General features: G+C 38.3%; 1 protein-coding gene across 1 annotated transcript; it reads left to right on the forward strand.

Annotated features, from left to right (window-relative positions):
* Positions 1-18,598: 18,598 nt before the first annotated feature.
* BIRC2 (baculoviral IAP repeat containing 2) lies at positions 18,599-39,100 on the forward strand. Its single transcript, XM_007191219.2, has 9 exons — positions 18,599-19,100; positions 20,342-22,526; positions 22,622-22,721; positions 27,566-27,644; positions 28,222-28,270; positions 33,848-34,090; positions 36,883-37,137; positions 38,266-38,307; positions 38,388-39,100. Exons 2-9 carry the CDS (start codon positions 21,626-21,628, stop codon positions 38,579-38,581), a joined length of 1,863 nt encoding a protein of 620 aa, XP_007191281.2. The 5' UTR covers positions 18,599-19,100; positions 20,342-21,625; the 3' UTR covers positions 38,582-39,100.
* Positions 39,101-60,948: the final 21,848 nt, after the last annotated feature.

Consider the following 60,948-nt stretch of genomic DNA (forward strand, 5'->3'; position numbering starts at 1 on the left):
GCAAGAGGGGGAGATTCCATCTCTTCATTCTGATGCTGGGAGACTACTTAGGATGCAACTGATTTTGCCTCTTTGTTAGAAGATTCAGTTGGCTAGCCTCATGCTAACCACAGTGTCCTGCTGGGGTGCAAGGCTGAATCCATTGTATTATTGCTTAGGTGATTTGTAACTCAGCTTGAAGATAAATATTTAGATAGTATATACCCTTCTTGCAGCAGCTATTTTTTATCTGGTTCTTAGTTCATACTACATTTAATATTTGAACTTTGCCATCTCCACTGTGAAACTCTTGCTCATTTCTCATTTTGGTAATATATGTATAGCTAACATAACCAACTTATTTATCCAAATATTTTGTTATCTGCCTAAGTGTTAGTTAAATTGAAATTTTGTTTTGGAAAAAAAAAGTCACTGTAGATAATAATGGTAGCTTCACTTGCTGATGGCATGTTTTTAGGTGCTTGACATTAGGCATGCTTTTAGGTGCTTGACATTAGGCATGCTTTTAGGTGCTTGACATGCATTCATTCATTTGATTCTCTCCCAACTTCACCCACCATCCAACTTGGACTTCAGTCCCCAGAATTGGGTAGATAATTCAAACCTCAATATACAATATATAATAAGCGTTATAATTCAGAACTTTGCAATGGGCTTAATTTCATACTTAGGTTATGCTCCTTATAACTTCCATCCATTCTTTTTATCCATTTCCTTATATTACTTGATACTATTAGCCATTAAATTCCTTTGCAGTCACAGGCAATGTCATTCAACCATCTTTACCTCTTTTTGACGTCTTGCACATCATAGTAGACAGTGTGGATGTTACCATGTAAGTTCCAGTCAAAACTATCAGATGGGATGTTTAAGAGAGTCACTATTTTAGAAGCAACACTAGTACCCTTGAAACAAAGAGTATTAGTAGGTCAGGATTACTCATTCTTTTAAAAACTGTGCCGACCCCTACCCTTCTAGTAAAGAAGAGATAGGCAAGGTCCAATCTCTGGAGTTTGTACCGTGCAAATACAATAATAGGTATTTTGCTCTTTATCAGGTTCTGACATGGCTCTGTATAGTTTTCAACCTCATTTTCTACCACTTTCCTCTTGTTCACTATATCTCAGCTACCTTGGCTTTCTTCAGTGTCTAAATAAATATGGCAAGCTCTTTTGCTTCAGGGTCTTTGACTGGACTGTTCTTTCATTCACTCTTTCCCTGACAAATTTCGGCTCATTCTTCAGGTCTTACTTAGCTTAGATGTTACTTCTTCAGAGAGGCCTTCTCTGACTTCCTCCATCTAAATTATACCCCTTAGACCGTCTTTCTGATGGCCTATTTGTTCTTTTTCTTCATGACATTTATCACAATTTGTATTTATACATTTATTTGTTTAATGTCATGTTCTATTGTCAAAATTTCCATGAGAAAATGAACCATGTGTTTTGTTCACCAGTACGTGTCTAGCATCTAGCTCAAAGCCTGACATAGAATAGGCCCTTACTGAAAAAAATGAGTGAATAAATGACTTTCTATGAGTGGGGGTGGGATGTGAGAGGGAATTTCTTCCTCCTTTATTACCACTGTTGTTAAAGTAATAAGGCATAATTATTGGTGGAGAATCATGGGCCAAATTCTGCACTTCTTTAGATATCAAAGGGAATTTCTGGCAAAGAGTGATCAACTTAGTTAAAAAAAGATATATGTAGGAGGTGGGACTTGGAATTATTTTCAGAATGATGAAGCAAGGCATTTCCAGTTAGGGAAGAGCATTTTAAAAAGGTACAAATATGGGCATTAGAATCTTAAAAATAACAATAATAAACTGACACTGAACTTGCATGTACTAAGTGTCTGTGTGTATTATCTCATTTGAGAATCACTGTAACTTAAAGACAGTATATAGCACGGGGATTAAAATTGCAGGTTTTGGGTTCAAATTACAGCTGAGTAATCTTGGACAAATTATTTAACATCTCTGTGCCTCTGAGTGCATCTGTGTGGAATGGGGATAATATAGCAACATCTCATGGGATTGCGGTGAGGATTTAAAGAGCTGATGCATGTAAGATGCCTAGAGTGCACAACAAATATTAAGTAGATACTGTTCTTGTTTTTTAAAGATGAAAAAACAAAGGTTTAGAAAGGTTTAGTATATTGCCTAAGGTCTTACAGCTGGTAAGTAAGAGAGTTGGGAGAAGAACCCATATTAAATACTACCATCAACTGGAAGAGACCTTAGGAATTCTTTAACAATCATCTTGCTACCAGGGTATTTGAATCATATCTATAAGGAACCTCTCAAAAAATGCTCATCTGTCAGCTTTATTGATGTTACTGTAATAGGGGTGGATACAATAGAACTTAGGTGATGCCTAAAAATAGTGATCTACATGTTTTGTCAGGCCAAAATCCAATTCAAATTAGCTTAAGCACATTATGTGATATACTACTATGATATGGGATGATATATAATACCATATCTTAGGGTACCATTTTTCAAACACATGTAGACACTGTTATACAAAATCAACATACATGGAAAAGCATTGTTAAATTTGCTCAAAAGAGCTTTTTCAATATGATTTATCAATTGATGGATATTAAAAGTGTCAAACTATAATGTGGATATCCTCAAAGTATTTTTAGAGGTCTTCATACTTTAAGATATTGGGAACCATTAGTTCAAAATAGATCTGTGTTAGCTGATATGTTAGTCCCATGTCAGGCCATTGAGCACTTGAAATGTGGCTTAGTTTGAATTGAGATGTGTGGTAAGTATAAAATACAAAATAAATTTAGAAAACCTAGAATAATATAAAATATCTCAATAATTTATATTGATTACATGTTGAAATGATAATATTTTAGATATTTAGGTATGTTGGGTTATATAAATATATTATTAAAATAAATTTCACTTGTTTCTTTTTACTCTCTTAATATGGTTACTAGAAAATTTTAAATTAATTATGTATATCACATTACATTTCTGTTGGACAGTACTGATCTAGATAATATAATTGCTCTTAATTTTATCACTTCAAGACATTAGAGACTCATCAGAAATTATTAAAAGGTAATATGTAACTATAAAAATATCTTCTCTAGAAAGCTACTTTCTCCATGCACCATCCACCCCCTTTCCTCTGGGCTGAGTTAAAAGTTTTCTTCATGCTCCATATTTTTAAATTTTTAATTTTATTGAAGTATAGTTAATTTTCCTTCATGATCGTTTATTGCCCCTGTACTTGACTTTATGCTAGTGCTTATCACATTGTACAGGGTTCATTTATTGGTCTCTTTTGCTAGTTTGTGAGCTCTTGGGAAGGGACTGTTTTTTATTTGCACTATCCTTAGAATTTGTGCACATGGTATGTACTCCACGATTCTTTTTTTTTCCAGGTTTATTGAGATATAATTGACATACAGTACTATATAAGTTTAAGATATCCAGCATAATGATTTGCTTTACATACATCATGAAGTGACTATGACAACTTTAATAAACATCCATCATCTCCCATAGGTGCAAAATTAAAGAAATAGAAAAAAAATTTTCTTCTTGTGATGAGAACTCCAGGAATTTACTCTAACTTTCATATATAACATACAACAGCGTTGATTATATTTACCATGTTGTATGTTACATCCCTAGTACTTAGGTATAATACATTTAATACATTTAATACCATGACTCATTTATTTTGCAACTAGAAATTTGTGTTTCTCCACTTCCCTCGCCTAGTTCTTTCCTCCCCCTGCCCTCCTCCCCTCTGGCATATACCTCCTTGTTCTCTGTACTATAACTCTGTTTATGTTTTGTTATGTTTGTTCATTTGTTTTGTGTATTTAGATTACACATATAAGTGAAATCATATGGTATTTGTCTTTGTCTAAATTTTTTCACTTAGCATAATACCCTCTAGGTCCATCCATGTCACAAATAACAAGATTTCCTTCTTTCTTATGGCTTAACAATGCTTTTCCATGTATGTTGATTTTGTATAACAGTGTCTACATGTGTTTGAAAAATGGTACCCTAAGATATGGTATTATATATCATCCCATATCATAGTAGTATATCACATAATGTGCTTAAGCTAATTTGAATTGGATTTTGGCCTGACAAAACATGTAGATCACTATTTTTAGGCATCACCTAAGTTCTATTGTATCCACCCCTATTACAGTAACATCAATAAAGCTGACAGATGAGCATTGTATGTATATATAGTACATCTTTATCCAGTCATCTCTTGATGGACACTTAGGTTGCTTCCATATCTCGACTACTGTAAGTAATGCTGCAATGAACATAGGAGTGCATATATACTCTAGTGTTTTTGTTTTCTTCGGATAGATGTCCAGAAGTGCTGTTGCTGGATCATATGGTAGTTCTAGTCTTAATTTTTTGAGGAATCTCCATACTGTTTTCTATAGTAGCTGTACCAATTTGCATTGCCACCAACAGTGTACAGCATTCCTTTTTCTCCAAATTCTCACCAACATTTATTTGTGGTTTTTTTTTTTAAAATAAATTTATTTTTATTTATTTATTTTCGGCTGCATTGGGTCTTTGTTGCTGTGCGCGGGCTCTTCTCTAGTTGTGGGGAGCGGGGGTTGCTCAGCAGTTGTGGCGCAGGCGCTTAGCCGCTCCGCAGCATGTGGGATCCTCCCGGGCCAGGGCTTGAACCCGTGTCTCCCGCATTGGCAGGCAGATTCTTAACCACTGTGCCACCAGGGAAGTCCCTATTTGTGGTTATTTTGATGATAGCCATTCTGACAGGTGTGAGGTGATATTTCATTGTTGTTTTGATTTACATTTCACTAATAATTGGCAATGTTGAACATTTTTTCATATGCTTGTTGGCCATCTGTATATCTTCCTTGGAAAAATGTTTATTCAGATCCTCTGCCCATTTTTAAATGGATTGTTTGTGGGTTTTTTTTTTTTTGATGTTTAGTTGTATGAGTTATTTGCATATTTTGCATAGTAACTCCTTATCAGTATATCATTTGCAAATATTTTCTCCCATTCAGTAAGTGGCCTTTTTGTTTTCTTGATTGTTTCCTTTGCTGTGCAAAGGCTTTTTAATTTGATGTAGTGCCATTTGTTTATTTTTGCCTTTGTTTCTTTTGCCCAAGGAGACAGATCCAAAAAATATTACAAAGACTGCTGTCAAAGAGTGTACTGCCTATGTTTTCTTCTAGAAGTTTTACGATTTCAAGTCTTACATTTAAGTCTTTAGTCCATTTTGAATTTATTTTTGTGCATAGAGTGAGAGAGTAGTCCAGTTTGATTCTTTTGCATGTAGCAGTCCAGTTTTCACAAATGTATTGAAGAGGCTGTCTTTTCCCCATTGTATATTCTTGCCTCCTTTGTCATACATTAATTGCCGATATAAGTTTGGGTTCATTTCTGAGCTCTCTATTTTGTTCCATTGATCTATGTGTCTGTTTTTGTGCTAGTGCCATACTGTTTTGATAACTGTAGCTTTGTGGTGTAGTTTGAAATCCAGGAGCTTGATACCTGTAGCTTTGTTCTTCTTTCTTAAGGTTGTTTTAGCTATTCGAAGTCTTTTGTGTTTTCATACAAATTTTAGATTTATTTGTTATAGTTCTGTGAAAATGCCATTGATATTTTGATAGTGATTGCATTGAATCTGTAGATTGCCTTGAATAGTACGGGCATTTTAAAATATTAATTCTTCCAATCCATGAACATAGTATATCTTTCCATTTGGTGTCATTTTCAATTTCTCTCATCAGTGTCTTATAGTTTTCCAAGCACAGGTCTTTTATTTCCTTAGTTAGATTAGTTAGACTTATTCCTAGGTATTTTATTCTTTTTAATGTGATGGTAAATGGGATTGTTTTCTTAATTCCTCTTGTTCATTGTTAGTGTAAAGAAATGCAACAGATTTCTATTTGTTGATTTTGTATCCTACAATTTCACCAAATTGTTGATGAGCTCAAGTAGTTTTTGGGGGGTGTCTTTAGAATTTTCTATGTATAGTATCATATCATCTGCAAACAGTGACAGTTTCACTTCTTCCTTTCAAATTGGACTCCTTTTATTTATTTTTCTTCTCTGATTGCTGTGGCTAGGACTTCTATTGATAATACTATGTTGAATAAAAGTGGTGAGAGTGGGCATCCTTGTCATGTTCCTGTTCTTAGAGGAAATGCTTTCAGCTTTTCACCATTGAGTATGATGTTAGCTGTCAGTTTGTTATATATGGCCTTTATTATGTTGAGGTATGTTCCATCTATACCCACTTTCTGGAGAGTTTTTTTTTGTAAATGGATGTTGAACTTTGTCAAAAGCTTTTTCTGCATCTATTGAGATGATAATATGATTTTTTATTCTTCAGTTTGTTAATGTGATCTGTCACATTGATTTGTGGATACTGAATCATCCTTGCATCTGTGGTATAAATCCCACTTGATAATGATCCTTTTAATGTATTGTTAGATTTGGTTTGCTAGTATTTTGCTGAGGATTTTTGCACCTATGTTCATCAGTGATATTGGCCTGTAATTTTCTTTTTTTGTAATATCTTTGTCTGGTTTGATATCAGGGTGATGCTGGCCTCATAAATTAGTTGGGAAGTGTCCCTGCCTCTGCAAGTTTTTGGAATAGTTTGAGAAGGATAGGTGTTAATTCTTCTTTAAACGTTTGGTAGAATTCACATATGAAGTCACCTGGTCCTGGACTTTTGTTTGTTGGGAGCTTTTTTTTTTCTTTAATTACTGATTCAATTTCATTACTAGTAATTGATCTGTCCTTATTTTCTACTTTTTCCTGATTCAGTCTTGGGAGATTGTGCGTTTCTAGGAATTTGTCCATTTCTTCTAGGTTGTCCATTTTATTGGTGTATAATTCTTCGTAGTAATCTCTTAAAATCTTTTGTGATTTCTGTGGTATCATTTGTAACATCTCTTTTTTTTCTGATTTTATTGATTTGGGTCCTCTCTTTGTTTCTTGCAAGTCTGGCTAACAGTTTATCAATTTTGTTTATTTTTCAAGGAACCAACTCTTAGTTTTACTGATCTTTTCTATTGTTTTTTCCATCTCTATTTACTTTATTTATGCTCTGATCTTTATGATTTCTTTCCTTATATTAACTTTGGATTTTGTTTGTTCTTCTTTTTCTAGTTCTTTTAGGTGTAAGTTTAGGTAGTTTATTAGATTTTTCTTGTTTCCTGAGGTAGGCTTTTATCGCTGTAAACTTCCCTCTTAGAAATGTTTTTCCTACATGCCATAGATTTTGGATCATCATGTTTTTTTCATTTGTCTCCTGGTATTTAAAAATTTTTTTCTCTTATCCTTTTTTTGTTTAGTAGCATGCTGTTTAATCTCCACATATTTGTGGGGTTTTTGCAGTTTTTTGTCTTGTAGTTGATTTCTAGTCTTATAGTATTGTGGTTGGAAAAGATGCTTGATATAATTTCAGTTTTTTAAAATTTATTGAGACTTGTTTTGTGGCCTGGCATGTGATCTATCCTGGAGAATGTCCCATCTGTACTTGAAAAGAATGTATATTCTGCCATTGTTGGCTAGAATGTTCTATATCTATCTATTAAGTCAATTTGGTCTAATGTCTCATTTAAGGCCAGTGTTTCCTTATTGATTTTGTGTCTGGATGATCTGTTGATTGATGTAAATGGGGTGTTAAAGTCCCTTACTAATATTGTGTTACTGTCAGTTTCTCTCTTTATGTCTGTTAATATTTTCTTTATGTATTTAGGTGCTCCTATGTTGGATACATATATATTTACAATTGTTATATCTTCTTCTTGTATTGGTCCCTTGAGCATTATGTAATGTCCTTCTTTGTCTCTTGTTACACTCTTTATTTTAAAGTCCACTTTGTCTGACATAAATATTGCTACCCCAGCTTTCTTTTCATTTCCATTTGCATGGAATACCTTTTTCCATGCTCTCATTTTCAGTCTGTGTGTGCCTTTAGATCTGAAATGTGTCTCTTGTAGACCACATAAATATAGGTTTTGTTTTTGTGTCTATTCAGCCACTCTATGTCTTTTGATTGAAGTGTTTAGTCCATTTACATTTAACGTAATTATTGATAGGTATGTACTTCTTGCCATTTTGTTAATTTTGGGGGGTTGTTTTTGTAGTTTTTGTTGTTGTTCTTTCTTCTTCTTTTGTTCTCTTTCTTTGTGATTTGATGACTATCTTTAGTGCTATGTTTGGATTCCTTTCTTTTGTGTGTGTGTATCTATTATAGATTTTTGGTTTGTGGTTACCATGAGGTTTATATGTAGCAATCTATCTATCTATCTATCATCTATCTATACATATGTATATATATATATAATCATATATGTGATTATATTAAGTTGTGACCTCTTAATTTCAAATGCATTTTAACAACCCTGCATTTTTACTCCTCTTTCCCCCATTTATTCTTTTTGACATCATTTTTTTAAAAAATAAATTTATTTATTTATTTATTTTTGGCTGTGTTTGGGTCTTCGTTGCTGTGCGCGGGCTTTCTCTAGTTGCAGTGAGCAGGGGCTACTCTTCATTGCAGTGCGCGGGCTTCTCATTGCGGTGGCTTCTCTGGCTGCGGAGCACGAGCTCTAGGTGCACAGGCTTCAGTACTTGTGGCTCGCGGGCTCCAGAGCGCAGGCTCAGTAGTTGTGGCGCACGGGCTTAGTTGCTCCACGGCATGTGGGATCTTCCCGGACCAGGGCTCAAACCCGTGTCCCCTGCATTGGCAGGCGGATTCTTAACCACTGTGCCACCAGGGAAGTCCCTGACATCATATTTTATATATTTTTATTTTGTGTATCCCTTAACCACTTATTACAGATATAGATGACTTTACTACTTTTGTCTTTTAGCCTTCCTACTAGCTTTATACATGGTTGATTTCCTACCTTTACTGTATATTTGCCTTTACCAATGAGATTTTTTCTTTCATAATTTTCATGTTTCTAGTTGTGGCCTTTTCTTTTTCACTTAGAGAAGTCCTTTTAACATTTCTCGTACAGCTGGTTTGGTGGTGCTGAACTCTTAGCTTTTGCTTGTCTGTAAAGATTTTGATCTTGCCATCAAATCTGAATGAGAGCCTTGAGGGGTAGAGTATTCTTGGTTGTAGGTTTCTCCCTTTCATCACTTTAAATATATCATGCCAGGGAATTCCCTGATGGTCCAGTGGTTAAGAATCCATGCTTCCAATGCAGGGGGCATGGGTTTGATCCCTGGTTGGGCAACTAAGATCACACAAGCTGTGCAGCACGACCAAATAAATGAATGAATAAATAAATAAATCATGCCACTTCATTCTGGCCTGCAGGGTTTCTGCTGAAAAGTCAGCTGATAGCCTTAGGGGAATTCCTTTGTATTTGTTGCTTTTCCCTTGCTACTTTTAATATCCTCTCTTTAATTTTTGACGTTTTAATTATGTCTTGGTGTGGTCCTCTTTGGGTTAATCCTGTTTGTGACTATCTGTGCTTCTTGGATCTGTGTGCCTGTTTCCTTTTCCAGGTTGGGGAATTTTTCAGCTATTATGTCTTCAAATATGTTTTCTGCCCCTTTCTCTCTATTTTCCTTCTGGGACCCCTGTAATGTGAATATTAGTGCCCTTGATGTTGTCTCAGAGATCTCTTAAACTGTCCTCATTTCTTTTTATTGTTTTCTTTTTTCTTTTCAGCATCAGTGATTTCCATTATTCTGTCTTCCAGCTCACTGATTTGTTCCTCTATTGCATCTAATCTACTCTTGATTCCTTCTACTATATTTTTCATTTCAGTTTTTGTATTCATCTCTGGTTCTTCTTTATATTTTCTAACTAGCTCTTTGTTAAAAACGTCTAACATCTCACTCTGTCCATTCTATCTTCTCCTGAGTTCTTTGATCATCTTTTATGTTCCTCTGTCACCTCATTTTGCCTAATTTGCTATTTTTATTTCTGTGTATCTGATAGGTTGGTTATGTTTCCTAACCTTGGAGAAGTGGCCTTTTGTAGGAGTCATCTTACACATCCCAGCAGCACACTCCTCTCTGGTCACGAGAGCTATACGCTCTAGGGGTGCCCCCAATGTGGGCTGCATTTGTCCTCTGTTGTGGTGGGCTGACTACTTTGTGTGGTCTAGTAGGTGTGGCTAGCCCCCAGTTTGGTTGGTTGCCAAGTTCTTCCCAGTGTGTAGACTGCTGGCCACTGGTTGGTGGGGCTGGGTCATGGGGCGGCTGGCTGCAGAGCCTCATGGGGTTCCCAGGGCTAGTACAGGCTCACTGGTGGGTAGAACCAGGTTACAGGGCCAGGGTTCCTAGATCTAGTGTCAGCCTGCTGGTGGGTGAGGCCAGTTCCTGACGTGGCTTGCTGCGAGCTCTGTGGGCTGCTGGCCCACCTGTGAGTGGGACTGGATCCCAGGGTGGCTGGCTGAGGGGTTCAAAGTCTCTTGGAGCTGGTGTTGGCCTGCTGGTGGGCAGAGCCTGGGCTCAGGATGTCCTGGGGCTTGTGCTGGTCACTCTTAGTCAGAGCCATGTCCTGGGTTCTCTGGGTGCAAAACCCTGGGGTCCTGAAACTAGTGTCAGCCCCCTGGTAGCAGGGGCCAGATCCTGGGCCCACTGGCTGATAGGCCCAAGGTTCCCAGATTGGTGTTGACCTAATGGTGGGCAGGGCCAGGGCACATGGGGTCCTGGGGCTGGGGCAGGTCTGCTGGTGGGTTGGCTGGGTGCTGACAAGACAGTATGCATGTTGTTGTGTTCCTTGGACTAGTGCCGGCCGACTGGTGGGCAGAGCAGTGTCCTGGGGTTATTGGCTGTAGGACCCTAAGGGTTCTGGAGCTTGTTTGGTCTGCTGGTGGGTGGGTGCTGCCTGTGGGGTCTGGGGTGCCCTGAAGGCTTGTGTCAGCCCACTGGTAGATGGGGCCAGATCCTGGGGCAGCTGGCTAATTGGCCCAATGTGTCTCAGAGCTGGTGTTGGCTTGTTGGTGGATGGGCTGGGTCCTGCTACGGCAGGCTGTGGGGCTGCAGTGGTCCTGGGGCTTGTGCCCACCTACTCGTGGGTAAGGCCAAGGCCAAGGGGTTCCTGGGGCTGGTTCTGGCCTGGTAGATGGAGCTTGGTCCTGACATCTCTGGCTGCAGGGCACTGGGGTTCTGAAGTTGGTGTATTGACCCACTGATGGGTGGAGCCGGGTCCCAGGGGGTCCTGGGGCTGGTGTCTGCTCGCTGGTGGGTGAGGCTGGTCCCAAGGCTAGTACAGGCCCACTGGTGGGTGGATCTGTGTCCCGCGGTCTCTAGCTACAGCGTCCTGGGGTTCTTGGGGCTAGTGCTGGCTCACTGGTGTGTGGAGCCAGGTCCTGGACCCTCTGTTGGATATGACCATATCTCAGGATGTCTGTGAGCTCAGTGGGTCTTAAGGCAGCCTGCCTATTAGTCCTGATGCTAAGAAGCTAGAGCGAGGATTCCAAAATGGCACTTGCCAGCACCAGTGTCCTAGGGGTAGAATGAGCTGCCAAAAGTGGTTGTCTATGTCTCAAGGGTGAGCTCCATTTGCCTCCTGCCTCTCCAGGAGGCTCTCCAAGATCATCAGGTGGCTCTGACCCAGGCTCCTTTCAAATTACTGCTTCTGCCCTGGGTCCTGGAACATGTAAGATTTTGTATGTGCCTTTTGAGTGTGGAGTCTCTATTTCCCACAACCCTCTGGCTCTCCCCAAAGTAAGCCCCACTAGCCTTCAAAGCCTAATATTCTGGAGGTTCATCTTCCAGGTATAGGACCCCTGGGATGGGGAGCCCTATGTGGGGTTCACACCCCTTGTTCCTTGGGGAGAACCTCTGTAATTGTAATCATCCTCCCATTTGTGGATCACCCACCAGGGGGTATGGGTCATGACTATACTGTGTCTCCTCCCATCCTACCCATCTCATTGTGGTTCCTTCTTTATTGCTTTAGTTGTAGACAATCTTTTCTTCTAGATTCCAGTCTTTCTTATCAATAGTTGCTCTGTAAATAGCTGTAATTTTGGTTTGCCCGTGGGACGAGATGAGCTCAGGGTCTTCCTACTCTGTTATCTTGGCCACTCACCTCCATGATTCTTAAATGAATGAAAGAGTTAAATAATTTGTTCAAAGGCATGTAACTCAAGGAGAAACAGCAGAGATTAAAGCAAAATCTGTTTCACTGTAATGCCCAAGTTTTTGTGACGTATTGCACATATTTCAAAGATTAGAATGATTTTGCACTGTCATCTATAGAAGGGTATGTTTTCACTAACATAGTTTACCTATGTTGTGAAGAGAGCTCAAATTTCTAAGTCACTAAAGTTTTATTTATTTATCGCACTTTACTAAGGCTTTCAAATAATTCTACTACAGATTCAACTTCTCAGTTTCTCTCACATGATTATTTTCAGGAAAACCACAGGAAAAACTTTCCCTAGATCTGCATCAGCTTTCTGGATCTTAGAAGTCTTTTATCTTCTCCTCCCTTGACAGGAAATATGCATAGAAAGAACAAGGTCCTCTATGCCTTGTGTTTGCCAACATGACTTCTTGTGACTATTTTTTCTCCAATCGTTAAGGCTTTTCCTTTTGTTATGAGTTCGAGGATTTGGGGACTTTAATTAAAGAAAAGACCACCAGGTGGCAGTAGCACACAACAAGCTTTATTTTGGTGTGCTTGGCAGGTTCAGGCAAGGGGAAATCCCTCACAGCAGGCGACCTTCCAGAGTCAGGTGGGGGCCCACCACCAGAAGGGGAAGAGGACAAGGGAACTCCCAGGCAAGAGGGGAACCAGAGAGGAGGCTTACATAGCTAGGTGATGTTGCAGACAGCTTAGTCATGGATCTCGGAAGGGTAGCAGTGACTTGGGTTCTTAGGCTGAGGTTTGTCTTGCGGATGCTGGGCATGCAAAACAGGCAGGCTCTAAATGGCTTAAAATATGGTTATTTAGGATATAGTCAAAGCAATTCGATGTGTAAAAATTTGAGTTTGGCAGAGGCAAGCTTTTGAGCTAGTGGTCCCAATCTGCTATGAAGTAAACAATATAGGGCCAATATGCAGGGGCCATTTTTAATCCATTTACATAAACCTTCATCATCCTAACTTTTAACTCATTGATTTTTTGCAATTAGAGCTGCTGAGATTCTACTTTATATTAAATAAAGTTCACTAAGCTTTTAAATATTTCTGATATTTAAAAATTTTGACTTTTGCTACAGACAACAAAATTTTAAAGCTGTCATGATTAAGACAGATATATAGTGATTTTTTTTCAACAGATAGAAAGATAATGCTTGGGATGTTTTAAGTAACTAGACGTTGGGGAAGAAAATTGTGATGTGACCAAAATTTCCAAGTTCTTAATGTGATGGGTTTTGTTTATTGAATTTTTTAAATAAAATACTTCAAAAATTCAGGAAAGTATACATTTCATTCATGTACTGAGGGGTAACAGAGTATGCCACCCCAAAATGTACTTTTGGCAAATGGATTATTTTGAGCTAAAGGGTATTGAGATCTATCATGAAAAGCTCTAAAGTAAATTTTCATTTGTAGAGGTGTCTCCCTCTTCAGTATCTGAAAGAGAAGTACTATTAAAACTCTTATCAAAGGAGAAGGCAAGGACTCAAATCTGCATAACAAACCTTACTAAACAGCTCCTTTACCATGCTTTTCTTGGTCACCTTCCTATAACTTGCCTCGCTCACCCAGAAGCTCCAAACCTCTTTTCCTTTGTTGGTATTAAAACCCAAGTTCTAACCCTCTCCTTAAGGTTACTCATCACTGAGGGTTCTTATTCGTACATGTGCAATGCACATGTTAATTAGCTTGTTTTTCTCTTGCTAATCTATTTTTGGCCAGTCTAGTTTACAGGCCCCAGCTGGAGAACCTAAGTTGGGCATAGGAAGAGATTTTTCCTTTCCTACGGTATATACTAATGTAGGGGAGAAAAAAATAATTTTCCTTCTACCTTTCTGAGTTCTTGGCTGACACCCCTGTAATAAAAGACTGATTAACAAGAGAAACAAACAGAAGTTTCATGTATATACCTCATGTATACATGGGAGATACCCAGGGAAAAATGAGTAACTCCCTGAGGTGGACTAAGCCACAGGCTTAAATACCATTTTCAGCTCAAGACAAAAGAGAGAAAGAAGGGTGTGAGGAAGCCAGTTATGCGGAAGTTACCAGGAAAGGCATGGTAAACCAGGGTAAAGTTTGTTATGTAGATTTAAGTCAGTGCCTTCTCCATTTGTCACCCCCCACCCCATCTTTGGCCTGTCTAGCCCAATCTTAGCAAGAATCCTGCTAAGTCAGGTTAGTGAGAATGCTCCCACCCTTGATATCTGACTAAATTCTTTATCTTCCACTTTTGATGTATCAGCCCTTGGCCAATCTTCAGCAAGAATCCACCTGCCCTGATGTCTCCACTAAGTAATTTTTCTTCCACTGACCCCTTCATTCCATTGTTTGGCTACAAATCCTCAGCTATCTTTGCTGTATTCAGAGTTGAGCCTGATCTCTCTCCCCCATTGCAATGCTCTTATTGCAATAGTCTTGAATAAAGTCTTCCTTACTTGTAGTTCCTTACTTGTTAATGTTTTAACAAGTGTCAGAATAATTTTTCTTTAATAATACCACATAATCAATCCTAACATTCCTTTATACTTTTAAAAAGATAAATCATTACATATCCAATTGATACACTAAAAAGATTATCGATCTTATTCATAACACAGCAATGAAATTAAAACCACACTGAGATTCTATTTAACAGACTGGCAAAAATCCAAAAGTTTGACAACATATTGCCCTGATGAAGCTGTGTAGAAAAAAGGAATTTACATACATTGCTGACTGGGTTGCAAAATGCCAACAGTTCAATGGAGGGGGAGGGGTATTTGATCATACTTAGCAAAATTACGTATGAATTTGCTATTTGACCTAAGAACCCAACTTCTGGAACATATCCTAAAACAAGATATCCATAACTATTCATTACAGCATTATTTGTAATAGCAAAAGATTGGAAACCACCCAGATGTCCATCAATAGGGAAGTAGTTGAATACATTATGGTATATGAAATAAAATTACATTTTATGGCAAGACAAGAAAAATTTAAACATAAAAAAATTTTCTCTGCTCTTTTGTCCCCTCTTCCCACCTCTACTGTGCATTGTGTATCTGCATTATGCATCGACCAAGCCTCTCCATTGGCAGGAATACCTGCTCAACAATAAAGAGCAACATTCTCCTAGCACCAAGCCAACTCCTTACAAGATAACAGTCCTTCTTAATCTTGTATGGGGCCACAATGACCCATGACCCACTACACGCTAGATTACATTAACTGTCAATAATACATCATTTAACATACAGCCCTCTGTCTCAAAAACATATAACTGTGCTTTGACCTGTAAAAGGCAGAACAGTTCTTGGAGCTTTCTGAGAGACTGTTCCTGGGTTATAACCCTCAATTTGGCACAAGTGGGTTTCCCTGGTGGCGCAGTGGTTAAAAGTCTGCCTGCCAATGCAGGGGACACGGGTTCGAGCCCTGGTCTGGGAAGATCCCACATTCCACGGAGCAACTAAGCCCGTGCGCTGCAACTACTGAGCCTGTGCTCTAGTGTCCACGTGCCACAACTACTGAAGCCCGCGTGCCCAGAGCCCGTGCTCCGCAACGAGAAGCCACCGCAATGAGAAGCCCGTGCACCGCAACGAAGAGTAGCCCCCCCACCACTCACCACAACCAGAGAAAGCCTGCAAGCAGCAATGAAGACCCAGTGCAGCCAAAAATAAATAAATAAATTTATTAAAAAAAAATTTGGCTCAAGTAAAATTTCCATTTCTTTCTTCCATCAACTGATCTTTTCATCAACAGGGACTAGTTGAATATATTGTGCTACATCTACACTGTGCAGAGTAGCACTGTGCTACACTGGAGTACTGTGCAGAAATGAGGAGTCTCTCTCTATATATACTAGTATTGAGTGATCTCCATAATTTATTAGTAAGTAAAAAAAAGGTGGAAAAAAGTATGCTACCAGTTATCTAAGAAAAAGGGAGATATGGATAAATGTACATAAACTATATTTTTAGAATAAAAAAAATTAACAAAATGTTTAAATCATTGACTACAGGGCAGGAAGGGAGTACAGGTGACAATAAGGATTTTTCAGTGTGAAGAAAGGGAGTTGTACAATCAATGAGGATAAATAAAACCTTGAATTCCTGAATTTGAATTGGAAGTTAGAGTTCATGATGCTTTTTATTAAAAAAACCAGAAGGCCGTATTTACCCAACTGTGTCCACAGAACAGGTTATAAAAACAATACAACTCAATAACAATTAGTACCACAAACATTCAGATTATGGTCTTTAAATACCATTCCCCACTAAAGGAACCAGAGCACTTTGAATAAATGGCTAATTATAGGTATTGGGTAAGAAATGTACAAAGCCAGCCTCCAAAGCAATCAAAGACTACTATGGCCATGTCAAAAGGACTCAGGAGGCAACGTGAATAAGCTCCCATTGGCCTACTGACAATAACTGCAATGGATTATAACTCAAAAAATATGTTTAAAACCCTGGATTCTCAATCATAGCTGTTCACTTTTAGGGTTTTTATCTATCAGGAATTTTTTTTAACAGTTAGGTGATTATCTAATTTTATTTTTCATTAGAATAACCATTCATTCAGTATTACTTATTGACCAGTTAATCCTTTTCTCACTGATATGTAATACCAATGTCATGTATCAAATTCACATATACATATATATCTTTTCTGGGCTATTTATCTTGTTCCTTTATTTGTCCATCCTTGTGTTAATACAATACTATCTGAATTACTATGACTTTACTATATAACTCATTATCTAGTGGACAAGCCCCTTCAGTCTTATATTCCTCCTCAAATTGTCTTGGATCCTGTAAATATTTTTCTACATAAATGTGAAAAATATTAGTATAGCAACCTCAGCAGAAAAACACAACTTATTTTTTAAAACCACCAGCAATTCTACACTGGAAATATGAAAAAGATTAACTGAATAAGTGGGTAACTGAATAAATTTAACACTCAACTACAAGGTTATATAGGATTAAAAGTTATAAAGTAGTATTTATTACACCTGAATGTTATTACGTGGGTTCTTGGGGAAAATATATAAGGACTTTGAGTTTTTTGTTTTTTGTTTTTAAATTCATTTATTTATTTTACTTATTTTTGGCTGTGTTGAGTCTTCGTTTCTGTGCGAGGGCTTTCTCTAGTTGTGGCAAGTGGGGGCCACTCTTCATCGCGGTGCGCGGGCCTCTCACTGTCGTGGCCTCTCTTGTTGCGGGGCACAGGCTCCAGACGCGCAGGCTCGGTAGTTGTGGCTCACGGGCCTAGTTGCTCCGCGGCATGTGGGATCTTCCCAGACCAGGGCTCGAACCCGTGTCCCCTGCATTGGCAGGCAGATTCTCAACCACTGCGCCACCAGGGAAGCCCCGGACTTTGAGTTTTTGAAATATGAATTTTCCCCTATACTTTTTTGGTCAGGACAAGAACTGAAAAAGAGAAATAATCTTGAATAATCTTGAATCCGGAATGAACAATTCTTGCTAATGTATATTTTCCCGCACATAAAAAGAAAGTCCTGTAACTTTCCCAGAAATTGTAACTTGAACTACATACTGAACTACTATCAAAATTCATGTGCATATTTGGAAGTTTTTAGTCATTGGGAGCCATGGCATTTCGTTTCTCTGTATCACAAACTGTTACAAATACTTTCTTTTTACTATTAACACTGGAACAGAAGCCCTCCTATTCTGTGACTGATTGGCAAGCAGAAATGACAGGGACAGGAAATGGGAAATGGTTCAGGGTCTTGGAATTCCCCCGGCTGCCTAATTAAGTGGCTTGTTATTTGGAAGTTTTTGAAATATTTGCCCCCTGGAGTTCCCCTGAAAGAAGAAAACATCTGATTTCATTGACGAAGAGTGTCTTCACAGAACATAAACTAAAAAAATTCTCTCGCTGCAATGCAGCAAATATTTACTGTGTTCACCGCACTGCTAGAGAGGGGGGAGAAAAACGTCCCTGACTAGGAAAACCAAGATTTTGTATTTACAATTTTTCTATCAGTTAACTATTTAAACATGTCATTGATACAGGGCTCCTCTGTGGTTCACGTATGATTTATATATACACACGTATATGAATGTATACACTCCATCCTAGTCACATTCAGGGAAAAAAACGGGGAGTGAAGACTGGCCTGAAGCACCGTTCCCGTTGCTAGTGATGAGCTTCTGAAATTAGGACACTTTCGTCAGTGCATTCGCCTCCAGAACAGAAAAACAAAAGTTTAAAAATAAAAGATACAGTGGTTGATTATAAAATAGATGTACTCCCCAAAAGACTATAAAATCAAAGCTTCAAAATTAATCCTCTGATGCTCTTCTGCTTTCCAACACTCGTCTTTTTTCCATTTACACGGCCAGCTGTTGAAGGTTGACATCACAGAGCTGCTGAGGAAAACGGTTACAACTGTTCACTTAATCGAAGCCGAAACGCCGCCGGGTTGACTCCACCCCCGGACGCGGTCACCCACGCCGAGGGGAGGCCCCACTAGAGGAATCCGGCTGGGGCTAGACCCCAACCGGCTGACGCGGGGGAGACGCTCACCGCCCGCGCTGGGGCGTTTCCGCAGGGCTTCCCGCGATTCAAAATCTACGGCTCACGCTTCGCCACGTCCCCCTCAGGAGAATGTCAGGGACGGCGAGGGAAGGAAACGTCAAAAGTGCTCACGCGGCGAAATTAAAGGTTGGAACGCCGAGGGGACGCCCAGCCCCGCCGCCCCCGCGGGCTGACCGACTGCGCACGGCCTAGCGCGCGCTTCGGGCCGCTCTCCGACTGCAGACTCCCCGGCGCCCTCGCGCGGCGTGACGTGATCCCGGCCGGCGCGCTGTCGTCACTGTGCGTCGGCGTGGGCCCTGCGCGGGCGGGGGGCTTTGGGAGCACAGGAGCCGAGCCGCCCGGCTCCCTATTCTGTCGGCGTAGCAGCTCTCGGGGCTGTGGAGGATCCAGACTGCCGCGCCGTTTCCGCGTTTGCTCCACCGGCCCAGCGGTGAGTGCAGCTCCTTCCGGGCCCCTGCCGCGCGAGGCGGGTAGGGGCGCGCGGGCCGCGGGGGCCCGCTTCCCTGAGGCTGAAGCTGGGTGAGGGAAGACAGGGCCGGGGGCCGAGGCTGGGGATCGCAGTCAGCTCTCTGCTCTCTACTCTTCACTCTCGCCAAGGCTGTTTAATTCGGAAGCTCCAGCTCCAAGACTTGCGGTCGAAAATAATTTTTTTTCAATTGACCTGTTTGCAAGTCATCTTTGGGCGCCGCCCACTTCTCCGGCCCTTGGACTCTGACCAAGATGTTGGTCAAGTTTTTGCAGGGTTTTAAACTTAACCCTCGGTGTTCCTTTGTTTAGTATGTTCAAACAGAGACAGTTGTGTGGCGGCGAGATTTCCTATATCAGATAGTTCCAACCGCGCTCTGCCACTTTAGTGGTCTGTTGTGTATTGTGAGAAATAGCTCCGGGAAATTAATGGGTAAATTCCATAGTTTCTCTTATCTTCCCTTGCAGTCTGTCTCCCGCCTTCAACCCCCAAAGCCACAGTTTGCCTAAAGAGGGCAAATCCACCGTACGGTGCTTGTAGGTAAAAATCTGTAAAGATAGGACACCAAGTTCTGGTGTAACGAAAGTATTCATGCAAGTCGTCACATTCCCAGGGCCAGTGTTTCACAAGCCATTGTACTGTATATTGTTTTAAAGTTGCTTTCTGTGGTTGTCGCTTTGGAATTGTGAGGGCATTGTAGAGTTGTAGGGTTTTTTTGGTGGGTTCCTGATGCATTTACTCTCACTGGTCAGTTTGCCTAGTCCTGAAGAGACTTGACATTAAAAAATAACGTTACAGTCTATTATGCCATCTAAATAACTGCTGCACTGTTGCTGATGGGTGCAGTCTCTTTTTCACCACTAGTACCCCTTTGCCTCTAGCAAACTGCCAGAGATATTATCCTTAAACTATTAAAAGTTGTCACCAGAAGAGGGGAGGAGACCAAGGCCAAAATATGTTTCTATGTCCATCTGTCTTCAAAGTTGTGCATTAAAAAAAGTATTCTTAGTGCTACGGGGAGTATATTGCATTTATTTTGATTAAAAGCTTTTCTAATTAGTTTTGTTGACAAATAGCTGGAATGAAGATGTATTATCTAAAGAGTAAATCACTTTTAGAATTTACTGAATAAATTGAAAAGAATATAAATTGTATTCATCGTGAAAATACAGTTTTCTAAAATAGCGTTTGTTTTTTCTTTTCAGATTTACAGCCCTGAAGAGTCTACTTTTTCCCCCTCATTTTTCCCCCTGCAGTAATAAATCCCATTATGGAGACTCAGAAACTTTATAAAGGGATATAGTTTGAATTCTGTGGAGTGTAATTTTGTGTATGAATTATACTTTTAAGATATGAAGGGTTTTCAGAAAGAAGGCTAGTAGAGTTAATTACTGGTTTATTATGCATGAGTAGTAATTTTGTTGGTAATACAGTACCTTAGGCATTTGTGATAACACTAGAAAGGACAAGCTGTATCTTGATAAATTGATTTACCTTTAATTACAAAATGAATGATATTATAGATGCATGATTCTTAAATGAAAGACAAGTTATTTAATATTTTTGTAAGAAGTTTCAGCTGTGGACATTTTATGGTTAACTAGTTTATGAAGAAAATACCTTCATTTGATCAAATATACTAAAGTGGTATAGAAAGTTAGGAAGAAGGACAATATAATAATGATGCTGCAGGAAATGGAAACAAATACAGACAATATTTAACAAAGGCGGAAGAGTTAGCAGTTTGTGAGTTTTAAGCAAAATTCTTTTCATTTGACATTGTACACAGTATAACAGGTTTAGGTTCAACAACGCTTGTAGGTGTTGACATCTCCAAAAGTTGTTAGCTGAAGCTAGTTTAACCTTCTTAAGTAAATACTATGATGATAAACTTTGTGAAATTGGCCTTTAGATAATGTGACCATATGAAGACTTTAATTCTTTTTGTTTACTAGAATAAAAGAAGATTTTAAAAAAATATGTTAAAGTGCTCATAGGGAAAGAAGCCTGCATATAGTTTTTTCCTCTTGTAGCATAGTCATTAATTGGCTTGATATCCCGGCTTTGTAGCTTGTAACTGAAAGCAAATTAAAGGCATTATTTAGGTATTCTATCCTTGTTTAGAATTTTTGGAATATAAACCTCCTTGAAAAGTCAAGGAGTCTTAGCGTATTTTTGGAAGTGTGTCAACTTCTTTCAGGCTATTAGGTCAGTATTACACCAAATGAACAATGAACAAATAGCATTAATGAACAAATAGCATTTGAGTTAATATAATCCCAGAGAGTATTAAATAGTATCTTGGTAATTTAGGAGAGATATTCATCCTACCTGAGTATCAACTCAGGTATAAATCCAGTAAAGAAGGTGTAGTGAATTTTACATAAGTAGGGGCCTATCATTTGATTCTTTTTTATGGCAAAAATCTAATGTGAAAGGAAGAGAATTGCCATGTGAAGGATTTTAGCAGTCAAAAAGTAAAATGACTCATGCACAAAACTACCTACCAAAGACTTTTCCCAGATCTCTCGTATCAAAAAATTAAGAGTACGATGGAAGATAGCACGATCTTGTCAAATTGGACAATCGTCAACAAACAAAAAATGAAATATGACTTTTCATGTGAACTCTACAGAATGTCTACATATTCAACTTTCCCCGCTGGTGTTCCTGTCTCAGAAAGGAGTCTTGCTCGTGCTGGTTTTTATTACACTGGTGTGAATGACAAGGTCAAATGCTTTTGTTGTGGCCTGATGCTGGATAACTGGAAACAAGGAGACAATCCTATTGAAAAGCATAAACAACTATATCCTAGCTGTAGCTTTATTCAGAATCTAGTTTCTGTTACTAGTCTGGAATCCACCTCTAAGAATGTTTCTTCTCCAGTGAGAAACAGTTTTACACATTCATTATTACCTACTTTGGAACATAGTAGCTCATTCAGTGGTTCTTATTCCAACCTTTCACCAAACCCTGTTAATTCTAGAGCAGTTGAAGACTTTTCCCCAATGAGGACTAACCCCTACAGTTATGCCATGAGTACTGAAGAAGCGAGATTTCTTACTTACCAGATGTGGCCATTAACCTTTTTGTCACCATCAGAATTGGCAAGAGCTGGCTTTTATTATATAGGACCTGGAGATAGAGTAGCCTGCTTTGCCTGTGGTGGGACTCTAAGTAACTGGGAACCAAAGGATGATGCTATGTCAGAACACCGGAGACATTTCCCCAACTGTCCATTTTTGGAAAATTCTCTGGAAACGCTGAGGTTTAACATTTCAAATTTGAGCATGCAGACACATGCAGCTCGACTGAGAACATTTATGTACTGGCCTTCAACTGTACCAGTTCAGCCTGAGCAGCTTGCAAGTGCTGGTTTCTATTATGTGGGTAAGAAAATGTATAGCTATACATTTTATCTAGTTCATTTTGATTTATATATTAGGACACGTATGTATTCAGTTTTATTATTGTGTTTACTTTAGGTCGCAGTGATGATGTCAAATGCTTTTGTTGTGATGGTGGCTTAAGGTGTTGGGAATCTGGAGATGACCCATGGGTTGAACACGCCAAGTGGTTTCCAAGGTAATTGTTTTGAAAGGTATTTCTACACAAATTCTGTGCTTAAAAGAAGTAGGCATGCTTGCATGATTAAGTTTACATTTCAATATAAGAAAGCTTCTTTATACCATTAGGGAATTAGCCTTTTAAAAACACCAAATTGTAACATTAATTGTTTTGGTACAAAATGTTGTAGAATGTTGTATGATTTCTTCTTTTGTAAGCCATGTATTCAGGATGTAATTTAACTTATTCTTGATGACTCACTTACAATTATGGCCATACGTTTCATTTATGTTTTCCACTTTGCTTTAAAGAAAACTTAAGTATTATAAAAATATGTAAAATAGAACAAAAAGGAGATAAGTAAGAAAAAGATAAAAAGGAAAAAGGAAAATAAGAAGGGACGTGAAATGATCTAGGAATAGGACAAATACAAAAATGCATATAATAAAAGCTGATTGTACAATCAGTATTAAGTCTGATTATAATTGTAAATTATTTTTTCTCTGTACAATTTTGTCTTGTCACGATATGTCAAATATCTCCCTCTAGCCACTGCTTCTACCACTATGTCCTGTTTTTTACTATAGCCTAGAAAGAATTTAGAGGCAGTGGAATGGAAATAGAATTAGAAATTAATTCTGTCTTTGTTACTGAGTAGCTGTGTGAACTTGGACAAGTCATGTGACACCTTTGAGCCTTTCCTCATCTGTAAAATGAGGGAGTTGAAATAGATAATATGGTCTTTTAAAAAAATTGTAAAATGTACCTAACATAAAATTTTCCATTTTAATCATTTTTAAGTATACAGTTCTGTGACATTAAGTACATTCACATTATTCCTCATTCATTACCACCATCTATTTCCAGAATTTTTTTTTAATCTTCCCAGACTGAATCTTGTACTCATTTCATTAATTCCTCATCCCTCCCTCCCCGCAGCCCCTAGCAACCACCATTCTGCTTTCTGTCTCTATGAATTCGACTATTCTAGGTACTTTATATAAAAGTGGAATCATATCATGTAGGTAATGTTTTGACTGGTGAGTGCCTTTCACAATAATGAGGAATCTCTTGAACCTCTTTAATATTCATAATGTATCAAGATAAATTGTTACTTTTTAATTCTCAAAAGTGATACATATTTTGTTTACTTTAAATTATTTTTGTAGGAAAAAAGCATGTTCCATTGTCAGAATTGTATTTTATTTTATAAAATACACCACACGGCTTGCGGGATCTTAGTTGCCCGACCAGGGTTGGAACCCAGGCCACAGCAGTGAAAGGGCCGAGTCCTAACCATTGGACCACCAGGGAATTCCTGATTTTCAGAATTTTAAATGATTTGATTGTGCTTGGCTCTCTGAGAGTATGTACATATAATTTGAAATTTAATACTGTATTAAAAAGACAGAAACAGTTTTCCAATTACAGTGTTTCAGTTGCTGCATTTTGTCCTTTATAAAACAAAACCAAACAAAATCTTGGTTTACTTCTGTAATTTATGTTTTGTTTTCGATGGTTAAGTAAGGGAAAAGGCCAGCGGTGCTTTTTGTAAGCAACAAATTTCAATTGTGGATAATCTTTAATCTCAGAAAATGAAAAACCAAAGTGGATAATCATTATCACTGTATTTTAACACAGTTTATTTATTCATTTATTAAATATTTATATACCTACTGGATACTGTTTTATTTTATTTTTTCCCTCTTAACATTTTTAGTAATAATCATTCAAAAGAAGAGATAATAGGGTTTACATTTCTATATACAAAAGGAATTTCCTATTTTCATCAGTATTGGTATTTACACGACAGTGTGGAATCAAATAAAAAATCAAGCCAAAGCAAAAGAAAGAAGAACCAAATTAAAGTGAAAGGCAAAAATTGTGGTACCATTACGTATGAGGTTGAAAATGAAATTAATAGGCAGACAAATGCAGATTTTGCAGCACACCAGGAAGAATACTGGGATTCATTTCAATTGAGCATGATAATTCATGACAGTAACAGCATTGTCTGAAGGCAAGAGTCCTAGAAATAAGTAGTTGTAAGTAGTGATGGGAAATCAAACATCATCATGAGGATCTTTTTTTCCCTTCTAATATCTTTTTTTTTAATTGAAATATGTGACATACAATATTATGTTAGTTTCAGGTGTACTGCATGGTGATTTGATATTTGCATACATTATGAAATTGTTACCATGATAAGCCTAGTAACCATCTGTCCCCATACAGAGTTATTGCAATGTTATGACCATATTCTTTATGCTGTATATTACATCCCCATGGCTTATTTATTTTATAACTCAAGTTTGTACCTGTTAATCCCTTTCACCTATTTCCCTATATCCCCCTGATAACTATTTTAGATGCTGGGAATATATCAGTGAATAAGACAGACAAAAGTCTCTGTCCTCATAGAATTTATTGGAGAAGGGGGAAATACGGGGCAGCCAATGTTCATTATACCTCCTGTCTTTAGTCGTTATGAATATAAGTTAGTCCCAGAATAAAAATAATTTAGAACTATATTAAGATCATGAACAATGACAAGCTGTGTTCTCTGCATGATGAACGTGAGTCTTGAGTATGCTTACATGATCTCTACTAAATCTACCCATTTACCAGTTGAAGGACATTTGGGTTGTTTCCAGTTTGGAGCAATAATGAATAAAGCCACTCTAAACATTAATAAACCTTTGTGAACATATGTTTTTGTTTTGCTTAGGTAAATGTTATACTTAGGAGTGGGATTAGTGGGTTGGATGACAAGTTTTGTTTACTATTGTGACTTCAGAAGAAGCTGCCAAATCGTTTTCTGAAGTGGCTGTACCATTTTAAATTCCCACCAGGAATGTATGATACCTCTAAGAGTTCCAGATTCTTAATGACACATGGTATTGTCAGTCTTTTTGATTTTAACCTTTCTAATAGATGTGTAGTGGTATTTCACTGTGATTTTAATTAGCATTTCCTTAATGATTAATGATGGTGAGCTTCTTATTTGCCATCTGTATACAGTTGTCCCTCAGTATCAGTGGGGGATTGGTTCTAGGACACTCCCAGGGATTCCCCTCAAGAAGCCAAAATTCGGGCTTCCCTGGTGGCGCAGTGGTTGAGAATCTGCCTGCCAATGCAGGGGACACGGGTTCGAGCCCTGGTCTGGGAAGATCCCACATGCCGTGGAGCAATGAGTCCCGTGAGCCACAACTACTGAGCCTGCACGTCTGGAGCCTGTGCTCCGCAACAAGAGGCCGCGATAGTGAAGAGGCCCGCGCACCGTGATGAAGAGTGGCCCCCGCTTGCCGCAACTGGAGAAAGCCCTCGCACAGAAACGAAGACCCAACACAGCCAAAAATAAAATATATAAATAAATAAATAAATAAATAAAAGATTACTATAAAAATAAGCAGAAATTAAAAAAAAAAAAAAAAAAGAAACCAAAATTCATGGATGCTCAAGTCCCTCATATGACATAGTACAGTCAGCCCTCTGTGTCTGTGGGTTCTTCATCCTCGGAACTGTATTTTCTTTGATGAAGTGTCTGTTTTAAATTTTTTTTTTTTGATTACTAAATTCCGAGACTTCTCAATATATTCTGGATACAAGTCCTGTATTAGATGTGTTGTGCAGCATTTCAGTCTATGGCTTGTCTTTCCTTTTTTTTATTAGTGTATTTGATGAGCAGAAGTTTTTAATTTTGATGATGTCAGTTTATCAATTTTATCTTTTATGGATTGTGCTGTTGGTCTCTTAGCTAAGAAATCTTTACCTAAGCTAAGGACAAAAAGATTTTCTCCTAGGGTTTCCCTGGTGGTGCAGTGGATAAGAATCTGCCTGCCAGTGCAGGGGACATAGGTTCAATCCCTGGTCCGGGAAGATCCCACATGCACGAGCAGCTAAGCCCGTGCGCCACAACTACTGAGCCTGTGCTCTAGAGCCCATGAGCCACAACTACTGAAGCCCTGTGCCTAGAGCCCGTGCTCCGCAACAAGAGAAGCCACCGCAATGAGAAGCTCGTGCACCGCAATGAAGAGGAGCCCCTGCTCGCCACAGCTAGAGAAAGCCCGTGTGCAGCAGCGAAGACCCAGCACAGTGAAAAATAAATAAATAAAATAAAAATTTAAAAAATTAAAAAAAAAAGATTTTCTCCTGTGTTTTCTTCTAGAAGTTACATTGACAGGTTTTGTATTTAGGCATATGATTCATTTTTAGTTTGTTTTTGTGTATACTATGGACATAGATCAAGGCTTGTTTTTTGCATATTATATCGAGTTGTCTAGCACCGTTTGTTGAAAAAACAAAAGGGAAGAAACAGAAACATGTTATATGAACTTTCTGGAACACCGTTGAGAAATTCTAGTAGTTTGAAAACAAGTATTTGGGAAACACTGTCACATTATGTATAGATGAAAATACTTGATTATTTTTTGGAGGGAGGGTTTGTGCTTTAAGTATAATGGTAGAGTGGACAATGGAGAAAGATTAGATATTTTGTGAAAGATCACATTTTAGGAATAGCAAATTACAGTTTCTGAAACTATGTTAAGTCCCCAAAGTAAATTGTCTAGAAGAGCATTTTTCAAGCCTTAGCTTGTGCTCCTTTGAAGTCCAGACCTTTTTATTGTTGTGATTATATTAATGTAATCAAACAAAATATCACAGTGCATTAGTGCATAGTAAGAATTTGTAATATTGTATGAGAATTTTTGTTCCTGTTAGATGTGTATGTGTACTAGGTTGTGATGTAAAATGTTTGTACTATGGGGTACAATCAAAGAATTTGAAAGCCACTTTTCTAGAATAATCAGATTATATTTTTGGTATAAAAGAATTTTAAAAATTTTCCTCTTATGTTTTAGGTGTGAGTTCTTGATACGCATGAAAGGGCAGGAGTTTGTTGATGAGATTCAAGCTAGGTATCCTCATCTTCTTGAACAGGTAAATATGTTTTTATAATTGGCAACATTGAATTCTCCTAAATAATAATTGCAAAATATGATTAGAAGTGACAATTACATCTGTTTTCTCATGAATTATAGTTACATGTTTTGTGTCCATCTTAATGGGCATGTTTGTTCAGGGGCTTTTAAAAAAAGAATGTTTTTTCCTTTTTTTTGAAAAATCACTCAACCTGCCACTGTACAAATTTGTGGGGGAGTTGGAGAAGAGTCTTTAGTGTCTCCTCCATCTTTTTGAGAAAAACAAACAAAATAACTTGTTAGCAGTTTGGAATCTCTGAGAGTGATTCAGCTGAAATATGACTTTTTAAGTGGAATGAGAAACCATTAATACTTTTTCCTGTTTTCTTGAAACTAGAGAAATACTTGAATTCTATTTTGGAATTGGGTGATGTTTAAGGAAATGTTTTATGATGATTAAAGTAAAACATAACAAATTGAAGTATGTTTTCAAAAGTGTGTGTACAGTGCTTAAGATAAACTTATCTTAATGTTGCTATGTTCAGGTTGTTTGAGATTTCTGATTTTACCTATTATTTTTTTCTCCTGTTTCATAGCTATTGTCAACTTCAGATACTCCTGGAGATGAAAATGCTGATCCACCAAGTATGTATGAAAATATTCCAAATATAGAATAGGATTTTTTTGTAAGAATATTAAGAATGAAAGTATGTAAACAAAGGATTTCTGACATCATAGAAAAAAGTGCTAGAAAGTTAATAAATATTATGTATCTACTAAGATTCATGACATTTTTAGAGGATTCTTGGAAGTACTCTAGTTTTTGTTCCTAAAGTGCTGACATTCTCACTGGAGAGACAAGACAAGTGCAAAAGAAAAACAACTTCAAGGAATACCAAATGAGAAGAGCAAATAATAAGCCCTCCAAAGAGGAGATGTTTGTATAAGCTAGCATGTTTGGAAAGGCCCAGTTCACATGATTTGAAAATTGGGCTAGATATTAGGTATTTGCCAGGTATGTAGTAGTTTAGTGCAAGGATAGGAAATATATCTTCTGGTTATAATTTAATTTTAGCCACATCTGGCATTTAGCGTATACTGTTATTCAGGTCTCCTTTTTCCTTATTAACTTTCTGTCTGGATGATCTAGCCAGTGTTGAAAGTGGGATATTGAAGTCCCCTACTATTATTGTATTGCTCTCTATTTCATCCTTTAGTTATGTTAATATTTGCTTTAAATATTTAGATGCTTCAGTGTTTGTTGCATATAAATTTATAATTGTTTTATGTACTCTTAATGAGTTGACCCCTTCATCACTACATACAGTGATCTTCTTTGTCTCTTGTCACTGATTTTGACTGAAAGTCTATTTTATTTTATGTAAGTATAACCACTCCTCATTACTTTTGATTACCGTTTGCAAAGAACACCTTTTATATGTTTTCATTTTCAACCTTTCTGTGTCCTTAAAGCTGAAGTGATTCTTTTGTAGGCAGCATACTGTTGGATCTTGTGGGGGTTTTTTAATCCATTCAGCCATTCTGTGTCTTTTGATTGGAGAATTTAGTCCATTTACATTTAAAATAATTATTGGTATTTTACTTATTGATATATAAAGACTTTTTATTATGATTTAATTGATTGTTTTCTGACTGTTTTTTTAATTCCTTCATTCCTTTCTTCCTCTTTTGCTCTCTTCCTTTCTGATTTATTTTCTGTAGTAGTGTGCTTTAATTTCTCTATTGTATTTTCTGTATGCACTATAGGTTTTTTCTTTGTGTTTACCATGAAGCTTATGTAAAATATCTTAGATACAATAGTCTATTTTAAGCTGATCACAACTTACCTTCAATCATTTACAAAAACTCTACAGCTTTACTTCTCCTCACCCCATGTTTTACACTATTGATGTCATACTTTTTATCTTTTTATATTCTGCATACAGTAACAAGTTATTATAGTTAATAATATTGTTTTGTATTTTTATGTTTTCTTCTATAAATATTTCTTTTTTCTTTTAACTTTTATTGGAGTATAGTTGGTTTACAATGTTGTGTTAGTTTCAGGTGTACAGCATAGTGATTTAGTTATACATATACATATATTCATTCTTTTTCAGATTCTTTTCCCATATAGTTTATTGTAGAATATTGAGTAGAGTTCCCTCTGTAAGTCCTTGTTGGTTATCTATTTTATATATAGTAATGTGTGTATGTTAATCCCAAGTTCATAATTTACCCCTCCCCCCCCACATTTCCCTTTTGGTAACCATGTTTGTTTCTGAAATCTGTGAGTTTGTTTCCATTTTGTAAATAAGTTCATTAAGTCATTTTTTAAAAAATTAGATTCCATATATGTGTGGTATCATATGATATTTGTCTTTCTCTGACTTCTCTTAGCATGATAATCTCTAGGTCTATCCATGTTGCTGCAAATGGCATTATTTCATTCTTTTTTATGGCTAATATTTCATTGTATATATGTACCACATCATCTTTATCCATTCCTCTATCAGTGGACGTTTGGGTTGCTTCCATGTCTTGGCTATTGTAAACAGTGCTGCAGTGAACATTGGGGTGCATGTTTCTTTTCAAATTATGCTTTTCTCCAGATATATGCCCGGGAGTGGGATTGCTGGATCATATGGTAGTCCTGTTTTCTAGTTTTTTAAGGAACCTCCATACTGTTCTCCATAGTGGTTATACCAATGTACATTCCCACCAACAGTGTAGGAGGGTCCCCTTTTCTCTGCACCCTCTCCAGCATTTATTGTTTGTAGACTTTGATAATGGCCGTTCTGACTGGTGTGAGGCGATACCTCACTGTAGTTTTTATTTACATTTCTCTGATAATTAGTGATGATGAGCATCTTTTTATGTGCTTTTTGGCCATCTGTACGTCATCTTTGGAGAAATGTCTATTTAGATCTTCTGCACATTTTTTGATTGAGTTGTTTGTTTTTTTGACATAGAGCTGCATGTGCTGTTTGTATATTTTGGGGATTAAGCTCTTGTCAGTCACATCATTTGCAAATATTTTCTCCCATTCTGTGGGTTGTCTTTTCATTTAGTTTATGGTTTCTTTTGCTGTGCAAAATATATTGTTGTTTTTTAACTTATGCTAGAGATACAGTATAGGGTGTTAGGAATTTGACTACATATTTACCTTTACCAGTAAGTTTTATTTCATGTTGTTACTTAGCATCTCTTCATTTTAACTTGAAGAAATCACTTTAGCATTTCTTGTAAGGCAGGTTTAGTGTTGATGAACTCCCTCAACTTTTGTTTGTCTGGAATGTTTTTATCTCTCCTTCATTTCTGAAGGACAGTTTTGCCAGTGTTCTTGGTTGGCATTTTTTTTTTTTCTTTTAACACTTTGATATATTAAGTCATTGTCTCCTGGCCTTCAAGGTTTCTGCAGAGAAATGTGCTGATAGCCTTAGAGGGTTCCTTTGTATATGAGGAGTCATGTTTTTCTTGCTGCTTTCAAAATGCTTTCTTTGTCTTTTCGCTTTTAATATTTTGACTATAATGTGTCTTGGAGTAATCTTTGGGCTGATCTTGCTTGAGGTTCTTTGAGCTTACTGTTTGTGGATATCCATATCTCTCCCAAGATTTGGGAGCTGAAGTTTTCAGCTATTATTTCTTTAAGCTTTCTTCCCTTTTTTCTGTCTTCTGGGATTCCCATGATTTGACTGTTCATTCGTTTGGTGGTGTTCTATAATTCATGTAGGCTTCCTTCACTCTTTCATTCTCTTTTCTTTTTGTTCCTATAACTGGCTAATTTCAAATCATCTCCATTTGAGTTCTCTGATTCTTTCTTTTGCATGAGCAAGTCTGTTGTTGAAGTTCTCTATTGATTTTTTTCAGTTCTGTCCTTGTATTCTTCAGCTCCAGGTTTTCTGTTTGATTCTTTTTTGTGGTTTCTATTTGTTGATTAAACTTCTGATTTTGTTCATGCATTGTTATCTTCATTTCATTTAGTTGTTTATCTTTGTTCTCTTGAGTTTTGTTGAGTTTTTTTAAGGTGACTCTATTGAGTTCATTGTCAGGCAAATCATAGATCTCCATTTCTTTGGGGTCAGTTCTGGATCTTTATTGGTTTCTTGTGATGGTGTCACATGTGCCTGATTTGTGTGATATTCTTATGTAGCCTTGCCTTGGTGTCTGTGCATTGAGGGAGCAAACACTGCTTGCAGTCTTTATGGACTGGTTTTGGCAGGTAAAGACCTTCTCCTTTCAGTCTTGATGGATACGGAGCTGTTTTTGGGTTTGTAGCTGGGACCATGGTCAGGGATTCAGGTGCCTGGTACAGGCCAGTCTTCTCAAAATGGCTCTCCTTGGTCTTGGAATACACTGGGGTTTCATAATCTTATACCTAAATCCCAAAGCCTCCCACAAAGGCACTTCTGTCCTTGGATGGATTCCAAAATGTTGTTGAGTGGGGATACAAGTTGGGGGCATCTTAACCGGCAATCTTGCTATCATTAGTTTCCTGCATCCTTCTTAAGGTATGTTCCTCACTTGGCTTCCTGGACACCACATTCTTGGTTTTCCCCTATTTCCCTGGTTGATCATGAACAATTTCCTTTGGTGGTTACTCCTTTTTCAAACCTGTAAATGATGGAGTACCTCTCAACATTCAACCCAAATGTATTTCTCCATTTCCTGAGCTGCAGACTAGCATGTTCAACTACCTGTTTAAATTTCTAGTTGGTTATACTGGGTGTTTCAGAGTTAATATAACCAAAGCAAACATTTTCTCCCCATCCTTCATCCCTCAAATTTGCTCTTTCTCTGGTCTTCCCAACTCAGTTAATGGCACTCACTTCCTAAGGTCAAAAGTTGACTTAAGTTAGACATCATCCCTGATTCCTCCTTTTACTTTGTATATTTAATCTATTAGAAGTCATTTCATCTCTGCCTTTATAATATGTCCCAAATCTTATCACTTCTCTCCATCTCTACCACTATTAACCCGATTCAAGCTGCCATGAATACCATAAAGTCATTTTATGACTTTTTGTCATAAAATCCTAACAGGTCTTCCTGATTCCATTTTACCTCATTAAAGTTTATCACAGAGCTGCCAGAATCATCTTTTGAAAAAACAAATCAGGTTTTATCAGTACCCTACTTAAAACCCTCCTAGAATATTGTAGCAAACTTAGAATAAAATATAAACTCCTCAAAAGGCTCTACATGATCTAGGTATCACCCTCGTCTCTGACTTTGCACCACCTTTCTGTTTCTTGAATATGTCAAGCTTTTCTCTTGACTTGAGGCTTTTATACTTGCTGTTCTCTTTGCCTGAAAGACTTCTTTCAGATATTCCCATTGCTCCTTATCTTTCAGGTGTTTGTTCTGGCGTGTTCTCGTTTCAGACAGTGTTTCCACATATGTTCGAGCAAGGGAGCACATACACATTGTGTATTTATTTTTATTATAAAACAGTTTTCCAGCAGATGGCAGTAAAGTGTCTTGAAGAATGATGTCATTTTGTAATTTTCACTGAAGTACCATATTGGCTAGCATTGACCCTGTTCTCAGAAAATGCTTCTCTCATCACCCTATCCTAATTGTCCTTCTGCTTCCTAGTTTGTTTTAATCACCTTATACTGCTTTATTTTTTTCAGAACATCTGTCACTATCTGAAATCATATTACTTCTTTAATCACATTTGTTACCCATTTTTAGACGTATTTTGTGTGAATTTAGTCTTACACTTTACTGTTCTTCCCATCTTTGTTTATTTTATTCTCTGTTTCACCTATCCACCTCTCTAGGTCTTGTCCATCCTGTAAGTTCAAACTCTAATGCCATCTTTTCCATGAAGTTTTTGTTGATTTCCGCCACTTTTCTAGCTGAGTTGAGATAATTTTTCACTTTTAAATTTGTGTAGCATCTCAGTTTCCAAAATTGACTGTACATCAGAATCATTTGAGGAATATTTAGAATATTCCTATGCCCCATCCCTGAGAGTCTCTAATTAAGTAGGTCTAGGATGTGGGAAGTGGTATTTTTTAAAAGTACAGCCTATTACTACACTCTCATTTGATGCTTATCAGGTTCAAACGTTTGTTGGAGTTATAGGTAATTGGTGCATATAGCTCATCTCCCTTACCAGGATATAATCCGCACTAAAGACTGTATCATAGTCATTATTGTTCTCTGTATTTTTATATTTATGGAATTTATACAAATACATGTCTTTTAAACTAGTTGTTCATTTTGGACCTGGAGAAAGTTCTTCAAATGATGCAGTCATGATGAATACACCTGTGGTTAAAGCTGCCTTGGAAATGGGCTTTAGTAGAAGCCTGGTAAAGCAGACAATTCAGAGTAAAATCCTAACAACTGGAGAGAATTACAGAACAGTTAATGATATTGTGTCAGCACTTCTTAATGCTGAAGATGAAAATAGAGAAGAAGAGAAGGAAAGACAAACTGAAGAAACAGCATCAGGTATTTGGGAATGTTAGTCACCTGCATTACTTCCTTTGAGGGCTCATAGGACTGTCTCACATGTTGCAGGACAGTGAGCATCCCCCTATGTCCACTAACTGCTGGTGGCAGCCACCAGTCATTTCCAACCTCACATCCCCTTCTCCACTGTGGGCAATGTATCACCCTAGTCGAGAAGCACTGACTACAGTTTTTTTTTTGAATGTTTATTTTCCAAGAAAATTGCGATTTATGCTAATCAGGATTTTAGCATAATTCCTTTCTTGAGCTATATTGTATTTCTTCCTCATACATTAACAAATTCCAACTATTTTGAAAAAGCAAGATTTTATAGTTGGGTACCTGTCTTATTTCTACTTTTTTTTTTTTTTTTTATGTTCCTTCAAATCATATCCTTAACGTGGTATTTGAGTGTCTAATCCTTGCTTAGTGATCCTTATACAAAAAATAGAACCCATGATGAAATCCTAGGCTTTGATGAGAAGCACCTGCCCAGTCCAAAGATAGTAGAGAACTGATTTTGGTATTCATCCAGATTATGTTAAGCCTCAGACTCCCAAAACAAATCTTTTGAGTAATCATTCCTTTAATAAATGTTAATTGAGGATGAGCACCTGTGCCAAATACTGTGCTATTCATGGTGCTTACTTTCAAGGAGCTTATAGACTAGCTGTGGAAACTAGTTTGCAGAAGATATAGGGTTAAAGGGCCAGCAGAGGTGAAGGTTGCATTTATAGTGTAAATTGGGGCATTTGGGTTGGAAGACACTTTTCTCGGTTTAAGCTTTTAAGTAATGATAGGAGTAGTTTGAGAACCTCATTGTTTGGTCATGTAGCACAGTGTTTGAAGTCTGATTTCTAGTTGAGACAGGTTTGTGTTTAAACCCTGGCTCTGTCAGTTACCAGGTTGGCAATTAATTTAACCAGACCTCAGTTTTTCTCCTCTGTAAAATGGGGATGATAACAGTACAAATTGCATGGGGCAGCTGTAGGAATTAAATGAGATGTTACAAGTAAAACAGTTTAGCACAATGCCTAGGACATCAAAAAAAATTTTTAAGTAGATTTATTTGGGAAATGGGAAGGGCTTCGTGAAAGAAAGGGCCTGAGGAGAGTGAAAAGATTTAAACATTGTTAACCAGTAATAAAACACGGGTTAAATGAAATCACTCTAATAAAACTGGTCACCATAGTTTTGTGACTTTCTTGTTCTTTGTAAGGTTCAATGAATAGTCTTGAATTATGGATTTTTTGTCGTTGTTTGCTTTGTTTTGTTTTTGGCCGAGTGGCATGTGGGATCTTAGTTTCCTGACCAGGGATCAAACCACTCACCCTGCAGTGGAACTGCAGAATCTTAACCACTGGACTGCCAGCGAAGTCCCTTGAATTACGTATTTGAAATTGTTTCTTAATAAGCAAACAAGTCAGAAAAGGAATAGGGAGGAAGAATTTAGGATGCTGATAAGAGAAGATCATTGAGACACCTGACTACATCTAGACTAGAATGGGAAGTAGGCAAAGCCAGGAGACAACTCTTGTGTTAGTAGTTGGGAATGACATGGAGATTGAAGAACAAATGTTAGTAGTGAGGTGAATTATTAAGGTAGAAGGATTTAAGTTGTGGTCAGAGAAGGGAATTTCATAATTTTGAGATGAATAGAGCATTTGACTTCTAGAAAGAAGTAAAAGGGGAAGGAAATGGTCTTTTTTTCCCCCACAACTCTACAATAGACTTCTTTTTTATTTCTCATTAAACTTGTAAATATAGAAATGTACTTTTTTTTTTTTTTTAAGGTTGAAAGCAGGCAATTAAATATTATGGTGATTGCGGGCATTGGAAGAGGAACTTTTTGAAAAATACTTTAGGAATTTATGCCCATATTCCATAAATGTAGGAAATTTAACAATGGATTTTGTGCTTTTTAAAAAAGATTGGGCTTGATTCATATGCAGTCTTTTTAAATTGCTATAAACCTAGACCTTTGTAAGACAATATTGGTAGCTAATTATGTGCCAGATATTGTGATAAATACTTCACATGTATCTCATTTAATCCTTACAACTCTTTGATCTACATTTTACAGATGAGGAAACTGAGGTGTATGGAGGTAAGGGCACATAGCTAGTAAGTGGCTAAGCCAGTGTGGGGCTCTAGGTCTGTCCTAACTCTACAGCTCAAACTCTTCAACACTGCTTTTACTGCTTCTTAAGCATGGAGTTGAAGACACTAATCTAGGAGACCTGATTCTATAACTGATTCTTTCTGTGACCTTGGATAGGTCACAGTTAATGATATTGTGAGTCTTTCTCTCCCTATCTGAAAATGAGAAGCAGTCATACCTGCCTTGTTTAATTGATAGGATCTTTTTATCAAAGGAGACAATTCATATGAAAATGCTTATAAAAGTAAAGTGATATAATGCAAAGAGAAGTCAGTAGTAATTCCATGGGGGCAAAGTACAGAGGTGGCAAATTTATACTGCCCTCTAAAATTCTCTGCTTACTTTCATCAGGATAAAGCAGGATTCTAAGACAGGTAAATATATAGACTTTAATAAGTTACAAAAAAACAGAGACCACGTGTGTACTTATATATAATATGCCTTAGCTAAATCTTCTGAAAGTTTTCCAAGTGACAGACATTAAACTGCAGAGGATTAATTTTGTTCTTCTTTTTCCAGCTCCTATTTATTTAGTGTCTGAATTGTTCATAGGGTTGGTTGTTAGTATATGAGTGTAGTTGGAACAGTTTATAATCTAATGGATTTCTTTCTTTCTTTTTTTTTTAACAAGATGATTTGTCCTTGATTCGGAGGAATAGAATGGCTCTCTTTCAACAGTTGACGTGTGTGCTTCCTATCCTGAATAATCTTTTAAAGGCCAATGTAATTAATAAACAAGAACATGATATTATTAAACAAAAAACACAGATACCTTTGCAAGCAAGAGAACTGATTGATACCGTTTTAGTTAAAGGAAATGGTGCTGCCAACATCTTCAAGAACTGTCTTAAAGAAATTGACTCTACATTATATAAGAACTTATTTGGTGAGTTTGTTGGTAAAGTTATTTTAGAAATTCTTGGGATTATGTTCATCTTTGTGTTTGACAAACAAAACGAATCCAATTAGCAAACTATATACATTTAGCTTGTTCTAAAAAAGTGAAGTCTTTTATTACCCAAGTAGCATGGCTAAATAATTTCTGATGATATATAGCTAGAATCTGTGTTGTTCAGGATATAGTACATGAAAAATAATAGGTAGTAGACGAAGCAGTCTTGTATTTGGTAGAGTGATGCCTTAAAAAATTTTTTTTTAATTGAGGTGTAGTTGATTTACAATATTATATTAGTTCCAGGTGTACAGCACAGTGATTCAAAATTTTTTTTTTTTTTTTTTTTTTTTTTTTTTTTTAAATTTTCTCTGGAAAGTTTTTTTTTTCTTTTTTTTTTTTTTTTTTAGAAATTCATGTTCTTTTATTTATTTATTTATGACTATGTTGAGTCTTCGTTTCTGTGCGAGGGCTTTCTCTAGTTGCGGCAAGCGGGGGCCACTCTTCATCGCGGTGCGCGGGCCTCTCACCATCGCGGCCTCTCTTGTTGCGGAGCACAGGCTCCAGACGCGCAGGCTCAGCAATTGTGGCTCACGGGCCCAGTTGCTCCGTGGCATGTGGGATCTTCCCAGACCAGGGCTCGAACCCGTGTCCCCTGCATTGGCAGGCAGATTCTCAACCACTGCGCCACCAGGGAAGCCCCGATTCAAAATTTTTGTAGATTTTACTCTGTTTGTAGTCATTATAAAATATTGGCTATATTCCCTGTGCTGTACCATAAATCCTTGTAGCTTGTTTATTTTATACATAGTAGTTTGTACTCCTTAGTCCCCCTATCCTTGTCTTCCCCTCAACTTCCCTCTCCCCACTTGTAACCACTAGTTTGTTCTTTATATCTTTGTCTTTATCTTTTTTGTTATATTCACTAGTTTTATTTTTTAGATTCCACATACAAGTGATAAAATAGAGTATGTGTCTTTCTCTGACTTATTTCACTAAACACAATACACTCCAGGTCCATCCATGTTGTTGCACATGACAAAATTTCATTTTTTTATGAAAAAAAATTTTTTTTTAATGAGTTATTAGAGTGATGTTTTTTGTATGTTTTTCTTTCCTCAGTGGAAAAGAATATGAAGTATATTCCAACAGAAGATGTTTCAGGTAAAACAAAATTAAGACTTAGGACCAACATGAAATATTACCCTTTCATTTTTTTTAATGGAAGTTTCTGTTGTTACTAGGTCTGTCACTGGAAGAACAACTGAGAAGGTTGCAAGAAGAAAGAACTTGTAAAGTGTGTATGGACAAAGAAGTTTCTATTGTATTCATTCCTTGTGGTCACCTGGTAGTATGCCAGGAATGTGCCCCTTCTTTAAGAAAATGCCCTATTTGCAGGGGTATAATTAAGGGTACTGTTCGTACATTTCTCTCATAAAAGAAAAATAGTCTATATGTTGCCTATATATAAAAATTTTAAAATATTATTTGAACATTTGAAGCTATCTGAAGTAAAAAAGGAATTATTGATTCTTTAATTAGTAACATTTTTGTTCTACTCTGCTTTCTTTGGTACTAGTAATCTTGTTTCCAAAAGAATATCATTTATAATATTTAATCTTAACCTCTGTTTATATGAAAGGTAAGATTTATGTTTGAGCTATATTAGTGTACATGTATGAACACAGGAGGAATTAAAGGAGCAATGTTAATGCTATTATGTATCATTTTAGGAGTGACTAGGTTTGGTATTCTTTCTGAAAGCTTTGAGTACTACTTTAGAGTGTAGTTGAAAGAAATGGAAACCAGGAGCTCTGGAGTTTATCATAGTTATATTGCCAAATTCTCATTGGTGTTTTTTCAGTTGTGTTGTAAAATAAGGATTTTTCTCTTACAGGTAAAAAAGCTTTTCCCTAATTTGTGAGAAACATCTTAATAAAGGTCTTTGAAAAGACTACATCATCGATTTTTTTCTTCTGATTTAAAAAGTAATTTCCGTAAGCCTTCACAGGGTTATATAAGGATGAGATAATGTACGTAAGCATAATATCTGTCATGTTGTAAGCACTTCAGATGCTAGTTATTAAATTAAAAAAATGAATTCATGAAACAAATTACCAAGAAGTGTTTTTTTTAATAGTAATGGGATTTATGAGAATTTCCTTTAGATGGTAATATCTGTCTAGTTGCTTTGTATATTATAGATATTATTTGAATTAAAAATCCATATCAAAAATTATTAACAAATAGAATTATGTAAATCTCCATTGGAATTTTAAAAAATAGTTGAATCATTTTGTCGTTGAATAGGTGTTGGTGGGATGAGGAGGTAGAATATAGGCAATGGTAAGTATCTTTTTTTGGGTCCAGTCATATTTGACCTTTCCCAGGTCTGGGTCTATGGCAGACTTCTGAGGCCAGGTGGAAAGGAGGTCTAATATTAAAAACTCTTCTTATCCCAAAACTCCTTTAGATCCCTTTAAATAGAGAATATAGTAGGAAGAAGGAAAATTTCTCTATCCTTTTTTTTTTTTTTTTTTGCCACAGAGCGTAGGTGCTCTTTAATGATGGTTAAATAAAAATAGGCAGGAGTTCTGTAGAAAACAGTGTCCACAAGGCCCTGGCGTGCATCCCGAGGGCCATGGGGGTGGGTCCTGTGCCACCCTGGCCGCAGCATGGCCCCTTTCTTCCGTGACTTGTGGGACGCTCACCACTTTTGGCCTGGGCCTGGGTCCCCAGTAAGCCTGAGTCCTCTGCTGGGCAGAGAGCTGCCCTGCAGGCTCCACGAAACTTCCATGGGCCCAGGCCTGGCCCTATAAGAAGTCTGAGGCTCTGTGTCTGTCAGGGAGCTGCAGCAAGTTTTTCATGATGCAGGAGAGGTCCTGACTGATGGTGTGTGTGTGGCAAAGCCAGGAGCAGGTGTGCTTGTGAGAGTCTGGGGCCCACCCGCCGGGCTCTTGCCTTTGTTTCCATCCTGATGTGTTGATGCATTTATTTAAGTCCAAATGCATATGTCTCAGTGCAAGACCTTATGTCAGTGAGAGAAAGTTTCTCCCTGCCATTATAGAGGGAATTAAATCATTTTTGACACTGGTCTTTAATAAAACTTATATATTGAGGATTCACCGTGTACCAGGCACAGGGCTACTAGATTCTTTTAATAATTAAGATGTGTTGTGAGCTGAATTGTGTCCCCCAAATTTGTATGTTAAAGTCCTAATCCCAAGTATCCCCAAATGTGACTGTATTTCAAGATTGGGCATTTAAAGAGGTTAATTAAGGTAAAATGAGACCATGTGAGCCCTAATCCAGTACCTTATGACTGGTATCCTTATAAGAAGAGATTAGGGCACAGACACACCCAGGCAGTGGACGATGTGAAGATACCTGAGGAAGACCGTCATCAGCAAGCCAAGGTAAGGACTTCCCTGGTGGCGCAGTGGTTAAGAATCCGCCTGCCAATGCAGGGGATATGGGTTCGATCCCTGGTCTGGGAAGATCCCACATGCTGCAGAGCAGGCAAGCCTGTGCACCACAACTACTGAGCCTGCAAGCCAGAACTACTGAAGCCCGCGCACCTGGAGCCGTCCGTGCTCTGCAATGAGAAGCCACCACGATGAGAAGCCCACGCACTGCATTGAAGAGTAGCCCCCGTTCACGGCAACTAGAGAAAGCCTGCATGCAGCAACGAAGACCCAACACAGCCAAAAAAAAAAATAAATAATTGATTAATTTTTAAAAAAATCCTGGGAAAAAAAAAGCCAAGGTAAAAAAGCTTCAAAAGAAACCACATCTTCCAACAGCTTGATTTTGGACTTCCAGCCACCAGAACTGTGAAAAAATGAATTTCTGTCGTTTAAGCCACCCAGACTTGGTACTTTGTATGGCAGCCCTAGCAAACTAATACAAGGTGCTAAATAATTCAAAGCACGTTAGCTGAAATCCTTTTGTTTGGCTGTACCCTGCAGGCCTGCAAGCCCTGTAGTTGCCCCACCTGGAGACCAAGACTGAAGAAAGAGCCCAAAGTCAGTGACAGAGACATCAACGGTTTAATGCAGGGGTCCCCAACCCCCAGGCCACAGACTGGTACTGCTCTGTGGTCCGTTAGGAACTGGGCCACACAGCAGGAGGTGAGTGGTGGGCAAGTGACTGAAGCTTCATCTGTATTTACAGCCGCTCCCCATCACTCACATTACCGCCTGAGCTCCACCTCCTGTCAGACCAGCGGCAGCACTAGATTCTAAGGAGCACGAACCCTACTGTGAACTGCGCATGCGAGGGATCTAGGTTGTGCGCTCCTCATGAGAATCTAATGCCTGATGATCTGAGATGGAGCTGAGGCGGTGATGCTAGCGCTGGGGAGTGGCTGCAGATACAGATTATCATAAGCAGAGGGGTTTGCACACAGACCATAATAAATCAGTTGCTTGCAGACTCATATCAAAACCCTATCAGTGAGTGGCAAGTGAGAACAAGCTCAGGGATCCCACTGATTCTGCATTATGGTGAGTTGTATAATTATTTCATTATATATTACAATATAATAATAATAGAAATAAAGTACACAATGTAATGTGCTTGAATCATCCTGAAACTGTCCCTCCCCCCACCCCCTGGTCCATGGAAAAATTGTCTTCCATGAAACGAGTCCCTGGTGCCAAAAAGTTTGGGGATCGCTGGTTTAATGGATAGGGGGATTTTACATGTCTGAAGTAAGGTCCCCCTGGAGTGACATTTCACTGTCTGGTAGAAGGGGGCAGGACATGGCATCAGGTACCAGTTATAAGGGGAATTGATGTCAGGTTGGCTCTTCAGTTACCAGGGAAACCAGCAGAGGGCCATGCCCCTCACTGCCCCTTTGATAAGCTATCTTAGTGGAGATGTTCTGATCTAAAGTTAGAACAATCATTAGCTGGGGCATAGTGCAAAGAGGTAAGGTCAGTAAGGTGAGTAGGGTGTAGGTGAAGCAGGCACTGTTTGAGCAGGGGATGTACAGAGAGCAAGAGAACAGCCACCTTGAGGGCTGGACCATACACCTTTCAACAACTGCAAAGTAAAGTTTGATCACAGGTCTACTTGACTCCTTAGCTTGTGCTTTTTAGGCAAATTGTCCAACTAAGCTGTATTAATATTTTTGAAAATTTCATGTGCTACCATCCAGCATAAAAATTAACTTTCTATTTGAGTTGTGTTTGAGAGTTTATCTCGTTTGGCTTTATTCAGCTAGTCAGTTTTAATGTATAAAAACATATTTTCGCATTCAGTAAAAATACTGCATAAAGTATAAGTAAATGGTAATGTAATTAATATGTTATCCACTTGCCGAATCCTCATATGTACCTAGATCAGAGAGTAGGATTTAACCTCTTGCTGGATAAGTCCCTTTTTGCCCTTCTAATGATAATAATCAGTGTCATAATAGGATTCATTATGTTGAACAAATAGATGAAATGTCAGATCTTTGTTAGGTTTATTTATTGCCTTATTTAATCCTTAATACCTTAAGAGCCTTGTTATCCCTTTTTTTATAAATGTGGAAATTTAGGCTCAGTGAAATGATGCAGGTTGCCAGAGATATGTGTCTCAGCATGTTCCTCCTTGGGTTTATCTGTCTGGGACTCTCTGTGCTTCCTGGACTTGGGTAGCTATTTTCTTTCCCATGTTAGGGAAATTTTCGACTACAGCCTCTTCAAATATTTTTCTCAGGCCCTTTCTCTTTCTCTTCTTCTTCTGGGACCTCTATAATATGAATGTTGGTATGTTTAATGCTGTCCTAGAGGTCTCTGAGACTGTCCTCATTTCTTTTCATTCTTTTTTCTTTATTCTGTTCTGTGGCAGTGATTTCCACCACCCTGTTTTCCAGCTCACTTATTCATTCTTCTGCCTCAGTTATTCTGCTATTGATTCCTTCTAGTGTATTTTGTTTCAGTTATTGTGTTGTTCATCTCTTTGTTCTTTAAATCTTCTATACCTTTGTTAAACATTTCTTATATCTTCTTGGTCCATGCCTCCATTTTTTCCCCAAGATTTTGAATCATCTTTACTATCATTACTCTGAATTCTTTTTCAGGTAGGTTGCTTATCTCCTCTTCATTTAGTTCTTGTAAGTTTTTATCTTGCTCCTTCTCTGTTGTCTCATTTTGTCTAACTTACTGTGTTTGTGGTCTCCTTTCTGCAGGCTGCAGGATTGTAGTTCCTCTTGCTTCTGATGTCTGTCCCCTGGTGGGTGGGGTTGGTCCAGGGGCATGTGCAGGCTTCCTGGTGGGAGGGACTGGTGCCTGCCCTCTGGTGGGTGGAGCTGGGTCTTGTCCCTCTGGTGGACAGGGCCATGTCAAGGAGTGTGTTTTGGGGTGGCTGTGAGCTTAGTACAACTTTAGGCAGCCTGTCTGCTGATGAGTGGGGCTGTGTTTCTGTCTTGCTGGTTGTTTGGCTTGAGGTGTTCCAGCACTGGAGCTTGTAGGCTGTTGGGTGGGGCTGGGTCTTGGTGCTGAAATGGGGACCTCTGGGAGAGCTCATGCCAATTAATATTCCCTGGGGCCTCTGCTACCAGTGTTCTTGCCCCCACAGTGAGCTACAACCAACCCCCACCTCCCCAGGAGACCCTCCAAGACCTGTTGGTAGGTCTAGCCCAGGTTCCTATGGAGGACTGCTTTGTGCTGGGTCCCAGTGCATGTGAGACCTTGTGTGTGCCCTCCAAGAGTGGAGTCTCTGTTTCTCGCAGCCCTGTGGGGTTCCTGCACTCAAGTCCCACTGGCCTTCAAGGCTAGATGCTCTGGGGGTTCTTCCTCCCAATGCCAGACCCTCAGACTGTCTTCGAGGGCTATTTTTATGTGGAAGTGCCCCTGTGTAGCCTGTGTGGGTGTTTTTTTTTTAAATTTAATTTAATTTTACTTTACTTTTTACTTCACTTCACTTCACTTCACTTTTTTACCCTCCTTCCTCAGTGTATGCTGGCCATTACCCCTTTGATAGGGGGTGTAAGTGATGTTGTGGTGACCAGAGCCTGCACTGGTTATTGAGTGAGGCCTTCCCTTTGCTCTGTGGTTGTCACTGCCCTGTCTGGGGCAGGACCTGCTCCCTAGTTGTTGGAGTAGAAGTCCCCAGATCTGTTCCTTAGCTGAGCTGTGCAGGCAGCTCAGACTCTGGACTGGCCCAACCCCTGCATGTACATGCCCACAAAGCCCACAGCTGCTAAAGCCACACCCATCTCAGCTGCGGGAGCACTTGTTGTCTGGGTGTTCCGCAGGCACTGAATTTATGAAGCCGTCAGCGGAGGTGTAACTCCTCAGTTTGCTCATCTGCGAGGAGAGATTTCAGCTCTTCTTCCTTAGTCACACAGTCCCTGGGACTCAGCTGTGGTTTCAACCCCACCTCTGCAGCTGCTCCCAAGGCTGCCAGAGCATGCAAGTCCATCAGGTGGGAGGGTGCTGGGACAGCAATCGGAGGAAGTGGGCAGCCCAGGTGGAGAGGGGGTAGAGGAGGTGATGGCCAGTGGTGTGTGAGCCTACTCCAGCAGGAGCCCTCCCTAGTGCCTGTGGAGGCAGGGGCTGGTGCATGGGGAGAAAGGCTGCAATGGTGGCCTCACCCTTTGCGCGTCACTCAACAATGGCACTTTGTTTCTGTGGTGCTCTGGGCTTCCTTCCATGAGCATTCCTGGTTGCGGAGCTCCTCACTCCCATTGTTACTGGGCCCAAGCTCGTTCTGCTCGCCACACGGCAGGCCAATAAATCAGGAGACAAGTTGTTGGAACAAGTAATAACGATTTTGATAGGAAAGCTAGCAGACTGAGAAGATGGCAGACTAGCATCTTCAAAAAACCATCTTACCTCAGGCTGAATTAGGGCTCCTTTAATACAGAAGAGGGGGAAGGGGAGGGCCCACTGTGGCACTGACCAGTGGCTGACCAGGACCACTAGCGGTTGCTCGTTGACAGTTGCTTGCTTGGGGGAGGGGCCCACTGTGGTGCGTATCAATGGCTGAGTGGGACCACTACCGGTGGCTCATTGATGGTTGCTCACTTCGGGGAGAGGCCCACTGTGGCACCAACCAATGGCTGAACAGCGCTGCTACACCTCATGCCTGCCCCACCAGTATTACTATTATCCACTGTCAATGTCCATTCCACAATCTTGTGGGAAAGGAGGCAATGAACTTTCTGGCTACTTCCTGCTGAACAGGGCAGTGAGGGAGTGATCGTGAAATGGAACTGATCAGCTTTGGGTCGGGAATACTCCTTAAAATTTTTAGTAACCAATACAATTCTCTTTATCTACAACTATTTGAATCTGATGAAATTACTTCTACAATGAAATTTTCACCTCAATACTTATTCTTTTTGAAGAACAACCTTAACCCTTCTAAGGGTTCACAAACCCATTGCTCTCTAGGACTCTCGGGAGTTATGTCATTTTCTGATGACAGTGGTGCTGCTTTAACCCAAGTGTGATGAATCCATGGCTTTACTCCAGCTAACTTGACAGATGAGTGTGTGGTAAGTAATGTCACATGTGGTCCTGTCCACCTTGCAGTCAGCTGGTGTTCAGGCCCTTGCTCTCTCCAGGTTTTAAGGAGAACTCAGTCTCTAGGCCAGAAAGGATATAAGGCTACCTTAGTTGGATAGCCAGACCTGCTGGAAGCAAACTCACGAACAAAGGTTAGTATAGTGCCCAGAGTTTTAACATAATTGGCAACTGCTAGATCTTTCAGAGCATTTATATCAATAGATTCTCCCACCTGGGCAGACACCTGGAATGGCCTACCATACAATATTTCAAGGGGGCTAAATTTAAGCCTCTTCTGGGAGCCACTCTGATCCATAGCAGGGCAACTGGCAAAGCCTTATCCCAAGTTAAATTAGACTCGACATTTTAGCAATGCTCCTTTTTAATGTATAATTCATTTTCTCAGCTTTTCCCATTGATTGTGGTCTCCAGGATGAATGTAGCTTCCAATTAATTTGCAGTGCTTTAGACACTTGTTAGGTTATGCTAGAGACAAAAGCAGGCCCATTATCACTTTGAAGGGAGTTAGGCAGTCCAAATCGGGGTATAATTTCCTTAAGGAGGACTCAACTACTTCAGATGCTTTTTCTATCCTGGTGGGATATGCCTCTACCCATCCTGAAAGTGTCCACAAATTCTAGCAGGTGTCTGAAATTTCCTGTGGCTCGAGGCATTTGAGTAAAGTCTATTTGCCAGTCCTGAGTGAGGTAGGATCCTCTGTGTTGAGTCCCCATCTGGGGAAGTCTGATAGCAGTCTTTGGGTTATTTTTAGCACAAAGCATGCAATTTTGAGTGACTCACTGGATGGCCCTTTGTAAGTTAGGACCTATTATATATTTTTGAATCCATTATAAGGTGGCATCTCTCCCGTAATGGGTACTATTATGAATGTGCTGCAGCACAGTGTCCAAGAGTGCCTCAGGAATCAAAACAACTCCTTGTGCACTACATTTCCAGCCAGATGAGTTGTGATCAAGAGGGAATCCCTACTCTTTGGCCCTCTCCTTGTCCTTTCCTGAAAACACTGGCTGGTATTTTGACAAGTCAATCTGCGGGAGAAGTGACCCTATCCTGACTTGATAATCCCTTTCCTTTGCTGCTTTCTTTGCAGCTTGGTTAGCTAACCAGTTGCCCTTTATTATATGAGTTTAGCCCTTTTGGTGGCCTGGGCAGTGCATTACGTCCACTTGTGAGGGCTTATAGACTGCTTCTAATAGTGATAGGTTTTCAGAAGCATGTTTTATGTCTTTATGGTTTGAAGTGAGGAGTCCCCTTTCTTTCCAGATTGCCCTGTGAGCATGCACCATGGAGAATACATAGTGAGAGTCTGTGTATATATTTACTCACTTGCCTTCAGTGAGTAGTAAGGCTCTTGTCAGAGCAATGATTTCTGCCTTCTGAGCTGAACTCCCTGGGGGCAGAGCTTTTGCTTCAACAGTCTTTCTAAGGGTTACCACCACATACCCAGCACGTCACCTACCTTGGTCCATGAAGCTGCTTTCATCAGTAAACAGTTCCATATCTGGCTCAGCCAAGGGTTGGTCCGTTAAATCCGGTCTGCTAGAGCACACTAGCTCGATGACATGTAGGCAGTTGTGCTCTGGGGATTGTGCAGCATCAGTTGGAAGCAATGTGGCTGGATTTAGGGTTGAAGAGACCTGGAGTCTTGCATTGGGATTGTCTAAGAGAATGGCTTGGTACTTTCCCATTCTCCCAGAAGTTAGCCAAATAGCCCCCTTTTTGTTCCAGTAAAGAAAGGACATGGTGAGGGACATACACCGTGGTGGGTTGCCCCAAGGTAAACTTACCAGCTTCCAGAAGTATGTCACAATTAGCTGCTACAGCTCGAAGGCAAGTTGACCATCCCTTAGCAGTCTGTTCTAGTTATTTTTGAGAAGTAGGCAAAGGGTCAAGGGATATTTCCCAGAGTTTGAAATTACACCCCAAGACTTATGCCTTGTCTCTCATAGACATACAGTTTGAAAGGTTTTTGTAAGTCTGGTAGTCCTAAAGCCAGGGCTGAGACTAACTTTGTTTTTATTGTTTCAAAGGCTGTTTTGCATTCCATAGTCCAAGTAAGGGGCTCAAAATCATGTCCCTTTAAAGCCTCATAGAGGGGCTTTACTATGAGCCCATAGTTTGGGATCCAGATCCGACAGAACCCTGCCATTCCCAGAAACCCCCTCAGTTGTCTGCAAGTCTTGGGTGTTCCAAAGCCTGCAATTGCCTGTTTTCTATCAGACAAAAGACCTCACTCTCCTTGGGAAATGACAAAACCCAGATACGTGACTTGTTGCTTACATACTTGGGCCTTTTTCTGGGAGACCTTATATCCACAATTGACCAAATAGTTCAGGGTTCTTATGGTATTTTGTAGACACTTATCATATGTAGGGCTTGCGATGAGCAAATTGTCCACATATTGGAGTAAGACTCTTTCATCCAATATTAAGTTTCTAAGGTCCCTAGCCAACATTTCCCCAAACAAGGTAGGGGAATTCTTAAATCCTTGAGGTAGGACTGTCCAATAATAACTGTTGGACTACCTGTGTTTCTGGGTCCTGCCATTCAAAAGCAAACAGCTGCTGTGATTCTTCTGCAATAGGAATGCAGAAAAAGCATCCTTCAAGTCCAAAACTGAGAGCCAGCTGTATTCTACTGGAATAGTTGTAAGCAGAGCGTATGGATTAGGTACCACAGGGTGCAAATCTTGGACTATTTCATTAATGGCCCTCAAGTCTTGGACAAAGCGATACTCTGTTGAGTTTGGCTTTTTGACCAGGAGGATAGGGGTGTTATATGGGAACCTGCAAGGTTTAATCAGTCCTGTTTTCAAAAACTTTTCAAGAATTGGCTGACTTCCTTTTGGGCCTCTTGCCTCAGAGGGTATTGTTCTAGATTAGGTGTCCCAGCGTCCCCTTTTTAATGGGATTAGTATTGGCCTTCCCTGGGGTGCCATCAGCCCAACACTTCTGTCTTACCTTTTCATAGACCTCGGAGGGGAAAGGGCTGTGTCTCCTTTACTGGGGTGTCCATGAGTGCCATCTGTAGGCTTACAGCGTGCTCTGGCGGGACCCTGATGTCAAGCTGTCCTGGCTTAAAAGTTACTTGAGCATTTAATATACAAAGGAGATCTCAACCCAAAAGAGGGATTGGACATGCTGGAACATATAAGAAACTGTGTTTCAGGGTGAGGTCCCCTAATTGGCATTTTAGAGATTGTAAGAAAGAACGATTTTATACTTCTCCAGAAACTCCTGTGACCGGGTTGGATTGAGATATTTTCTGTGCCACCTTGGTGTTTACCACAGAATATGTTGCACCTGTATCTATCAGAAAGTCAATCAACTTGTTCCCCACTGTCAGAGTTACCTGGGGCTCCTGGGGAAATTGGAATTGGATGCCTCAAGTCAAAGGGAGCACCGGGCCTCTTCATCATCAGAGTGTTCCTCTCTTTCTACCATATGAGATGCTCCCGTCTCTTTTATTGTCTTCTTTCTTATTCTTTAGCCCAGGGCAATCTTTTTTCCAATGCCCTTCCTCTTTACAGTAAGCGCATTGTTCTCTCCCCAATGGTGGCTTACCTCTCTTCGGGTTACTTGCCTTCCGGGACTCCAATGCTGCTATCAGAAAAGCTGTGTTCCTTCTTGCATTCTCTTCTGTCGCTGTTTCTTGTTGTTGAACGCTTTAAAAGCAACATCTACCAATTGAGAAGGGTTCATTCCAAATGCACCATCTAACTTTTGTAATTTTCTTCTATCTGGGGTAATTTGCCCAGTGAAGGTCATGTTTACCATTCTCATATTTTCGGGGACCTCAGGGTCTGCATCAGTTTACCACCTATAAGTTTGATAAATTCTTTCTAGAAACTCTGATGGGTTTTTGGTGTATCTCCTGAATTTTGGTTAAGCTCTTTTGCCTGGGTACTCCCTTTCGAAGACCCGCTAAGATAAACTTCCTATAATGTTTCCTATCATACACTTCCTATACTGGAGCGGCATACCTCCATTATTATGATCCCAGTCAGGCTCAGCCATAGGAACTGCCCTAAAATCTCTGTGCTCCGTCTATTCATCCCTCCCTCTGCGCTAACCCTGGCAACCACTAATCTTTTTAATGTTCAGTAGTCTTTTTGTTTTCTCTTATATAAGATCCATTGGTGACTCTTGCATTTTGAATGGATCTTTTTCCATCATGTACCATCTTGTATTCATCATTTGGAAAATATTTGTTTACTGAATTATGTAGATCCCCAAATGTTGACACATTTCATTATTCAGTATTCAAATCACGTTTGAATTAGTCTCACCAGTACCACCAATATCAGGGCAAATCTAAGTATTGGGTAGCTCTCAAGCTCACAGAGGTAGATACAAATTTTCTAAAATTTTAATTTTTGCTTAAGAGCTTGATTTTTATCATTTAGCTACAACACTATCAGCTGTTTTCTCAGATTCACTTCAAGAGAATGACTGTCAAATACTTAAGACTGTCAGTATTTTTTCAGTCATTCTTTTAAGTAAAAATGCTATTCCATGAAAAAAGCAACTAGTTCAGCTTGCAATTCAACCACACAAGTGCTTTTCCTTGAGACAATTGTACTTTTGTATGTAGCATGAGGACTTTGTGTTTTTCCATTTTGTCAGTATTGAAATGATGTCTGCTCGAGTCATACTTAACAAAAATAATTTTACTGCTTCATCGAAAATATTCTTACATGCAAGTTGGCAATTTTTTATACTGTGAATATGTGGCAGTAATAGACATGGCTGCTACTACCTCGATTCATGCTAAGGTCAACAGTTTTACCACCATTGTATTTGTACCATCAGTGAAAATGGTAAATAACATCTTAGTATTGTTTTTGATTTTCCAGAGCCCCAAAGAGTTTCAGGAACCCTCAGAGATCCATGAACCACCCTTTAAGAACCAGTGGTGTGTGGTAACCATAAAGTCTTATTCTCTACAAAAATTAATCCAGAAAGAACTGTATGAAGGGAGAGCATTTAGTCTTCTTCTTTGAGGTTTCCTTTGGCATAGAAGGAGCTCTCTTTGCCCCTGCAATTACCTTCTTGGTGCCTTTTGGAGGGAAACTTGGGTATGCCTAGTGGTTCAATCTCATCTTCCCTCTTTTTTCTCTTTGGGAGCCAGCCAGACTGCCTGCAGATTTTGTGATTTTTGGCATCACAGTGGCCTGCTTTGGTTTTTCGGTATTTCCAGTAACTGAGCAGTAAAGTTTCATTTTGGGATTCAGTATTAGGAAATCTAAACCTAAGTGTTGTCCTCAAAGTCTTTATCAGTAATAAAGATGCCATTTTAATCTATGTGTGATCATTTCTTTTTTCTAAATATTTATTTACTTATTTTTGGTTGCGTTGGGTCTTCATTGCTGCGTGCGGGCTTTCTCTAGTTGCATCAAGCGGGGGCTACTCTTCGTTGTGGTGCGCGGGCTTCTCATTGTGGTGGCTTCTCTTGTTGTGGAGTATGGGCTCTAGGCATGTGGGCTTCAGTAGATGTGGCACTAGGCTCAGTAGTTGTGGCTCGTGGGCTCTGGAGCGCAGGCTCAGTGGTTTTGGCACACGGGCTTAGTTGCTCCACGGCATGTGGGATCTTCCCAGACCAGGGATCAAACCCGTGTCCCCTTTTGTTGTGGTCATCCATTTACAATGCTTGGTGTCAGTCTATGTATCTCTTGTAAAAATAAAATACAGTGTGTGTGTGTGAAAAAAAGAAAAAAAAAAGGAGAACGTTAGAATAGTAGTGAAAATTACCTGTGTTTTGTCAAATCTTGTTCTATTTGCATATTTAAAATAAATGTAAACTGGTAAATATTTGTACTTAAAAAAAAAAACAAAACAAAAAACCCGCATCCCCTGCAATGGCAGTTGGATTCTTAACCACTGCGCCACCAGGGAAGTCCCATGTGTGTGATCATTTCTTTTACCCTTTATTGGTTCTGCACTCAGGTAAAAGAGGGGTGTATTATTTATTGGGCCCCACAAGCCCAAAACAGATTGTATTGCCTGGTTGATCTGTTGGGATATACGTGATTAGCTTAGTGGAAGCAGAAAAACCATGATAATGTTTGATAATTATGCGAGGTCCTGTTACATTTCTGGTATAATTGTGTCCAGACAGGTTTTAACCAGTGAATTCTTGGCACTTTTAATCCCTTGCAGCTCTGGCAATAAAAGGTAGTGGATAATTATCTTGTAAGCCAAGTGACTGTGTATTGTGGTATTGTGAAGAGTCCAGAATTTCAAATCCAAAGACTTTGTCTCTAAGCTCAGTTCTACCATTTAATAAGGCTTTTAGCAAGCCCTTTATAACCCTCTTTGATCCTCGGCTTTTCTTTGTGGATCAATTTCTGCCTTACTTATTCCTCATAAGGTTATAGTGGGGTCTAATGTGGGACTGCACATAAGAATTTCTGTGTTCTCTGTTAGCGGGCAGTGCTGATGACAGTGTCATTGGTCTCATCCCCAAGTAGCAAGCATCTTCTTCGATGTCAGACCTGGATAAACTGAGTCACAGCATTGTGTTCCACTCAGTGTCTTTTTTGTTGTGCTTTGTTTTTTAAAGGCCAGGTAAAACTTGAATAGATACTTGTTGTAAAAGATTTGAAGTATTGATATACAAAGTAAACTGTTTAAGTCCTCCTTAATTTCTCCCCACTGCTACTTTCAGTCTCCTTCCCAGGGCTTAATCACCCAGGGCTAATCATTAAATTTGCTATGTATTTAATGTGTGTGATTGTGTATACATACATGTGCATAGAAAATATGAATGTTCTTGGGACTTCCCTGGTGGTGCAGTGATTAAGACTCCACACTCCCAATGCAGGGGGCCCGAGTTCAGTCCCTGGTCAGGGAACTAGATCCCACATGCATGCCACAACTAAGGAGTTGGCAAGCTGCAACTAAGCAGCCCACCTGCCACAACTAAGACCCAGTGCAACCAAATAAATAAATAAATATTAAAAGAAAATATGAATGTTCTTTAGGTTGCTTTTTCACTCAACAGTATGCCTTGAAGAACTTTACTTTTCCATGTCAGTAGGTAAATACCCCATGATTTTTCTATGAAAATAGAAATCATAATCTTGGTTTCAAAGTTACAAGGAAACTAAAAATTTTTCTCTGTCCTTATCTGGTATATATAATCTCTATAGCATTTCAGATGATTACATTTCAGATGATTACATTTCAGATGATTACATTTCAGATGATTGCATGTACAGTCTCCGTTTCCACCAGAATTCACTGTCTTTTGAGGAAGCGTATCCATTTTGAAGCTATTGTGATTGCTAAGGTAATTCATAGAACAATGTAATTTGGAATAATTAGGATATGCTTTACACATATCAAAGGTGAAAAAGCATGGGGGCAGGTATAGAGACAGGTGATAGGTTTGGCATGTGTAAAGGCACAGAGGTGCAAAAGAATAAGATAGGGGTACTGAGGCTCTGAGAGACATATTTTAATTCAAAGTAGAAAATAATTGCTGTAAGAGAGGTCCAGATAAAGTGCTATGGGGATTTTTAAAAAGAATTTTAACTAAGGTAGTAATCAATTGGTTATTGAGGATTAAATAGGATTAGAGTATACAAAGTTGGAAAACAGAAGTATTGGGAAGTATTTTCCAGGCAGAGGGGAAAATATGGAGAAAGAGAAAAATGCATGAAGTACTTTTTGGAAAAAGTGAGTAGTTGTAGGGTCAATGAAAGTATTTAGGGAAACAAAGTTAGAAAGTTAGGATGGGAACCAGATTTAAAAGGACTACAGATTATGGGCTTTGCTGTCTAGACATCATTCTAAAGGTAAAGAAGAACTATTGGTTTTTTCAGTAGATGAGTTATATGATTGTAGCTGTTATACAGAATAATGTAGTGGCAGAATTGAATTTCTATATAAAAGGAGTTTGGGAAGGCTAGTTGGTTGGACTTGAAGTTCAATTCATAAACAAACACCATAAATAATACTGAAAAACATCATTTGTGCCAAAAAATGGAGAAAGGGATGTAGATTATGTGGATGACTAAAGCCAAAAGAGAATCCTGTACCCTTTAAGCAGTCAGTCCCCATGCCCTCTTCCCCATTGCCCCTGGCAAACAATTTGCTTTTTGTCTGTGGGTTTGTTTAATTTGGATATTTTATATAAATGGAGTCAAACAATATGTGGCTTTTTGTGTCTGGCTTTTTTCACTTAGCATAATGTTTTTGAGGTTCATCACATTGTAGCATGTATAAGTACTTCATTCCTTTTTATGGATGAGTAATATTCCATTGAATGTGTATACCATTTTATTTATCCATTCATCCATTGGTGGACTTGTGTAGTTTCCACCTTTTGGCTACTGTGATTAGTGCTGCTATGAATGGTCTTCTACAAGTATTTGTTTGGGTGCCTATTTTCAGTTCTTTTGGTTATATACCTGGAATGGGGTTATTTAGGAACTGCCAGACTGTTTTCAACAACAGCTGCACCATTCATTTTACATTCCCACCAGCAATCCACAAGGGATCCCATTTCTCCACATTCCCTGCAACACTTTGTATTTTCTTTTTTCTTGCTCTCTCTTTTTTATAGATGTCCTAGTGGATATGAAATTGTTTCTCATTATCATTTTCATTTGCATTTCCCTAAAGGCTAATGATGTTGAGCATCTTTTCATGTGCTTTTTGACCATTTGCATATTTTTGGAGAAATGTCTATTCCAGCTCTTTGTCCACTTTTCAATTGGATTGCTTGTCTTTTTGTTGTTGAGTTGTAGTAGTTCTTTATATATGCTGTATACTAGAACCTTTTTAGAAATATGATTGCAAATATTTTCTTGCATTCTATAGGTTATCTTTTTACTTTCTTGATAATGTCCTTGATGCAAAAGTTTGGTTTTTAATTTTGATGAAGTTTGATTTATCTAGTTTTTTTTGGTTGCTCATGATTTTGGTGTTATATTTAAGAATCCATTGCCAAATTCAGGGTCATGAAGATTTACCCCTGTTTTAAGAGTTTTATAGTTTGGCTTTTATATTTAAATTGTTGATCCATTTTGAATTAATTTTTCTACATGGTGTGAGGTGAGGGTCCAATTCCATTCTTTTGCATTTTTGAACAGGGACAACAGGATATTTGTTGACGAGACTATTCTTTCCCCATTGAATGGCCTTGGAACCCTTGTCAAAAATCAATTGAACATTGAAGGAAAAACTTAAAGAAAAAAATAAATGAAAATATACCTTGTATACATGAATTGGAAGAATTAATATTGTTAAAATGTCCATACCACCCAAAACAATATATAGATTCAATGCATCCCTATCAAAATTCCAGTGGCATTTTCCACAGAAATAGAAAAAAATTCTAAAATTTGTATGGAACTACATACACACACACAAAACCCCCAAACCTCTGACTTGCTAGAGCCATCTTGAGAAAGAAGAATAGAGTTGGGGGCATCACATTTCCTGATTTCAAATTATATTTCAAAGCTATAGTAATCAAAAGAGTATGATACTGGCATTAAAACAGACACATAGACAAATGGAACAGAATAGAGGGCCTAGAAATAAACCCAAGCATATATGGTCAGCTAATTTTTGACAAGGGTGTGACGAATACACAATGGAAAAAGGATAGTCTCTTCAATAAAAGGTATAGGGAAAACGATATCCACATGCAAAAGAATAAAATTGGACCCATATCATACACCATACACAAAAATAACTCAAAATGGATCAAAGACTTAAACATAATACCTGAAACTACAAAACTTCTGAAGGAAAAAAAAATAGGGGAAAAGCTCCTTGACATTAGTCTTGGCTATAATTTTTTGTATATGACATCTAAAATTGAGACAACAAAAGCAAAAATAAACAAGTGGGACTGCATCAAACTAAGATGCTTCTGCACAGCAAAGGAAACAATCAACAAAATTAAAAGCGAAAAATATTTGCAAACCATATATCTGATAATGTCCAAAATATGTAAGCAACTTGTACAACTCAATAGCAGAAAAACAACTCAATTTAAAAAGTGGACAGAGGAACTGAATAAACATTTTTCCAAAGAAGACATACAAGTGGCCAATAGGTAAATGAAAAGGTTCTAATGTGACTAATCATCAGGGAAATGCAAATCAAAGCCACAATAAGATAGCAACAAACACATGTTAGGATGGCTACTATCAAAAAGATGAGATAAGTGCTTGTGAGAAAGTGGAGAAAAGGGAACCTTGTACACACTTGGCGGGATTGTAAATTGTATACTCACTATGGAGTTTCCTCAAAAAACTACAAATAAAACTATCATGACCCTGCAATACCTCTTCTGGGCATATAAACAAAGAAAATGAAATCAGTACCTTGAAGAGATATCTGCTCTCTCATGTTTATTGCGGCATTATTCACAACAGGCAAGATGTGGAAACAACCAAAGTGTCCATTCAACAAAGAATGGGTTAAAAAATTGAGAGATTTTATATACATAATATATATATTTCAGCCTTGAAAAAGAAAGAGATCCTGCCATTTGCAACAACATGAATGAACCTGGGTGACATTAGACTAAGTGAAATAAGCCAGACACAGAAAGAAATAAATGCATGATCTCACTTGTACGTGGAATCTAAAAAAGTCAAATTTAGAAGTAGAGAGTAGAACTGTGGATGCTGGGAAGAAGGAAGTGGGGGAAATGGGGAGATATTGGTCAAAGAGCACAAAATTGCAGTTATGTTGGATGAATAAATATAGAGATCTAATGTACAGCATAATGACTATAGTTATTATAGTTAATAATATTGTGCTGAATAATGTAAATTTGTTACGAGAATAGAATATGTCGTTCTCATCACAAAAAAATCACATGGTAAATATATTTTTTATTTAAAATATAAAATTTAAAAAAATGGGCACTTGCTCTCAAGTGTACAGCACACACGCACATCTTAATTGGCCATAGATTATGGGTTTATTCCTGATGTTCAATTCAATTCCATTGGTCTATATGTCTAGCCTGTGCTAGTACCACACTGTTTTAATTACTGTAGACTTGTAGTAACTTTTTAAATTGGGAAGTGTGATCCTCCAACATAGTTCTTATTTTTCAAGATTGTTTTGGCTATTTGGGGGCCCCTTGTAATTCCATATGAATTTGAGGAAAAAGCTGATGGAATTTCAATAGGGACTGCATTGAATCTGTGGATTGCCTTGGGTAGTAGTGCCATCTTTACAATATTAAATCTTCCCATCCATGAACATGCGGATTTTTTCCATTATTTAAGTCTTTAATATCAGCAATGTTTTGTAGTTTTCAGTGTACAAGACTTGCACTTTCTTGGTTAAATTTCCTCCTAGGTGTTTTATTCTTTTGAATGTTGTTTTCTTAATGTCCTTTTGGACTGTTCATTGCTAGTGTATAGAGACACAACTGATTTTTGTGTGTTGATCTTGTACCCTGCAACTTTGTGAATTTTTTAGCTCTATATTCCTTGCTGTTTTATTGGGAATTTTTATGTCTAGAATCATGCCATCTACAAATAGAGATAGTTTTACTTCTTTTCCAGTTTTGAAGATTTTTCTCTCACCTAATTGCTTTGGCTAGAATTCTCAGCACAATGTTGAACATCAGTGATGTAAGTGGGCTTCCTTAGTGGGAAAGTTTTTAGTCTTTTACCATTGAGTACGTTAGCTGTTTTTGTTTTGTTTTTTAATAAATGCCATTTGTCAGGTTGATGAAGTCACTTCCATTTCTAGTTTTCTGAGCGTTATCATGAAAAATGTTGGCTATTGTCAAATACTTTTTCTCCATTGAAATGATCACATGATTCCCCTCCACGTTTGTTTATTAATGTGGTATATTGCATTGATTGATTTTGTTGTGTTGAAACACCCTGCATTCCTGGGATAAATCTCATTTGATCAGGGTGTATAATCTTTTTAATATGTTGTTGGATTCAGTTTGCTAATATTTTGTTGAGGATTTTTGCATTTATATTCATAAGGGATATTGGTTTGTAGTTATCTTGTGGTGTGTTTGTCTGGCTTTGGTATCAGGGTAATGCTAGCTAGCTTCACAGAATGAGTTAGGAAGTGTTCCATCTCAGCTGATTTTTTTTTTTTTTTTTTTTTAATATCCTTTGGTGCAGAGCATTTGAAGTTCCTAGAAACTTCCTTCCTGATCCCACAGCAAAAGCAGCAGGACAGGACATGTTTTGAGAATCCTTTTGCTACATGCCCTCCTGTCAACACTTTGAAGCAGCAGCAATAGCAGAAAACACAGAACAGAAGAAAAAGAGCAGGCTTGGGGGCATGGGAAAAGTTATACATAAAAGAGGTGGCACTTTAACTGGTTCTTAAGAAATTATTAAATAATGATTATAGTATTTTATTAATAAAACTAAGCAAGGCTTTTGAGTAGTCGGGAGGTGATAAAACTAGATATTTTGGGGCAGAAATCTATCTCTTCCTGAAATGGAATGGAAGAGGGTTAGGATGGATGGATGTGTGTAGGGGGAAGGTAGGTGTAGTGGTGCTGCTGCAGGAAAAGGGCAGGAAGCTGAGTACTTTCTATTCACAGTAGAAATTTTCTAGGACTTAATTACAGATCTCCAACTAGTTTTCTTCTTAGTTATCAGCTATTTATATCCAGAGATATGTATTAAATTGTGTTCTCCCCTTTACTACAAACTCACTAATGAATCTGTGAATCTGCAATCACACAACAGCAGAGTAGATATAAAATGTTCATACTTATCAAATGTTTCTTTTTATTATGCATTACTTCTTAGGAAATTGTCAGTCACTGCACTCTTATACAGAATACTTGCAGGGATAATAACAAACATTTCTTTTGCCAGAAACATATTTAATGAAAATATACCATATGCTATATAAATTACACTCTTAGTTCCTTGCACAGAACAAAAATTTAATTTTCCTATATTTATTAAATGTAAGCTATGGATTTGGAGAGATATATTTGTACACATATTACTGATGAAAACTTACATCAAGGATATATGGAAAATTACAAATCAACAAAAAGACAGAAAACCTATCAGAAAAATGGGCAAGAGATTCAAACAGGCACTTCCCAAGAGTATAGCCAAATGGCCAACAAACAAATGAAAAAGTGTGTAACCTTGTATCAAGAGTCATCAGAGAAATGCAAAGTACACCCACAGTGGGATACCACCACACATCTGCCAGAATGACTAAAATTCAGGACAGATAAATCAAGTGCAGATTAGGATATGAGACAACTAGAACTCTCAGGCTACCATGGGGGTGCAAACTGATTGAATCACTTTGAAAAACTGTTTAGCTTTTTTTTTTTAATGTTCTTTTAAAAAATTTTTTTAATTTAATTTTATTTTTTATACAGCAGGTTCTTATTGTTCAGCATTATCTCTGCAGCTATACTCACAAATTCTCTGACCCAGCAATTCCTGTGCTAGGTATATACCCAAAAGAAATGCTTACAGATTTGCATCAATGGCCATGTACAATTAGTTCATATGCATGTTATTTGTGTAAACCAAATTCTGGAGACCCAAATGTGCAGGAGATGAACAAATCGATATGCTCACAATGGAATACTAAACAGCAATGAATATAAATTAGTGACTGCTTACAATAATGTGAATGAATCTCCAGACGTTGACTGAAAAAACCTAGATGCAAAAGTAGCATGATTCCATCACATGAAATTCTAAAACAGGCAATACTAATCTATGACTTTAAAAGTCAAGCAGTTGTTAACCTCAGAGGAGAAGGAGAGAAGTGTGGTTGGGAGGGGGCATGAGAGGGACTTCTAATGTGTTGGTTAGTCTTTGACCTGGGTGGGGGTTAAAGAGGTTTGTTCACTTTGTGATAATTCATTGTGCTGTATATTTATGATTTATGCATTTTTAATTTTATTGACATATAATTGACATTTGACACTGTATAAGTTTAAGGTTTACAGCACAATGATTTGACTTACATACACTGTGAAATGATTACCACAATAAGTTAACATCCACCATCTCATATAGATACAAAAGAAAAAATTTTTTTCCTTATAATGAGAATTCTTAGGATTTACTCTCTTAACTTTCTTACATATCATACAGCAGTGTTAACTGTTAGTCATCATGTTGTACGTTATATCCCCAGTATATATTTATCTTATAACTGGAGGTTTGTACATTTTGACCCCCTTTATCCAATTGCCCCCTCCCCCTACACCCCACTTCTGGGAAACAAATCTGCTCTCTATGAGTTTAGATTTTTGTTTGTTTTTTAGATTCTACATATAAGTGAGATATTCACTATTTGTCTTTCTCTGTCCACTTATTTCACTTAGCATAATGTCCTCAAAGTCCAGCTATGCTGTTAAAAATGGCAGGATTTCCTTTTTATGGCTGAATAATATTCCATTGTATATATATGCACCACAACTTTTTTATCCATTCACCCACTAGTGGTCACTTAGGTTATTTCCATGTCTTGGCTACTGTAAATAATGCTGCTAATGAACATGGGGGTGCAGATATCTCTTCAACATAGTGTTTTTGTTTCCTTTGGTTACATTCCCAGAAGTGAAATTCCTCGGTCATATGATAGTTCTATTTTTAATTTTTTGAGGAACCTCTATACTGTTTTCCATAGTGGTTGTACCAGGCTACAATCCCACCAACAGTGCACAAGTGTTCCTTTTTCTCTACATCCTCACCAGCATCTGTTATATCTTGTTTTTTTTGATGATAGCCATTCTAACAGATGTGAGCTAATATTTCATTGTGGTTTTGATTTGCATTTCCTAATAATGAGTGATGTTGAGCATCTTTTCATATGCCTGTTTGCCATTTGTATATCTTCTTTGGAAAAATGTCTAAATGTCTATTCAGTTCCTTTCCCCCTTAATTTTTTGTTTTTTTTTTTTTTTGCTACTGTTGCATGAGTTCATTATACACTTTGGATATTAACCCCTTATTAGATATATGGTTTGCAAATATTTTTACTCTTTCCATAGGTTGTCTTTTCATTTTGTTGATCATTTCTTTTGCTATGCAGAAGATTTTTAGTTTGATGTAGTCCCACTTGTTTATTTTTGATTTTGTTGCTTTTGCTTTGTGTCATATCCAAAAAACCATTGCCAAGACCCATGTCAAGGAGCCTTGTTGCTATGTTTTCTTCTAGGAGTTTTATGGTTGTTACATGTAAGTCTTTAATCCATTTGAGTTAATTTTTGTGAGGAGTGTAAGATAGGGGTCTAATTTCACTCTTTTACATGTGAATATCCAAATTTCCTAGCACCACTT

Source organism: Balaenoptera acutorostrata, chromosome 9 (assembly GCF_949987535.1).
Source record: "Balaenoptera acutorostrata chromosome 9, mBalAcu1.1, whole genome shotgun sequence".
Classification (NCBI taxonomy): Eukaryota; Metazoa; Chordata; class Mammalia; order Artiodactyla; family Balaenopteridae; genus Balaenoptera; species Balaenoptera acutorostrata.

Excerpts from the sequence above, each read along its gene's own strand:
- BIRC2 (XM_007191219.2), top strand. The coding sequence starts at position 21,626 with ATGCACAAAACTACCTACCAAAGACTTTTCCCAGATCTCTCGTATCAA. Across the intron at positions 28,271-33,847 it reads TGAAAATGCTGATCCACCAA|TTGTTCATTTTGGACCTGGA; the intron begins GTATGTATGAAA and ends CTTTTAAACTAG. Across the intron at positions 38,308-38,387 it reads TCCAACAGAAGATGTTTCAG|GTCTGTCACTGGAAGAACAA; the intron begins GTAAAACAAAAT and ends TGTTGTTACTAG.